At 32.8% G+C, this 72,089-nt stretch overlaps 4 protein-coding genes across 4 annotated transcripts; 3 read left to right on the top strand and 1 right to left on the bottom strand.

The window, feature by feature from the left end:
- The first annotated feature begins 17,437 nt into the window (after positions 1-17,437).
- LOC134690825 (uncharacterized) lies at positions 17,438-21,337 on the top strand. Its single transcript, XM_063550926.1, has 2 exons — positions 17,438-17,538; positions 20,655-21,337. Exon 2 carries the CDS (start codon positions 20,659-20,661, stop codon positions 21,223-21,225), a length of 567 nt encoding a protein of 188 aa, XP_063406996.1. The 5' UTR covers positions 17,438-17,538; positions 20,655-20,658; the 3' UTR covers positions 21,226-21,337.
- An 8,006-nt stretch (positions 21,338-29,343) lies between these two features.
- Positions 29,344-31,139, top strand: LOC134690824 (uncharacterized). Its single transcript, XM_063550925.1, has 2 exons — positions 29,344-29,481; positions 30,404-31,139. The coding sequence occupies exon 2, from the start codon at positions 30,408-30,410 to the stop codon at positions 31,020-31,022; it is 615 nt and encodes a 204-aa protein (XP_063406995.1). The 5' UTR covers positions 29,344-29,481; positions 30,404-30,407; the 3' UTR covers positions 31,023-31,139.
- Positions 31,140-46,914: 15,775 nt separating this feature from the next.
- On the bottom strand, positions 46,915-49,139 carry LOC134689587 (uncharacterized). Its single transcript, XM_063549554.1, has 2 exons — positions 49,043-49,139; positions 46,915-47,616 (listed from the first exon to the last, which is right to left on the bottom strand). The coding sequence occupies exon 2, from the start codon at positions 47,610-47,612 to the stop codon at positions 47,022-47,024; it is 591 nt and encodes a 196-aa protein (XP_063405624.1). The 5' UTR covers positions 47,613-47,616; positions 49,043-49,139; the 3' UTR covers positions 46,915-47,021.
- Positions 49,140-64,711: 15,572 nt separating this feature from the next.
- Positions 64,712-67,423, top strand: LOC134690823 (uncharacterized). The gene is made up of 2 exons (XM_063550924.1): positions 64,712-64,943; positions 66,568-67,423. Exon 2 carries the CDS (start codon positions 66,580-66,582, stop codon positions 67,270-67,272), a length of 693 nt encoding a protein of 230 aa, XP_063406994.1. The 5' UTR covers positions 64,712-64,943; positions 66,568-66,579; the 3' UTR covers positions 67,273-67,423.
- Positions 67,424-72,089: the final 4,666 nt, after the last annotated feature.

Here is a 72,089-nt window from a genome sequence, read left to right as displayed (position 1 = left end):
GATATACATGGCTACAGTTTCTTAGTCACAACTCTGTTCTAATATAAATAATGCTACTAAGTTAAGAGAATGCCTCTGCAGGTCTGGTCTACTTTAGTGCTTCCGGAGTACCTGAGATCACCCCTAGTTTTTGGTGGGGTTCGTGTTGTTTATTCTTAGGTTTTCTATGTTGTGTCAAGTGTACCATTGTTTGTCTTTTATTCTTTTTCATTCTTATCCATGGCGTTGTCAGTTTGTTTTAGATTTATGAGTTTGACTGTCCCTTTGGTATCTTTCGTCCCTCTTTTTTAGTTAAATCTGCAACGCATAAAAGATCGTTAAAATTTACCTCATCAAAGATGTTTGTCTGTCTACTTATAAAAACAAAAACGCGGGAAAATCATTAAATTCTAACGTCATTAGAGATATTTTTCTGTACAGTATAACATACAAATGGTAAAATCGCCATGAAAACCATGGGCATTGGTTTTTTTTAAAGGCGGCTGACGTTTTCATCAATGTTGACTAACTTAAAGGTCTGCTAGGAAGATAGTATCTCTTTCTAATATAATTTTAACATTTCTTCTCTATCGAATTTATAGTTCTCATTATAATAAATAGCCAACAACATAAAATATCATTGAAGGGAAATAACTCCTAACGATTTTAGCAATATTGCCTTAGTGCGAAATCATGTCCTGCTATTTAAAAAAAGATCCTCTCTGTTAAAAATGGACCTCAGCCAATATAAGGAGTAATCTTAAATTTTTTGTCTAACAGAAGAATCGAAACATTTTAGCCACAGCCATCTATTAACGGTTTTACGATATTTAACAAAACTACAATATTTGCTATTTTTATTTGTTCTTTTTTAAATCATGACAGTCATGATAGTTGACCGGCTTATTAAAACCAGATACCCTAAAGATGGTTTTGGCCAAACTTGTATTACCAGTATATAAAATATTGAATGTGGTATTATTGCCAATGAGACAACTTTCCTGAAGAGACAAAGCCTGGCAGTCACATGGTAAATATTGTTTGATACAATTAACAAACCAAAAACAAACCACACCAAGTGTTGATAATAGCTAACACTTTCACTTTCGTCGGCACATGCAACCTTTGTCTCCATCATTTGCTCATATCCCTCTTAAACAAGACATACAAACTTGACAGTAAATTAATTACTTTTATGATGCACTGCATGACCATTTATCTTTTGTCTGCAGACGATAGCCCACATCTGTCGGTCCAATTAACGTCCAGGATGTCCGGACATTTGTCCGGTAGGTAAAACAATTACAGAAGGTTTGTAAATTGAATTACTTGTTTACTTAAAATCTTTGAAGAGGGTTTAATATTTTTACCTCAAGAAATATGGAATCAAACAATTTCTTATAAAAAAAACCATGTCCCACAAAAAATTAATATTCGGTTCTTTATATTCAATGTTATAGTAAAACTTGAATAGCTTAGAAGTACAATATACTATCAAACCAAGGATAACTATACAATGAACTCTTGAAAACGTTATTATAGGTTAAAGATGCAATAACCCTAAAATATATCGAATATTGTTGAATTAAATCTAACCGACGACGATTATAACTATATACTAGCGCGCAAACCTGAGAGAAAGTATATGTGTGTTCGGAGTTGAGCTAACCAAGCAGGAGTAAAATTTCAGACTAGTTTAGAGAAAAATTACACTTATAACAAAATTACCGTTATCAAGCCCTGATGCAGAACAGAAATTTCGATCCGGTACCGTACAATTTGTGAAAAAGCAAGAAAAAAGAGACTGACCTATTGTCACTAAATGTAAACACATACTAAATCCTTGAATATCAGCAAAACATTCAGCACTGAACGAAAAGGTTTTAAGAAATTCCGACAGACGGAAGTTGTTATAAAGATCTAGCATAACTAATTATAAAAACAATCGGTTATTTTTTAATGTAGCCTATATGTAAACATACAGTTTGAATTAATTTTCTCTGTACACTGACAGTAATGACGTCAGTAAATAATACATCATGCAATGCACCTAAGGAAATGTCATGAAATAGTTTGAGTTACTTCCCTTCGAATGCAAAATCTTCTTTTTGCCAACTCATTAAAACCCGGTGTTCGGATACGCTACACTCTACTGACTCTACTAGCTTTATTTAACGTATCATAACCTTTATTAAAATCCGATCAGAACATCGGATTTGAAAGAGATTGTCTTTTTTCCGGACCTGTAATATTATTAATAAAGTCTTTCTCTAATTTTTGTGCTATTTTCACATTTCCTGACCGGTGTGAGAAAAATATTTCTCCTCACTAGTAATCTCACACCGGTCAGGAAATGTGAAAATAGCACAAAAATTAGAGAAAGACTTTATTAATAATATTACTAGTGAAAAATCTCACACCGGTCAGGAAATGTGAAAATAGCACAAAAATTAGAGAAAGACTTTATTAATAATATTACTAGTGAAAAATCTTTTCTCGGCAAATGATTAGTCGAAATTTGATTATGACGTCAAAATGTTTTGTTTTCTTCTCAATTTTCCTATTGTGACGTCATGAAAAAAGGCGACCTTGCATGATGACGTCGCATATAAAGAGCACAATTTTCTGAAAACTTTGAAAAAGAACGATAAAAAGCATTAGAGAAACAGAGTCTTTATACGCTTTATAAATAAATAAAAATGTGTGTTAGACGTCAATGAGTCAGGTTGACAATCATATATAGAGCCCTGTCAGGCTATTGTCCCGACAAGAGAGTTGTTCTATATACGCTCTCTAGATGTGAAAAGTTCTTTGTAGAAACATGAATTGTATGTTTTTGATTCACCATCATATTCATATTTGTATGCCTACCCCAACCCTCCGGTATTTTACAGAGTTTTATTTCAAGATACACAGCGTTTGAAGATACTGTTGAAACATTACAACCTGATTACACATGATAAATGTCCCTGTCACAATCCTAACGAAAATAAGTAAAATGCTTATATTCAAGACCAACATAGTCTGCAAATTCAGCTTGACCATAACATTTTAATGGGACCGCCGACAAAAGCGAGGACATGTTGGATACAATTGTCGGCTTGCAACAGACCATCCATAATCTGCTTAAAGTGTTTGCGCTAGGGATTTGAAACTTACACTCTACCTAATGCATATATTGGATTAACATGCAATGCAATCAACTTAATTGTCCTTCATCCTTATTAGTACTTATGTTGCATTGTACAAGTGTTTTTTTTTATATATTCTAGTTGCGCGTTTATGTGTTTAAACCAATCTGATTTGCAATAACAGATAGAAGAGATTTTATAGTTTGTTGTTTCACATATCTCGATTTTCGTTCTTCTAGTTGTTTTTATATCATTTAAGAAATACACATTCAATGGCAATGCTTATTAAGATTTTTCGTGATCTACAACAAATCTGAAAATAAGCTATTAAAGTGGAGAAATCGGCCTTCTACTAAAATTTCTCTAAATTTATGTCCGCCATATTGGGATGATCGTTATTACGTTGACACCAGTGACATGAAGAGAAGGGAGGGAGAATAATTAGTGCTCTCTAATACGTTTGATTTTGCTACTTTTTTATGAACCTGTCACCAGGAACATATCACTCAATGGTTTTTATGTAATACTGCTGTCGTAATATGTTTAATTGATTGCTTTTGTATTAACCAGTACGCTGGGTTTCTGTTATACATTGTGTGGACAATGTATTACTAGTAATTACACATGTTTTCCATACACGTTCAAAATTCATTTCTTTACATTTTATGCATGCGAAATAAGTAAGTTGCTAAAATCATTTTAGGGTATCCTAAAGTCAATTCAGTATATACTAAAATGATTTTAGGATACCCTAAAATCAATTTAGCATATACTGAAATATTCAGCACATACAGAAATAGTGGAAATATTGGCGCGGAATCAAGGTCATAAATAACGATTTTTATATACACTTAATTGATTTTAGTATATCCTTAATTCAATTTGCTAATTGTTTTGTTCACCAATGAAAAGATCGCTTTTTGGACGAGTTGGGAAGATTGCGGACCTTGCTGAGATGTGGCAAATGTCCACTCACCTGATTTCAAACCTTTAAATAGACTTATTCGGAAAGGATATAGTTACGATACTGTTGACAGGTCATTAAGGATTGCATATTTTGGTATCAATATTGATTCACTCATATTGTCTGCATCGGAAATAAACACATTTATTCTATAAACAGTTGTTGACATAATACGGGTTATGTTCTTCTCATTTATTTTATGATGGTATGATACTAAAACCCTTTGAGGTCTGCAGCTGGCATTTCAGTCCTTTGTTAAATTATGTATCACATATTGTCATTTTGCTTGGTTTCTTATGTTGCCTATTCTGATATCTATCTCGGACTTCTTTTAAACTGAGTATTACTGTGCGTATTGCCATGTGATTCTTTATTCTACATTTGCTAGAGGTATAAAAGGGGGGGGGTGAGATCTAAAAAAACATGTTTAACCCCGTTATTAGTCTTGCATGGTTTTTTTAGTTCATTTATATGTTTTGGAGTTTAGTGTGACATCCATTTTTACTGAACTAGAACACATTTTTATTTAGGAGCTAGATGAGGACGACTTCCGGGTGCGGGGTTTTCTCGCTGCGTTCAAGACCCATTGGTTGCCTTCGGCTGTTGTCTGCTCTTTTGTCGGGTTGTTATCTCTTTGACATATTCCCCATTTTCATTCTCAATCTTATCTCATATCTCGTGGGGCGGATGCAGGATTTTCAAAGGCATATGGGTTTATTAGTCAGTTGGAAATCAATCAGATATCGTTTAGATTGGACATGTCTTCAGAATGAATAAAGATGAACAATATGGGGAGGGGGGAGTTAAAGATTGAACAGTTTTTCGTATGTTTTGTTTAATAAATGCACAATAAATGTATGTACATCTCTTCTCGGTTAATCTTTCTCTTAGCAAATTCATTTAACAATTTAAAAGTACATCAAACGGAATTAAGACTGTAGAAGATGTGTATTGTACGTCAATAGCATAGCAATCAAACGACAAAAAACACCTAATAGATATAGGAAGATGTGGTATGAGTGCCCATGAGACAACTCTCCATCCAAGACATAATTAACAAAGTAAATTATTTTAGGTCAAAGTACGGTCTTCAACACGGAGCATTGGCCCAAACCGAACAGCAAGCTATAAAGGGACCCCACAAAAGTTATGGGAAATTTATAAAAATGACCACATTATTGATATTCATGTCAACACCGAAGTGTTGACTACTGGGCTGGTGATACCCTCGGGGACGAAACGTCCATCAGCAGTGGCATCGACCCAGTTGTGTAAATAGTTTAGTACGCCAGACGCGCGTTTCATCTACACAAGACTCATCAGTGACGCTCATATCAAAATTTTTATAAAGCCAAACAAGTACAAAGTTGAAGAGCATTGAGGATCCAAAATTCCAAAAAGTTGTGCCAAATACAACTAAGGTAATCTATGCCTGGGATAAGAAAATCCTTAGTTTTTCGAAATAATCAAAGTTATGTAAACGAGAAATTTATAAAAATGACCACATTATTGATATTCATTTCAACAACGAATTGTTGACTACTGGGCTGGTGATACCCTCGGTGACTAAACGTCCACCAGCAGTGACATCGACCCATTGGTGTAAATAGTTATCAAAGGTACCAGGATTATGATTTAGTACGCCAGACGCGCGTTTGGTCTACATAAGACTCATCAGTGACGCTCATATCAAAATATGTATAAAGGCAAACAAGTAACAAAGTTGAAGAGCATGGATGACCTAACATCCAAAAAGTTGTACCAAATACGGCTGAGTTAATCTATGTCTGGGATAAGACAATCCTTAGTATATCGAAACATTCATACTTTTGTAAACAGGAAATATTGAGCATATCATTAATTTAGCACAAGTAATTTATATAAAACTGATTTAACAATTGTTGCCGAATCGTCTGCATTGCCGCCAAAGCCTCTGGAAAAGCAACACCTATATCTCGCTTTCATCGGCTTTTGTCAAATTCGAAACGATACTTTATCAAAGATTCCTTTCACGACGTTCTCAATCCAAATAAATAAAATATTACATTTATTTGCAGTTTCTATGTTCCCGTTGATATTGCAACTATGTCCTTACCCTTCTACAGTGCGTAGAAAGTACATAATACACGATATTACGAAATAATAACACGTTTTAAAAAATGCAACAACGCGTCATAATTGCATTACTATAATGCACGCCACGTCATTGGTACATTGTCCCACCAGTGAACGTCCTTAGGAAAGAACGATTAGTACAAGTATAATTCTTCTTTAAGTTTAATCATGGAACACAATCTAACAATTAACAAATAATTACAAGTATCGTCCAACGTCTATTTAATCAATACAAAATAGAAAAAAATATTAAATACCGTCATTGAGGTTATTTCAATTTTTACAAATTTTCGAACACTAGACGTTTTTTCCTCGGTGACTATATATATCAACTCCTTTGTGAAAATCGTGATTTTGAAAACTACCTTGGTCTGCTTGAATATAATGCAGATTGTATTTCATACCGGTTCTTTATAAATCAACAAAAGAAATATAATAGTAAAAAAATATCAATTCTTTAAACTGTAAATAGAATCATATGACCCCATTAAAGTTCAATATTTGATAGCTAACCATATAACTTTCAGATCATATCATCGTATTGTGTCTCTTTTTGTTACATATTTTTAGTCAATCTAGTTCAACGGATCAGTGGCAAAACAAAATACATTTTGCAAACCCTGTGAATTAGAATTCAACAGTTTTAACGTTCTCCTCGATGGCTGAACTGATAATATTACAATTAGCTTGCCAGAAATGTTCTGATTAAAAGGAAACACAAAGTCGAAAAAAAAAAATCACAAAAAACTATCGTAGAAATTTTATAGTTTTTATAGCAGTCAATACAATTTTCAGATCATACGAACCTGTGTATTTTTTCGAATCTGTTATATTATAACGAGTTAGCGGCGAAGAATTACCACTGGCAAACTCGGCAACATTAAACTAATACGTTCTCGCTCCTAATTATCTTCACAGGAACATTTTTAAATGAAAAAGCCCCTACCATATATATAATAAAAATTTGATACCAGCCAGCAATCTATATAAATATCACTGCTGCATTTTGTCTCATTTAGTCAATCTTTAATTAAGAAACAGTGTCAAAAATTACCAGCCTTATAACCGCTGCGAAATTATGCTCTTATATTTATGAACTATTTGATAACAACTGTCATATACTTGACTTGATATCGGACATTTTAAGAAAAAAATGTGGATTGAACTTGGTTTGATGGCTATCCTAACCTCTCGCTTTATTACAATATTAAAACATAGAGCTAAAATGAAACCTCTACGTCACAGAAATACAGCTCAAACATACGCAAGAACATTCATCACAGTGATTATTTAAACAATACTCTTGACAGTGATGTTATGGAACGGCAATTCATTTCTATGTGTGCTATATTTTAACGTTGTTTTCTGTTGTGTCGTTTGTGTCCTCTTATATTTGAGTGTGAATTCGCATTGCTATAAGACGTGTCACGGTACTTTTCTATCCCAAATTCATATTATAGTTTTGATGTAATATTTGTTATTCTCATCGGATTTTGTAAAATGCTTAGTTCGTTTCTCTGTGTGTTTCATTTTAATGTTGTGGGATTGTTCTCCTCTTATATTTAATGCGTTTCCCTCAATTTTAGTTTGTTACCCGAATACGAAATTGAGAATGGAAATGGGGAATGTGTCAAAGAGACAACAACCCGACAATAGAAAAAACAACAGCAGAAGGTCGCCATCAGGTCTGCAATGTAATGAGAAATTCCGGCACCCGGAGGCGTGATGTTTTTTTTCTATCGATTTATGAGTTTCGAACAGCGGTATACTACTGTTGCCTTTATTCAAATATTTTTAGACTACAAAAGATAGGACAAAGCAAATCATCCATTCATCCATAATAGAAACATCAAGTATAAATACATGCATGTTGGATGTACAAATTACCGAGACACGTCGTACAGTAATGCAAATTCACACTTGGTATAATATTCATATTCGAGATAAGCCAATGGTGGAATTAAAAGGCAATCTTATAATTATTTGGGCAATACTAGAGAAATAAACTGATTATATATCAGGATTGAAATTGTGCACCAGACGAACGTTTTTGTCTACAAAAGACTCATCAGTGACGCTCGAATAAAAAAAAACTGAATTGGTCAAATAAAGTACAAAGTAAAAGAATATTGACGAAAAAAAAATCCCAAAAGATTTGCCAAATACAGGTACATCTATTAGGTAATATATTCATGAGGTAGAAAAGCCTTAGTATTTCAAAAATGTAAAATTTTGTAAACAGCTTATTCCTGACTATGACCATATCAATTGTAATTCATATCAACACCGTAATGCTTACTACTGGGCTGATGATACCCTTTGTGAAGAAAAACTCCACTACCAGTGGCATACACCAAGTGGTTGTAAAAAAAACAAACTCATCACAGATATCATGATTGATATTTTGTATTTACGCTAATCACATTATTCAACCGAAACCATAACAGAAACATCAAAAATAAATTCATGAATGTTTCATGCACAAAACAGCGAGACACGTCGTATAGAAATTGCAAACTCACAATCGGTATAAAAGTCATATTCTTGAATATGTCAAGTTCGATAGCAAACAAACGACTACAGACGATGTTTAACAACAATTTAAGACGTGGTAAAATGCCATTACTTAGTTAAGACACATAGACATCGTTTATTTATACCAATTCGTAATGGTGTCATTTTAAAACTTTTCTCTGTTGGAGCAGATTCAGTGTAAAGCGCGCACTCCTGTACATGCACGAGCATAACATATCAAATGAGATATGTAAACACTATGCGACGGAGCAGAGGGTATGCTATACATAAGAAAATATGTCTGTACAAAGTCAGGAATATGATAGCAGTAACCATTCGTTAGATGTGTTTGAGCTTATTATTTCGCCATTTGACTACGGACATTCCGTTTCGAATATTCCACGGAGTTCGATATTTTTGTTCATTTACTTTAAATGATGAAAAATATGATAATTGGGAAGTTAAAATCATCCCGTTCGTCATAGATTTTAGTGTGAAGTCGTCCATCTGTTTCAATATTGAGGTATGCAACAGTCTTTCTTGTATCAGTAATATCCTTAATATCCAAGTCCACTGGGGTATATGATATGCAAATACTAACTGAAATATGAGTTATTCAGTGATATGACATCATCAATGTATCTGAAAGTAAAATTAAACAATTTTTATGTTTTAAAAGGTTCTGAAAAACTCTGCTTCATACGAGTACAAAATCAAGTCTGCAAGAAGGGATACACGGTTTTTATTAATTTGAATACCTACTGTCTGTTGGAATATGAATCCTCCAAACTCACGATTAAAAAGACCAGCATTTTGATTATTTCACTAGTGAGATTGTTCACAAAATAAGAATTATTATAGCCAAATACAAGAATTTTTGATCTACGATTCCGATCTTTATTTAAAAATCTCTGTTTAATGTGATGGTGAAGTCGATCTTTCAATATTTCATGGGGAATAGCAGTGTAAAGCATGGGTAGGTCTCAAAGTTGCTGCAAAATTGTAGGTATTTGGATCTGAGAATTAGCTGTGGATCTTTAGAATTTTTGAGAATCTATATCTGATTGACGCCACTGATTGATTATACCTCATTCACAATATTTTGAAGGCCGTCTTTTACTGTAGAAATAATAGTAGTCAACACTTTAAAAAGATGTTACATATCCTCTACTCCCGGCCGTCGTATGTCGCTAACATATTTCAATTGATACGTTATGCTCGTGCATGTTCATACAATGCAGATTTCGTATAGGAGTATGCTTCTTATGCAGAAGCTGCTCCAACAGAATAATGAGGTAAAAAGATTAAAAATAACACTTCATAGATACCCCAGTAGTCAACACAGCGGTATATAATACTACTGTTGCCTATATTTGACATGAATATCAATAATATGGTCATTTTTTATAAATTTCCTGTTTACAAAACTTTGATTTTTTCGGAAAACTAAGGATTTTCTTATCCCAGGTATAGAATACCTTAGTCGTATTTGGCACAACTTTGTGGACCTTTGAATCCTCAATGCTCTTCAAATTTGTACTTGTTTGGATTGATAAATATTTTGATATGAGCGTCACTGATGAGTCTTATGTAGACCAGCGTTTGGCGTACTAAATTAGAATCCTGGTACCTTTGACAACTGTTATGAACACCATCCCGAATTGGTTGATATTTACGAGGTCTATGTCTTAACTAACTAACGACATTTTTACCACGTCTTTTATTGTTGTTTGCCATCTACGTCGTCTAGTCTGCATGGTACCGAACGTCACATTTCCCCAAAAATAAAGTTTGCAGAGTGTAGAATTCACATTTATCAGTATAGTCGAGTTTATTTCTATTTTCCATTTATAAAGTATTGTGTAAGTCCTAATAATTATGACGTCGTCATAGTATTAATTTAAAATAGACTTACAAGAATGTCATAGTCATGAAAATTAGTTTGACTAGCATTGTGAAAATATATTTATGAATTGCCAGATTACCTTTAATAATTTCGTCTCAGATATAAGTTAAGTTTTATGCTGTTTATCCATTCATGTGATGCACAGTTTGTGGTGTCATGTGCTGTCGTTTATTCACGGAAGATGTGCTTTGGTATTTTGCGGTTTACGTGTTGTACTGTACTATTATAGTATTTATTTTGTGCTGAATGTTCTTGCGTTTGTTTGTACTTTTTACTGTCACTTGGAGTTGCAACGATATTTTTTAAGATTGCTACATAAACGGGAGGTATAGCTAGCCATAAGCCAGGTTCAAGCCATAAGTGGTCTTTATAATGTCCTGTACCAGGTCAGGAATGTGGCAGTAGTTATCACATGGTCCGTTTCTATTTATAGTTTGTTGGTGTTGTTTTTGTTGCAGTTTAGTGTTTCTGTTGTCCCGTTTGTTTACTCTTATAGTTTATGTGTTTCCCTTGGTTTTAGATTGTAACCCGGATTTGATTTCTCTTAAACGATTTTATGATTTTTGAACAGCGGATTACTACTGTTGCCTTTATTTTAATAAATTGTCACAAGGAGACCAGATTTATGTTCCATGAAATAATTCTCATCAAAAGTTTTCCAATATTATTTAATCTATGTACAGTATGATATGTGTATTGACTGATATTTTAGTCCTGGCGAACACGATCTATGTCAGAACAGGATATTTCGAGGCAAATAAGTATATTGACCTCGGACTTCGTCCTCAGTCAATATACTTCTTTCATGTTAATATATATCCTTGTATCGACCTCATACAAAGGCTATATTTGTATAGTATTGTGTGCTCGTATGAATACTTTGTAAAATGCAACTACCACAAGATATGAATATCAGATATATTTGGCTAATCAAATCCCCTGGTATCATTGGCAATTAATAATACAGGGAGAAACTTTAGCGTAATTGTTGTAGCGCTAAGGGACATTGTTCACAACCAGTATTTAAATAAAAACATTTTTTTTAAAGTTTGGTCATGTGTTGTGCTGTTACACCATTGTCCAAGATGGATAATTAAACACTCATGTTTAATCATTCAAAATTTATCTTGTTACTTTTAGAGTCAGAAGCATGCACTAAACTAGTTGTCATGGGTCGCTGTGTGCCAAATTTGGTTTAAAATCATCAGGTTGATGTTTTTCTCCTTCGACTAGTTTCATATTTTTTTCTCATGCAGATTACATTTGTACCTTACTGTATATATGCTGCAATTGTTCATTGTTGAATACTGTCCGTTGACCCACTTACCTTGTAGACTTTGTTTGATAGCTGTCTTAATATATATGATAGCACTAGTTATAATTTGTATGTTATAATTTAAAGAATATATTATGTCATTGCCCTTCGATAAGTTAAGATTGGGGACTTACATGTAATTTCAAAACAATATTATATGAGTAGAATAATTACAATAATTCAAATTATATATACGAAGATGTGTTATGAGTGCCAATGAGACAAATTTCCATCTAAGTCAAAACTAGTAAAAGTAAACCGTTATATGGTGTCATCCAATGTTCAAAGAGTGTTCTCTTTTAAAATCATATGTACAGGTGATTAAAATATACATGCAGGTGCGGATAGAAACATTATTTGTGTGCTGATTTATCCTTGAGTTGGGTCTCGAATGAGATATATTCATCAATGTCTAGCAGGCTATATAGATATATGAAGATGTGGCATGAGTGCCAATGAGACAACTCTCCATCCAAATATCAATTTATAAAATAAAAAGAATTATAGGTCAATGTACGGCCTTCAACACGGAGTCTTGGGTCACACAGAACAACAAGCTATTACGGGCCCCCAAAATTACTAGTGTAAAACAATTCAAACGGGAAAACCAACGGTAGAATCTATATAAAAAAACGAGAAACAAGTATAAATCACATAAACAAACGACAACTAGTGTACATAAGATTCCTGACTTAGGACAGGAGCAAACATTTGCAGCCGGATTAAACGTTTTAATGGTACCAAACCTTCTCCCTTTTTCTGAAACAACAGTTAAATATCACAGAATAGAAAACACGATAAAATATCAATTGAAGGCTTAACCAAATCTAAAAACGTAAATTAACACACTAGGCGGTATTTCATTTCAGTCAGTGACGAAGAAGCTATATGATTTTATTGTTCAGTACTTGACAGTAATCTGACAAATCAGATTAGATTTCAAGATCTTTTATGATACTATTGTCATATTTGTTTTCAGACTATGATTTTAAAAAGGCTTACAACGTGTTTGTATTTCTTTCTGACAGTTAATTTATATTTTGTAATTTAAGCATTAAATATTTCTACGTAGGCTTATTTAAATTAAAAAGTTCAGATATTCTGTCTTTAAAAATGGAAAATTAGTAGAACGGAGACAATTTCTGACGTATTTTTTTTTCTTATTATTTTTTTGCACGTTTATCATTAACAAAACAGGATAATGTGGTGTCGATTCTTCGATCTTCACTGATGAGTCTTATGTAGACGAAACGCGCGTCTGGCGTACTAAATTATAATCCTGGTGTGTACCTGTGATAACTATTTACACCACTTGGTCGATGCCACTGCTGGTGGACGCTTCGTCCCCGAGGGTATCACCAGTCCAGTAGTCAACACTTCGGTGTTGACATGAATATCAATAATGTGGTCATTTTTATAAATTCCTGTTTAAATTTAAATTTAAAAAACTAAGGATTTTCTTATCCCATGCATAGATTTCCTTAGCCGTATTTGGCACAACTTTTTGGGGTTTTGGATCATCAATGCTCTAAAACTTAGTACTTGTTTGGCTTTATAAATATTTTGATATGAGCGTCACTGATGAGTCTTACTATGTAGACGAAACGCGCGTCTGGCGTACTAAATTATATACCTGGTACCTTTGAAAACTACTATGATCCATCTCAACTTGTTTTGACAGAATTTAACCGATGTAATATTTGAGATTTTGGTTTTGATATACTTTTGCATTTAGAGTGTATCTGATATCACAATTTGCATTATATGTTGCTGAGTCTTTAAATTTCTATTTTGACAATTAATTACAGGTGAATCAATTTTCCTTCTCATATTATTAACCTTCCATTCTTTGATTGTGATGTTATCGTTACATGTTTCCTGTGTTTTACTGCATTTAAAATCTTCGTATTTTTTCAATAACTAATGTAATGCTCCTTACTCATGATGTTGAAAAAAAGGGTCGAAAGATACCAGAGGGACAGTCAAACTCATTAATCGAAAATAAAACTGACAACGCCATGGCCAAAAATAAAAACGACAAACAGACAGACAATAGTACACATGACACAACATAGTAAAAATAAATAATAAACAACACGAACACCACAAAAAAAACAAACTAGGGGTGATCTCAGGTGGTCCGGAATGGTAATCAGATATTGCTCCACATGTGGCCAATATGCGATTCAAAATCGTCATAGATACATGGTATTGTACGCCAGATGTCTACAAAAGACTCATCAATGACACTTGAATACAATAATTAAAAAAAAACCAATCCAAATGAAACACGAAGTTGACGAGCAATGAGGATTCACAACATCAAAAGGTTTTGACAAGTTTAGTTCAGAAAATTAACACCTTGAATAGATATGCGATCTTTTATGAAGTGAAGCAACAACTCTGAGAGTAAATCACGGCATGATTTTACATTTACTGGTTGTTATAAGTACTCTGAACTCTCATTAAGAAACTGCTCAAATTATGCCGTGCGCTATGTTGATATAGGAAGATGTGGTATGAGTGCCAACGAGACAAATCTTCATCAAAATAAAAAATTATAAAAGTAAACCATTATACATGTCGGTCAATGTACGGCCTTTAACACAGAGCCTTGCCTCACACAAAACAACAAACTATAAAGTGCCCCAAAATTACTAGACATGTAAAACCATTCAAACGGGAAAACCAGTGGACGAATCTATGTATATTTTTTTTCTCAAAAATATGATAAGATTTATTATTAACATACATATTCTTTATATTTTGTTGTTTAATATAGTATAATTATTTATAGATTTCATCACTGTAACAAGTGTGCTACGATATTTCTCGAGACAGTTAAAAATTTGAGGGATGTATAGTATTAGTTTTACATTAAATAGCATTTCCCAAGTCCTGAATCTCATTCGGTTATGTGGCATACCCTTTGCTTCTTAGCTAATGGTGTACTTGCGTTGCTTTTAATACCGACCGTGCAAGGGCTGTATAACCAGTCAAGGTCGATAAAACGTCCATTTGTTGTTGCTGTTGAGATCGTGTTAACTGTTGATGTAACTAACTTTTGGTTTTGTGAGTCTTTGTTGACTCCTTGGTTTTGATTGTTATTGTCTTGCTATATCATGTGTTCTGATGAAAAACCAATAGCTACTTTCATTCATTGTAAATAAGTTTTATTTGCACTCGTCGCACTGTCAATGTCTATTGAGCATTATACTAGTATTTAACGTATACGGTACGAAAGGTTAACAAGTGGAATGTTACATTGACCTTCATAACTGATGATCAATTCTCCTTGTCCTGAATCAATCTCTGGCGCAGAGTTCACATCCGTCCGTACTTACTTCGTATCAATACTTAGGTAGCACACTACAGTTAGAAAAAAAAATAAAAAATGAGCCACAAAATGTTTAATCATCTCCTATTCCTGGATTTCTAATACATTAACCTAACTGTTTGTGTTGTACATGTGCATATGTATGTAATCATGCAGTATCATCCATAGATTTGATTTGCAAAAGTTAAAAGGGTGAAAAATAATTCCTTTTTTGTGTATCCATGTCAACACTCTGCATTTATCTACCATAAAATATTGCAAAAAGGGGTGTGAACATATCACATATCCCCCAAAATTTGGATAAAACTAGAATTGCAATGCCGTTGAGTGATACCTTTTTAAAAGAAACTGTTGACATTAATCTTTCTAATGATCAAATAAAAAATGGGTGTCTTTCGACTAATTTTTTCGTAAAATCTAATCACAAAGTTCGTGTGACAAAACGTTTGAAAAAACATTACAATAATTGCCCGACCAATGTGTGGTATGGACATGCAGATAAAGACTGTCATACAGAAAACAGCCTCTATTACTTACATAACATAATTTTGATGTTCATATAAACCCAATACGAAGGCTATTTTAGTACTCAGCTATCCAAAAATGAGTTTTATTGCACGCTACCTCTCATATTTGAAAAATCCACAGGGGTCAAAATTCGATACTACTAACCTAACTATGGAGTGCTACCTCAATATGACATTGTATTGCAATGTACTGAGTATACAGAAAGGAAACAAGCACTGTACGGAGCATGGTCCTGAACATGACAGTTGTTGTCCATTCGTTTGCTGTTTGAGCTTTTGATTTTGCCATTTGATTAGAGACTTTCTTTTTTAAATTTTTTTTGAGTTTAGTATTGTTTGTGATTTTCAGCTTTGACAATTCTTTTGTTCATTTTTGTTTTTTATCAGCTCTTTTACTTAAATATAAAAATTATATAAATTTATTTGTTTTGTCAAAATGATAATATGATGCAATAAAATAGACACCATTATATACAACTGTGTGTATATGTCTGCTGGTGGCTTGTCAGAAATCATTTAGTATCCGTTAGAGATTTTTCTCCTTGGCAACTACTTTACAAATTCTATTCATTATATATTTGTGTACGAGCGCATAAGCTTTTTATCAAATGAAATAATATTTTTTTTTATTGTAAAACTAACAATGGAAATGGGGAATGAGTCAAAGAGACCACAACCCGACTAAAGAGCAGAAAACAGTCAAAAGCCACAAACGGGTTCTTCAACACAGTGAGAAAATCCCGCACCCGGAGGTATACTTCAATTGGCTCCTTAACAAAAATATGTACTAGTTCAGTGATAATGAACATCAAACTACAATCCGAAATATATAAATTCACTTAAATTAAAATTCATACAAGACTAACAAAGGCCTGGGGCTCCCGACTTTGGACAGGCGCAAAATTGTGGTGGGGTTAAACATGTTTCTTTAAATCTCAACTCTCCCTTATCCCTCAAGCCAATGTAGAAAAAAACAAACACACAGCGGTACGCACAGTCAAATTCTGAAAGTTAAAAAGAAGTCCGAGTCCGATGTCAGAATAGGTAACAAAAGTAACTACTCAAAATTACAATAATACATAAATTAACAAAGAACTACTAGCAGTTACTGACATTCCAGCTTCGGATGTCAATTAAGCTGATAGAAAGATTATGTCTTCATCATGTGAATATCAGGCACAATCCCTGTGTAGGAACAAATTACGATGATTCGTATTAACATAGATGAGAATTTGTATATGAGATGGTGCTTACACTCTCGATACAAAATGTGTTGTATTTTTAATTAAATTGATTATTTTCTCTCAGCTAATGTGTACAGGAAATGAATAAATCAGTCGAAGAAAATTATCGTTAGAACTCGAATAAAACTTAGTTATAAGTCTTTACCACTCTTGCATTGAACACATCTAATTAAAATGTGGAACCACTAATATTATCTTCAAAACACCTGCCTTTTACCTAATAATTGTTTTCGATTATAATTACTTAAAACATTATTCATTGTAGCCAATTGGAGAGTATTCATACTGCATGTCCAAATACTTCTTTATGTAATTATTACCTGCATATGCCAATCATTTAAAAGTCCTATCGCGTGACATGAAATATTTGAGATTCCATTATATAGATTATGCAAATCAGTGCATTATTTCTTCTTACTTGGTATAAAAGCTTGCACATAGTCCATTTACAGTGTTATCAAAGTTTCTATCACAGACGTCTTTAAACTGAACAAAAAAATCACAAGGTAAGATCTAGTAATTGTTTCTTAATATAAATTTTTGAAACGTTTATTTCATTATAGTCGGGAATAAGTTAAATAAGCGATGCAGTTATCAATGAAAAGAAATTTGTTAACACACAAAACCTTATTCTATAAAAACAATCATGTTGGAACGTAGAATCACAAAAATGCAAACGTCATCAAATGGCAAAATCAAAAGCTGAAACACATCAAACGAATGGAAAACAACTGTCATATTCCTAAACTGGTTCAGACATTTTTGAATGTAGAAAATGGTGCATTAAACCGGATTTTATAGCTAGCTAAACCTCTCACTTGTATGACAGTCGTATACATTCGATTATATTGACAAAGATGTGTGATAATAGAGTTGTGTGTTTACTAAATTATCTTAGGTGGACGATAAAAATACCTAATAAAAAGTATTGTATACAAAACACAAATAAATTTCTATAATTCTTGGCCGATTAACACATCCATACTGAGTAAGCAATGTAGAAAATAATTGATCGCAGTACATATTTGGACAAATTTCGATAAGGACGTCAAATGCTCTTATTGGTTTGCTATATCGTGACATCAAGAAAAGTGACCATGACCAACGATGTAACATAGAAAGATCACACTCATTAAGCAAACAATGATTGTTTTTTAAAAGTTAGTCTACGATTTTTTTTTAAATATAGAAACCTATGAAGTGATGAAATGTAGATATGTTAGAAACCGAACATTAGGGGGAGGGGACACATGACACAATTTTGAGTACTTTTGTGATTTAATTTGCATAGTGACCATATTGCCTTACCATCAAGACAGCCATTGTAATAAGATAACACCCCTATCACAAATATGCAACCGTTAGTTTTCTCGTTTGAATTGTTTTACATTGTCTTATCAGGGCCTTTTATGGCTTACTATGCGGTATGGGCTTTGCTAATTTTTGAAGGCCGTACGGTGACCTATAGTTGTTAATGTCTGTGTCATTTTGGTCTTTTGTGGATAGTTGACTCATTGGCAATCATACCACATCTTCTTTTTTTATAAATTCTTAAGTTTCTCACTAGATTTGTTTTCGTATATAGAAGTGAATTGAACATGTTTTATAGTCGTCCATACATATACATATGAGCATTGTCAACTTCTTTCGGCCTTTTTAGTTTGAAAATTGAAAGCGTTACCGTTGTATAATTGCTCTGAGAAATCAATAAATTCATATATTACAGCAAGATTCAAAATTCTAAGGTGTTTTTCATGTTTTTTTCGCATAAAAAAAAAGCCTGGAAGGTGTCATTTTTACGGTTATTTTTTTTATTATCACTCATATGGCTTGAATATCGGCCAAAATCTTCCGAAAATATGATGCCAATTGCGTACTATACATTCCAGTTTTTAAGCATTTTCCTCAGATTTAAACAAACATTTTTGATATTAAAGGAAACATCAAACCGAAGTTTTATAACCTAGAACTATATTTCTTGTACGGTCTAACAAATTTGCTTTAAAACCAACCGAAAACCACCCACCTCCGAACTCCGCTTAACTACTAGTATTGTTAAATTCAACATATGGTAGCAAGTTAGTATCAAATGGCAAAATCAAAATCTTACAGTCATAAGAAACGAGTGACCGGTGAAAAATTATGTTCTTCCAATTCTTGAACCAATGCATACAAATATCATAAACTTAGTCTTATGTGCACGAATTTATCATTTTTTTCGTGTAAATTTCGTATAATCGTCAATTTTTTTTTCAATCGGTCAGTGTTGTTGTGAAAATATGGTAGGTAATTAAAGTTCGTGTTTTGAAGCCGAAGTTAACGATGGTCACCTATTTGTCAACAATCGACAAAAAATAAACAAAAAAGCATGGAAAGAGAGCACGTGTTTAACATGTGAATTCAGATAATAGTTTATTTTAAGGACATCCATGCGTATTGTGATCACTGGATTTTTACGAGATGGGTCACACTGAGGTCACTTTGCATACGGAAAATATGTCGGGGGAATTGGTTGCTGGGAGCAAGCATTTAAAATAAAGTAAACTTCTTCTAAATATGAATGAATTAAAGAATTTTCTTCAGAAAAAAGTATATGTACATAAGTTTTATAATGAAAACTATCCATTGAGTTATAAAAAACATATGCATTATTTTTTTTTGATTTGAGGTTTCTTATGACTTTAAACACTTCAAACGAACGGATAAAACTCTCATGTTCCTGACCATAATTTTTTTTAACATCATCTAATTTGTAAGACAAAGAGGAATAACATATTCATTTCTAAAACAATCTATGGAGTGGTTCACGTGATTTATTCAATAAACCGAAAATTGTTGAAGAAAAATATTGATTTTCTCTATATATTCAATGTAATTTAGTACCTATCGGACTATTTGTTAAATGGCCTTTTCTCGAAAACCAAGTTGGTGACATATACTTTTTTTTACATTTTCATGATGTTTATTTTCAATATCTAATTGATTTGTAAATTTTAAAAAAATCTATGGACTGGTCATTTACTGATCCTTGACCCTAAATCACAAAAAAAACTCCGAGGAAAATTACAATTGTCCATTATCAATTGGCAAAATTAAAAGCTTAAACACATCAAACGAATGGATAAAAACTGTCATGTTCCTGACTTAGTGCAGGATTTTTCTTATTTAGATGGTAGATTGAACCTGGTTTTATAGCTAGCTAAACCTCTTAATTGTATGACAGCCACATCAAATATCATTATATTGACAACGATGCATAACAAAAACAACCAAACATAATAGGTAAAAATGTCAAAAATAAGGGTACAGAAGTCAAATTCCCTGTTTGACAGTCTGTGGTTACGTAATTGTCAGAAAACGGTCATGTAGACCATAACTTAATAGACCGTTGAATTCATAACCTGGTGGACTTTTGTTCGTGAATGCAAGATTTTTAATTAGATTAAAGAGATCCTGGCTTTTTGAACTGATTTGACGACAGGCGATTCGGCAATGTCAAAAGAGGTATTTGTTGTACATAAACCTTACATATATGTATTAACAATCATATTTGATTGAAAATGGTTCAGAAATCCCTTCAAAAATAAAGTTTCATCTTGAGTTAATAATTATTTTTCTTCAGAAAGATGAAGTATATACTGTTATCACTGGCTGTGATCTGCATTCTAAGTGTGAATGGATTCAGCTTCAAAAAACGTTCTGATGATGATCTTAACGAGAACGAAAGGATGCTCCTGCAAAAACTTGGAGTTGGAATGGCAAGATGGGAATTTGGCGAAGAGGGGGCAGAAAAAGCTGGCCATGCACTTGAAAATTGTCTGAAAAACCCTAAATTAGAGGAAGTAGAAGATTGCATGAGTGAAAATGCAAAAGAAAGTATTGAAGAATGCATAGCTGATAATAATGATAAAGAGACATGCAAACAAATTGAAGGTTTGGTGGAAGAAATGATTGTCATAGGTGGATTTGTATATGACTCAGGATGTCTGAATGCAGAAAATCCACCTAAATGTGCCCACGACGAGTGCGTACCGATCTGTGAAGATATGTGTGATGAGGAGAATTGCGATTGCGATGAAGGATGTAGTGCAATAGGAGGTCTTTTGAAAGAGGATGACAGAAGTGCCAGACTTAACCGTATCCGTTCCATGTTTAAAAGTAGAAAATTCAGAAATCTTTCCAAGAGAAAATAAGAGCCGTTTTTATTGATAATCGACAGACAAAACAACCAAATAGACAGAACCTAACAATATGATTTTTTTAAATGTTTAAATAACTTTTGAATTGATAAATATTTGCATTCATTCTGTCTTTTTTTTAAATTTTGAATTGTACAATCCTCAATCTTCGTGCACAAACTGTGACAAACTATATCCATTGAATTGAACAAACAAATATCAACTTAAAGAACAAATCGAAAGCAATTGTTATATTTCTGACTTGGAACAGACATTTTTCAATTAAAATGATGGGTTAAACCTGGTTGTAAAGCTATCTTGAATGACAGTTGTTTATAGTACCGCAATAATAACAAAACTGTGTAAGCAACAAAAACAGACATATTTACAAAAAAAATACAGGTACTGATTTCTTGAGTTTTGTCATGTATATCTCCATGACCTCCCCTCCTAAACACAATTAACCCATGATAAAGAAGAGCATCCGGTTGGCTGTACGGAAAGTGTTAATATGACGCCTATATAGACACAAAGTTGTGGTATGACTGCTAATGAGACAACTCTCCATCTACGTCACAATGTTAACAAAGTTAACAATTTAGGTCAAAGAACAGCCTTCAACACTGAACCTTTACTCACACCTAATAGCAAGCTATAAAGGGTCCACACATGACATGTGTAAACAATTCAAACAGAAAGAGCAACGGTCTAATCTGTATAAAAGAGTGACGACAGATAATAAAGGGACAGTCAAACTCATAAATCTTAAACAAATTGACAACGCCATGGCTAAAAATGAAAAAGACAAACAGAAAAATAATAGTGCACATGACACAACATAGAAAACTAAAGAATAAACAACACGAACCCCACCAAAAACAAAGGGTGATCTCAGGTGTTCCGGAAGGGTAAGCAGATCCTGCTCCACATGTGGCACCCGTCGAGAAACGATAAACACATATGAACCACAGCAAAACAGACTCCTAGTTTATGTGGATAAAGGTAGATTCATGGTATACCGCCATCTTGGATTGTACAATCACAGTACAAAATCGGTCTAGTTATTTGCCTAAATCTGCAAATTTGGAGACAGATTTGCAATTCAATGGTTAGACTGTTTTTTCTATTTAAAGAAAACTTGTTAATTATTCGTATTATACAAAATATTTTAACAAATATATTTTTTTTTTGGTTTTAAAATCATTTTTTTTTCAAATGAGCCATTTAAGGGGAGATAACTCTTTTAGTACAAAATTTATACTGGGCTAATAGGGATTTTTTTTTCTTGTAGCAAGTAAACAACTTCGGTGACACCATGTTTTCCTTTATATTTTCTTAAAGCATGTTATGAAACCTTTCTTCTCACAATTTATTTCAAAATTATATCTCATAGAACACTTATGTGTGTTTTCATGTACAAACTAACCAAATTGGCAATTTTCAACGTCTCATAGCTTCAAAAATAGCACGGTGACCCATACTTTTTCTTAAATTTTTGAAAAGAGCATAGTAAAATCTTCATTTTGGCAAATTATATAAAAATTCTGTCCCAAAAAATATATACTTGTGATCTACCTTAAGAAACATCAAATCAAATGTCTCTTAGAAAGAGAGTCCAAAATGAAGAGAGAGTGCAAAACTCTCTAGATAAGCATGGTTAAAACTATACAACTCTCTGGATCTATCGTTGGTGACAGGTTGCAAGGCTAAATGTCGGCCCCATTCTTATATAAAAGAAGATATGGTATGATTGCAAATGAGACAACAGTCCACAAGAGACCAAAATGACACAGACATTAACAACTATAGGTCACCGTACGGCGATCAACAATGAGCAAAGTCCATACCGCATAGTCAGCTATAAAAGTCCCCAATATGGCAGTTATGTACTGTATTTAAATAATCAGCTTTATGTCCATGTCAGTGAGCTAAGTTTACATAATTCACCTCAAATTAAAATTTTTTTTTTTTTTCTTAATATAAAAAAATTATTTCCACAGGATGTTCAGGATATCCCAAACAATTGATCGTGTAGCAGGAAAATCGTTTTTTTTTTCATATTCAACAGAAGACGCATGACAATAAATAATTTTTGTTTTCCCGTAAAATCACAAAAATACTGAACTCAGAGAAATTTCAAATCGGTAAGTCCCAAATCAAATGGCAAAACACATAAAAAAAACCATACTCAAACGTTAACAAAATCTCAAAATCTTACTAAAATGGAATAACACCTCATGTGACACCGACATTATCACGTTTGATCGTGATGCTCAAAAGGTGACGATCCGTTTTATATACCAATGACGCTAGCAGCCACTTTATTTCGGAGGACACTGTTTGATAGAACACACCCTCGACAACGCGTTTCAGTGACTGAATTAAAGTATCTAATTATGTATAAGCCTTATTTTTAATATTGGAATTGTCATCTGATAATTTAAGGCTGATTGTGAGATGCACGGGTTTCTCTGCTTTCAATCACTCTGTTTGAACCCGTCAACCTTGAACTTTTAAATTACTGGTAATATTAATTATTTGGAAAATAAAAGGGCCTGAAATGGTGTAATTTGTAATCAATGTCATTGCCCTATATAAATTGAATTTTTTGATTCGCCGTTTTTTCGTCATTCTACGGGGTGCCGAATGGGACTCGAAATTCAATTTTGTACGGTCAAAAATGAGCTCAGTTTAACAAAACTTGTAGCATACTTCAAATTTAAAATTTTGTCAACTTATCTTTTAGTGGACAAAAGTCACTGCTGTCTTGACAACATTCATTTGTGTTACACCGTCTTGACTTTTGTTACCTAATTTGAAAATTGGGCGACAAAAGTCAATTTTGTATGCAAATTAGTTTAGTTTGGATTCTGTGAACTAATTTGTATACAAAAATTACTTTTGTGAAACAAAATTGACTTTTGTGAGACAAAATTGACTTTTGTGAGACATAATTCACTTTTGTGAGACAAAATTGATTTACATTGACTTTTGTGAGACAAAATTGACTGTTGTGAGACACAATTGACAAAATTGAATTGTGTCGTCACAAGAACGAATTTTGTCGTCCAAAAATTGAATTTTGTAGACAAAGTTGACTTTTGCGAGACAAAGTTGACTTTTGTGAGACAAAATTGACAAAAATGGATTTTGTCTACAAAAATGGATTTTGTCTACAAAAATGAATTTTGTCTACAAAAATGAATTTTGTCTATAAAAATGAATTTTGTCTACAAAAATGAATTTTGTCTACAAAAATGAATTACGCATCACAAAATTGAACTTCTCATAAAACAAGCCTGCATCACATGGTTTTGTAAGACAAAAATGATTTTGTTATGACAGAATTAAATTTTGTACAAAACAACAAGAGTCCCATTTGGCGCCCCGTACATTCCGGCTAACAAATTGGAAACTGAACCTACGCCTTCTTCTGAGTCTGTTTTTTTAGTATCCTTATTGTCATCTTATAAAGTCATGCTTTATATTAAAATACTACAACCAGAAACGATGTGACTTATGATTGAATATTAAGTATCAATCCTGTATATTGACGAAGTTCAGATGTGATAATAGAAAAAAAAAAATTAAAGCTGCATATTTTTTTCGATTTTCAGTTACAATTCAAGGTAGATAGGGTGTCTTCCTCCATCTTGGATTTGGATATACCAGAAAACAAGGTCTAGATCTTTATTAGAATGTGCAAATTTTTGGAGAAGTAGGTAATTCATGTGTAAGAAATTCCACTTCTACATAGAAAATGACATGTTTTGTCATATTTATGATTGTATTTTACAAAAAACAGAAAAAAATAGTTTGAACATTTTTTTTCCAACTTTGCCTGTGTTAGGAATTTCTCTATTTTATTATGTAACAATTGGGCTTTCCATGCATAATCTATACAAAATTTGACAATTTTGACCACCGTGTAGCATGAAAAATAGCCCGGTGACCCATTCTTTATATTACTTTTTTTTTAAAAAGCATAATATAAACTTCATTTTGGCAAATTATTAAAAAAATCTATGGATTATAATTTAGACACCCCATCTAACTTAACAGGTCAAAGGTGTATGCACAATTTATTGTAACTTGACCTTAGACTATAACGGAGTTTATACTTGGTTTTAGAATTCAATATGAATAATATATAATTTGAACTAACAAATTTTTTTTAAAAATTAATAATTGATAGTCATATCCGTTATGAAAATACCAAAAATATAGTCATTTATTTTTTAATTTAATTTAATTTTTATTTATATTTTAACCTGAGATTACCTGTAAAATGAATGCGCGCAAATGTTATCAAAAGCTGCACACAAACGTAGTGCGCACATGACCCTTGTATATTCCGTGTACATGTTATTATTTTGTACAGGTTATTACTTGTACAAAAATTTTCATACAAGTAATTACTTGTATGATGCCATCATACAGGTTATCACTTGTATAAATATAATTGTACAAGCAATAACCTGTACAAATTTTTGTGGAGGAAAAGAATAATAACTTGTACAAATCATTATTTTACCTTGGCTTCTTGTGGTTTACAACAAATTGTTTCCCTTTTAACATATAATTTATTACTTTTCCTAAAGGTATAAACTCTCAATATGTGATTACATTTACTATATATAATATATGAACAAAACTGTTCATTTAAGAAGTCAAAACTAAAGTGTTAAGATGGAAAATAGTATAGAAAAGAAATTTCATGATGGAATATAATTAAACTGTGTGATGACAATAAATCTTCTAATAATTCAATATTTACACGTGAATAGAGAAACTATTGGGATTATAAAGGAAGCAAAATTAATTTCCAAAAAGACTGCTTTTCAAAGATATTTCTTAAGGCAATATGATGTTCTGAGTGTAGCAGGCATTGAAAAACTCATTTGCAAAGGTGACGATTTTTTTTTACTATTGTACAGTAGACGAACTTTATCCGTTTAGAACTGCACATTCTGGAGTTGACCATGGGGCATCCACAAGACATATAAGGAGTAAAGAAAAACAGTTTGCCAATATCAGCAGAGAAATTAACAGAATTTTCATTCAGATGTGTGAACATTGAATTTGAAGAAAAGTCGTACTGAAACCACAATATTAGTTGTTCGTCCTATCACTTCTACAGACTTTAATTCCAGTTGTCAAGTAGACCTTGTTGACTATCAATCATGTCCAGATGGAGAATACAAGTGGATCATGCACTACCAGGACCACTTAACCAAATTGAGTGTACTGCGCCCTTTAAAGACAAAAAGAGCAGCTGAAGTGGCTTACTGATATTTTTCTGATTTTTGGATCTCAACATACTACAAAGTGCTAATGGAAGAGAATTTACGGCTAATGTAAATAATAATAAAAAGATGGACAGCATCTTTGCTTATTAATACATGTACAATGTTGCTAGACAATAATTTCGTTGACAGTGGCTTGAAATTATCTGAGATGTTCTGAATGTATTGCAACTCCATACACAATATCACTGGTCGGTAATTACAAGTAGTACATATCAAAATAACTTAAGGGGGTTCGCGGGTCTAAATCATTTATATAGGATTTCTCTATATTTTTCTATAAATGAACTTTATCTTAAATAAATAATAAATTCAAAGTCACTGACTCAAACAGGGTCTAAAAAATAGTCGTCAAATAGATATGTAATGATGTGAGGGCAACTTCATACCAAACTGACTTAAGCAGAAAATATGTTTAAACTAACTAACATTAATGATTCAAGTTGATGTTGTAGTGGTTGTTGTTTATGTTTGATATTGAACTATTGGCATTCCCTGATTATTTTCAAAATAATTCCATGTTTTAAAAAAAAAATCCGCAGGTCACACCATAGAACAATTGATCAGTCGCTGTATAAAGCTTTATTCGGAAGTGACCCTACAGTTGGCTTGTCATCATCAGCCTTTCCAAAAGAATTACTTAACACTATTGAAATTGAAGAAGATGTAATTGCATTGACAACAGCTACTAGTCACGACAATGTCAGAACAACATTGAGACAGAAACTGATCTTGACACAAAAATTGAAATAAAAACTGATCTGGAGATAAAAACTATAATGGAAACCGATAGACACAAAGACTGAAACTGAAACAAATCTGAACACAACACTGAAACCGAAATTAATCTGGACAAAAACACTGAAATGAATGTTTTAACTAGTACGAGCACTGAAACTGATGTTGACACAGACACAAATTTCAAAATAATAAGTGCGAGAAAACGAGCCCTGTACGGCCAACAGATACAGGCCCGTGAGATGTTGTCTTCTTTCAAAAAAAGATTACAAGACTAAGAAATTGGAGACAATGTCATAATACCAGTACAAAGAGTAAACCGTCGGCCGATGGACTACAAAAACATCAAAGGTGTTGTGCTTGATATTGCAGAAAATGGATATAAAATTGGTACAAAAGTTGGAATCATGATTGGTTTCATGAGTCGTAATCAAATTGAAAAGATTCAGAGAAAGGAAATGACCATATTGGACAAACCAGAGAACACAGAGGTTAACGTCAGAAAAGCAGTACAATTGCTTTCTTTAAGTGGTGACCAAGGTCATGTGTATTGCAGCTGTCGGGGTGGCTGTAAAACAGGCAAATGTAAATGCAAAAAAAATAACTTATTGTGTAATTCAAGATGCCATGCTTCCTTGTCTTGTGCAAACAAATAGGTTTTTCAATTCATTAGGCTTGACTTATATTTCCAATGTATGATATTATGTATGCAATTTTTTGTCATGATGTATGTTTGAAGATAAATGAATGAAGGGTACCAATTTATTTTTGTTTTTAACGACCATTTCACTTTGTACTAGACGTGGCATCTAGCTGTTTAGCTAAATTTGCAACAAGGTGTCACGTTAGCTTATCATTATTTTGCGTCCTTCGTTCATCTGTAAACTTCTAACATTTCAAAAATAATACTGATAAACACTTGAAAATAAGAACAGAAAAACAAACACAAACTAAATTTCAGAAAATACGAAAGATAGTGAGTTGTACAAGCTATTATCTTTTTCTCCACAAAATTTGTACAGGTTATTACTTGTACAATTATATTTATACGTCAAGTAATAACCTGTATGATGGCATCATACGAGTAATTACACTGCATGTGTTCAAAGTTGCACCTTAACGGGTTTTTTTTTCATACCAACTACACATTTGGTACTCCTCGTCAGGTCCCTACGGCAAAGTTTCGAACCAGATCTGACTAAATTCAAAGATATTGGGAATGAACGAACTATTCTCAACTTAAATATTTTTCTGGGATCCGGGCCCATTTGGACACCACAGTTTGATGTCAATTAGTTTCTTGTCAACAGTTGTCTAATTGGCAATCATACACATCTTCTTTTAAAAATCATTTGAAAAGGGATTGACTCGTCAGATCGATACAAAGTAAAAAACCATCGTGGACGTGGCAGGGTACTTAAACATCCCCATAACAAAACTGTGGATGATTTAAGCTGAAACTCTTCCTCCTGAAAGGAAAAAAAGGTAATTGATTTTTTTTATGTATCCTAGTGATTCGTTTTTTTCAGCCTTTTGGTAAATGATATGAATGAACATCTTGTGAACAATAATTACAATTCTAATAGAACTCATGTATTATTTAGTATCACTCTAAAATCTCATACTTTCTTTATAACTTCACAACACACCTCTTTCTTAACCCTAATAAAATCGATCATTTTTTGCAATCATTCTTTATTTAGAAATGCAAATTTTAGAGTACTGCATATACAATTACATTTCTATTTAATCATTTGTACTAGTGTTTAAAAATACCAATGTTATTTTAATTGATCGGGTGGAGCTTATTTTTTAATTTACATAAGGACAATTTATTTGAAGATGTGTGTGATAAGGATGATTGCCGTTATAATTAATATTGAATTCTTTTCACCTATCAGTGTCGCTAAACTTTTATACAAAGGAACTGATTGTATGATTTGGGGCGAATAACTGGACACTTCATCGATGAGTTTATCACAAAACTCCTGTCTATAAATGGACTGGTCTTAAACTCCGCCCAGTCAAGTGAAATAAATCTAGTAATAGATTCTTGTTTATGTCAATCGTTTTAACGTCCTATTTCATGCCACAAAATCGGGTAGATACAGACAAATTATGCAAATTAGTAAGTGCCTGCATGATATATAAGCCTGCACACAGCCCATCGACAGTATTACCAAAAGCTTACACAGAATAATTTAATCAAGGAAAAGACATTGCAAAGGTAAATTCGTGTACATTTTTTTTTAATTCATATTAGATGTTTTATTTTTATTCATGTTGGTTATTTCAATTTCAATTTGACTTTATTTTGATACCGCATTTATTATAAAAAACAACACTTTAATTGTAAAGAAATCACTGTGATATATATTAGATAGAATAGTGTCTACTAAAATTAGTTGGGTTAAATTAAAGTACGTAGTAGAAAGTATTGTATATATCATGTTTATCGGTCTTTTGTGCATTTTTCCTTTGATCATTTTTTGTGATAATTTGTCATTTCATACTACTCGCTTGAGATGGGAAATTATCGATAGAAACTAAGGAGACACGTTGCGTTGCTAATGAAATTGACATAAAATTGACAACGTGTTCTCAACTCGATTGTTTTTCTCGCTTTCGGCGTACCGGCTCAAGCGAGAAAATCAATCTCGTTGAGATGACCAACAATAATTTATAAATAAATATACATGAAATAGACTGTGGATCTTCTAAATTTTAATGTTAGTTTGCAAAACCGATTTCCGAATTGATTTGAAAATAAAATTTGTCACGCAATTACTTTGAAAGATAACACAAAATTGGACAGTTAAGTTAGTTGATTTAACGAGGTTTATACATGTTATAATTTTTTTTAAAATTTTTTTTTTTATCTTAACATGCTTAAAGCAAACTTAAAAAACTGAAGATTCTTTTGAGTGTATGAAATTATTTATTTCTCGTTGAGTTTTGACTTTCATCTTTCAACTGTAACCCACATACAAGGCTCCGTGTTAAAGATTGTACTTTGACCTATAATGGTTCACTTTTACAAAATGTGACTTGGGTGGAGAGTTGTCAGATTGACACTCATACCACATATTCTTATATCTATTTGATTTTAAAATGTTGCAAAAAATTCATAAGATTATTTTTTTCTTTAGCGAAATGAAGTATACAGTTTTAGCATTGGTCTGTATTGTGGTTGTGAATGGATACAGTTTCAAGCGTACTGAGAAATCCAAATATCTTGGAGACAGGGAAAAGTTCATTTTAAAACACGCTGGTATCGAAATGGCAAAAGAGGAATTCGGCGAAAAAGGTGCTGAAGAAGCTGACAAAATACTTGGAAATTGTCTAGAAAAACCAGATGAAGAGATCGGAGAGTGCATGCTAGATGCGGGTAAACGCCTTTGTGAAGAAGGAGAAGATGATCAATGCAAAAGAATCGAAGACCACATAATGTTCACGATCGCTGTAGGTAAAAATCTACTGGAAAGTGGGTGCCTTGCTAAGGAGGTTGAAGATGCTGATATCGGGCCGTGTCTCCAAGGTAAATGTATGGCGATATGCGATAATGTTTGTGATGATTTAGAGGAAACCGAAGAAGAATGTGATTGCCAAGAATGTTGCAAGGTTGAAGAAAAAGATCTAGAAAGTGCAGTAGAAGAACTCGAGAGTAAAGAAGAGAGGTCAACACGTTTAAATAAGCTCAGAAAACTTAACATTTTCCGTTCTGTGTTGAACAAAAGATACTTCGGAAATCTGATCAAGAGAAAGTAGAAGCCACCATTAATCAAAAAACCCACATAGACAATAACTCAGAAAGGACAACAACCTTGCAATGAATAGTTTGTAATGTTTAGAAAAGCTTTTTAATTCATAAATATTTGCATTCATTATGTCTTTTTTTATTCCAGTTTGTAGTATTTTAGTATTTTTATGTTCGTGCTTGCTTGTTATTCTGTTGTTTTCCTCTATAATCAATGTTTCCCTCGGTTTTAGTTTGTTACACTGATTTGTTTTAGCGTAATCGAATTCTGACTATCGAACAGCGGTATACTAATGTTGCCTTCATTTAGATCATACTTTATTATTGTCAATTGCATTTAAGTATTCATACGATGTCACATATTAACATCACCATTAACAACATTGGTGCGATACTGTCGCCGTCTATGTGAAAATCGCAATTGTCGCCCTTGAATTCAGGTCCGTTACGTCATATGGAAGGTGGATTTCCCACTGCATTAGTGTACATATGATGTCACATATTGCCGTCATAATTAACAACCAGTTAATTTCAAATAGTTTTCCAAGCTGGCTATTATTGACATATACGTTGGGTAAAGGGTGGGGGTGTTCCAGGGGTTGGAAACTTTCCCCTTTCGTTTTTTTTTAATTATGTGAACATTTCTTAGTGTTTCAGGAGTTGGAACCCCGCGGCGCCACATTTCAAAATGACGGGATCCGCGTCTGGACAGGTTTTAGCATGGATGTTATTCATTGAAGAATATATTCCTCACTTTCGATGGGTTTTAAAACCCTTATTTTGAAATACATAGTAAATTCTAAAAAAAATAACATTATATTTTGCTGTGTGTTTGTTTATTACACACTGAGTAGAGGTATACGAGGGACGGTTGACATCTCACAAAAAATGTTTGAACCCACGACATGTTTGTACCTGTCCCTAGTTAAAACATCTACCCTTTGTAAATATGTTGTGTTTTTTAAGTTTTGGTATATTTGAATGTTTCTGAGTTTAATATAGCGTCCATTTTTCTGAACAAGTATACATAATTGTTAAGGTCCTACTGCGCCTGCTGTACGGGATTGTTTCACTACGCTGAATGCCCATGCCATTGTTGCAATTGAGTTGTTTTCGGCTCTTTGGTTGGGTAGTTGTGTCTTTGCCACATTTCCTGATTTCATTCTCTATTTTATTTGACTAATTCATCTTAAATGTTTACAAATATGCGATATCTTGCAAAAGCATAGTTTTTATCGCGATATTTTTAGAATGAATTTACGCGGTATTTACATTTACCTTAAGCAAAGAACTTCAGAAAACGTCTTCAAACTACAGCTTACAACGTTACATATAACATTATGACGCTTTAAAGTTATACGTTTACATTTGAGTTATCAACAAAATCAATTAGTACTCGAGTTAGTTAGTATTCTGTAGTTTATTTTGAAAACAAGAATGTGTCCATACTCCATAGTACAAGGATGCCCCACCCGCTCTATCATTTTCTATTTTCCTTGGACCGTGAAAATGTGGCAAAATCTGTAAATTGCCATTAAAATAGGAAAGATCATATCATAAGCAACATGTGTACTAAGTTTCAAGTTGATTGGACTTCAACTTCATCAAAAACTACCTCGACCAAAACTCTTAACCCGAAGCAGAACAGACGAACTAACGGACGAACGGACGCACAGACCAGAAATCATAATCCCATAAATGGGGCATAAATATATTTTGTCATTGTCTTACGAGGTACACGAATGTCCCTAGTATGGTCAGAGAGTTAATCATCTTTCGACCACGCTATGTGTTATATTGGTTTGTCTGTTTGTCTTCTTTCATTTTTAGCTAGGCGTTGTCGGTTTATTTTTGAATTATGAGTTTGACTGTCCCTCTGGTATCTTTCGTCCCTCTTCTATGGAAATATATGACTGCAAAAGGGACAATTATATCCCTCGTGAGACAATAACTAGGAAACCTTTATCAACAAACAGAAGATGAATTACAAACTTGTATTTTTTTATTCATGTTATAAAAACATTTTTAGGGGGATTTTCAAAATTCAAATAGATAACGGAATGGCATCAAAATGACGGATATGATGTCAGAAAATGCAGTTTGACGACGTTTTCAGACGTTCTTTGTACAACCCAAACAACATATACAAATTAAAACAAGAAGTTATTGGTTGTATGCGTCCTAAGCGCTTACCTTCATCAGAAATGCCCACAGCCGAATATTTAAAAGCGAAAGACGCAAAAATACCGAAGGAGCATTATACCTAAAGAGAGAGTAAAACAAATAGCTAAATTTATTTTACATGTTTGATGTCAACTTTGTCTGAGGGAGTTGAAACCTTAATTTCTTAATAATTTCATTTTTGTTAATAAATTGACAACAATTTCTAAATTTGTAAATCATGCCAAAATTAAGAACTGACTACTTATCTAATGATATACGCGGAGCGTGATAGTCCACATGCAAGCAGAGGTATCAACCCTGTGCAGAAGCGCTTTTCTGGATATACAATCATATTAAAAAAAACACGCGGTCAAATGGTTAAAATATTGACAAATTTAACTTAATAACTAGCACGACAATGAGATAAACAAGCTGATAATTAAGTTCCATGGCAAAACAAAACACAAAAAAGTATCAAATGACACACAACAATATAAAAAATACAACATATGACATTAATGACATTAATGACAGAGTATCACAAACCTTACGAAAAACCAATGGGTGATCATACATGTTTGGATGAGGTCAGTAGATACTGCTCAGCATTTGGCGTCGTGTGACTCATGTAAATACATACCTAAATGTTCAGCATGTGGAACTCGTCGTGTTTCTCATGAAAGTATATAACTGAAGGTTCCGCATGTGACACTCGTCGTGTTTCTCATGTAAGAACATGACTTAAGGTTTAGCATGTGGCTCTCGTTGTGTTACTCATTCGAGAACATACTTGAAGGTTCATCATGTGGCACTAGTCGTTTTACTAATGTAAGAACATAACAGAAGGTTCATCATGTGGCACTCGTCGTTTTACTAATGTAAGAACATAACAGAAGGTTCATCATGTGGCACTCGTCGTTTTACTAATGTAAGAACATACTTGAAGGTTCATCATGTGGCACTAGTCGTTTTACTAATGTAAGAACATACTTGAAGGTTCATCATGTGGCACTCGTCGTTTTACTAATGTAAGAACATAACTGAAGGTTCATCATGTGGCACTAGTCGTTTTACTAATGTAAGAACATAACAGAAGGTTCATCATGTGGCACTCGTCGTTTTACTAATGTAAGAACATAACAGAAGGTTCATCATGTGGCACTCGTCGTTTTACTAATGTAAGAACATAACAGAAGGTTCATCATGTGGCACTCGTCGTTTTACTAATGTAAGAACATAACAGAAGGTTCATCATGTGGCACTCGTCGTTTTCTCAAGTAAGTACATAACTGAAGATTCATCATGTGGCACTCGTCATGTGACCTTTGTAAGTACACAGCAGAAGGTTCAGCATGTGGCACTCGGCGTTTTACTAATGTAAGTATATACCCGAAGGTCTTCCAATTATCAGCCTACTTTTCGAAAAACATTAGCACTCAAATTTAGGAGGAGACGGTTCTTGGAAAATAATCCCCAAAATACGGGTAAAAAACAAAGCTCAATATCATCAAACGAATTGGTGGTATATGGTCGAAATTAAAATAGATATAAACAATGAAGTTTTCATTTTGGAGTTCGAACCATGAAATTATCTAAAATCCTTTAGTTTATGAAACGACAATTTTTGTCGTTACAATTACGTTTTATATAGTAGAACTTACAAATAGATATAAAAGATGTGATATGAATGCCAATGAGAAAACTATCCATACAAGTCACAATTGATAAAAGTGAACCATTATAGGTCAAAGTACGGCCTCCAACACGGAGCACTCGCTTACACCAAACAGCAAGCTATAAAGGAACCAAAAAATACTAGCGATAAACCAATCAAACAGGAAAACCAATGGTATCAATTATACACATGGAAAAAAATATTGAAACACCAAATTGAAATTCAAATTAAAAAAACACTGTTTATCTTTTTTGTGATATGATTTGTTGAAATAAAACTAGTTAAAAAGATTTTTCAAATATCACCCGAGTTTAATCAAGAAATATCGACTCGATACATTATTATCTGCACATGCAGTTACTGTACTCGTAAACAATAAAACAGATGTTTTATCCTCATTGTTTTCAACACTTTAAATAACCAAGTTTATAAAGTTATGTGATTGACACCGTATAATTGGTCATCCACAACTCATAACTGCAGCAAGAAGGCAGATTATCAGCATGAAAGAAGCAGGTATGACGCTGTGGCAATTGCACGTATTGTTGGTCAACACAATTCCACTATAAGTCGTCTTGAGAATAACAATCAGGCAACAATCGATGTTAAAGACTTTCCGAGATCAAGAAGACCCCCTACATCTGCGAGGGGAAATCAAACTTAATAAAGGATGGTCAGTAGGAAATCCATTGCAAAAACACAATCCTAAAAAGAGATTACCATACAGGAGCCTTTCAACAAGAACTGTTCCAGATCGGCTCATCGCTACTGGTTATCGTGCGATAAGACAATTTCGGGGACCTTTGCCTACGAACAGACACAAACTTGTCCGTATCCAATATAATGTAGAGCTCGCCAAAGTTGGAAATTAGCATCGTGGAGGAAGATCCATTGTTCCAATGTAATTCAGTTTATCTTCCTTGGCATGATCGAAGCCCCAATTTGAACCATATTGAGCATATATGGGAAACTTTTGGGCGTAAAGTGCACGAAAGGACACCTCAGTTCAAACTTAGGATAGGATATGTAATATATATATATATAAGATATTCTAGTATAGAAGAATGAATAAAACCCTATGCATCTTTTGAACTCTTAAGTCAACACTTAAAATACCTGCCTTGCAATTGAATTAAGGTAGAGAATAAAATTGAGAATAGCAATGGGGAATGTGCCAACAAGACAATAACCCAATCAAAGAGCAGACAACATCCGAATGCCATGGGTTTTCAATGCGGCGAGAAACTCAGGCACCAGGAGGTGTGCTTCAGCTGGCCTCTTACCGAAAATGTACACACGTTCATAGATAATGGATGACATTCTAAACTCCGAAATATACACAAGAAAGTAAAATTAAAAATCATAAAACTTGTACAATACTAACAAAGGCCAGAGACTTGCTATAGGCGCAAACATGCGTCGGCGTTAAACAGGCTTTGTTAGATATCAACTCTACCTCTATACTTCTAGCCAATGTAGAAAAACAAAAACACAACAATACGCACAGTAAAACTCAGTTCAAAAGATGTCCGAGTTCGATGTCAGAAAATGTATCAAATGAAACTAAACAAAATGACAATGATACATAAATTAACAAACGACTATTAGCAGTTACTGACATGCCAGCTCGTGACCTTAATTAAACTGATTGAAAGATTAGGTCTTCATCATATGAATATCAAGTACAATCCCTCCCGTTAGTAGTTTAGTATTATACCATTATACAATATATGAGAGGAACATAACCCGTATCATACCAACAACTGGTTTTAGAATAAACGTGTTTATTTTCGATGCAAAGACCTTATAATTAAATCAATATTAATGCCAAAATATGCAATCATTTATGTCATGACAACAGTATCGTAACTATATCCCTTGTTAATGAGTTTTTTTAAAGGTTTTGAATAGCGGTATACTACTGTTGCCTTTTTTGTTAGCTTTTGAGGTAAATGCAGACATTTTTGTGCTTTGTAAAATATTGGATGTGAAATACCTGAACGTATAAGGTGTCTACATGTTAAATTATATAGATTAATGACGTCCTTGCACCGATGATACGATTTAGGAAATGTTTTAGGAAAATAGTTAGTGATATCGAAAACCCTGGTGTAATAATTTTTTAGTTAAATACAAATTTCTCTCGTAAAATCTAGTACGTTGTTACATGTACTTACACTATTTAAAGGAATCTTAGAAGTAGAGATATATAAACACCATCAGATTGTGACAATGGAACGTCAACATCTAAAAATGGATAATTAACGATAGGAAAGTGAACATCATCTCATTTATCCTTACTTTTGGTATTGAGATTGCTGTTTATGATATATATATCAAGATCGAGGAAAGGGCAGTGTTCATTGTGCGTATTAATTTTTTTATTGAAAGTTAGTTCAACTGGATAAATATCTTTAGTATTTACATAATGAAGTCGTCATTATTGATTGGTAGCCAATACATCATTCAAATATCTAAAAGTATTGTTACATTTTTCTATCCGATGATAATTCAATTTTGGATGTAACGCGTTTTTCTGATTGGCTGACGTTATTTTGTCAGGAGTCCATAGACATAATTTAGTCATGTGACCGTGACGTCATCAACGTTTTTTCATGGTTATCTACGGTTTTAAAAGGAATTGAAATGACTGTAATATTTTTTCTGTATTCGAAATAACATAAAAAAAATTGTGGTGCACACTGTTAAATAAACCGCTACGCGCGTTATTCAATGTGCACCACATTTTTTATGTTATTTCTTCATAGACAGAAAAAATATTACAGTCATTTCTTAATTGTTTCGATGGGTCTTTGCTGATTATAGTCAAAAATTGTTTCTCATAACAATACAGAAACAGACTAAAACAAAAATCCTTGGCGAGTTCTTTTAGTTTGTGTTTGATAATATACGAAACAGTGTTTTTATGGTTGTTCTTAAGGGTAAAATGTTCATTAAAATGTTGTATACGTATATCAACTTATAAAATTGAGAATGGAAATGGGGAATGTGTCTAAAAGACAACAACCCGATCATTTAAAAAAAACAATAATAACAGCAGAATGTCACCAACAGGTCTACAATGTATCGAGGAATTCTCGCACCCGGAGGCGTCCTTCAGCTGGCCCCTAAACAAATATATACCAGTTCAATTCTGATTTAATTACTGATTTAATAAAAGAGTCCAAAGATTTCTTGTCAGCTTTTCTTGTTTTATCCATTTCGAACAATATGAACAGCGTGAGTCGTAGATGATATTACGACACTCATTCCAATTACTAATTGACAGGGGACGATATTTAATTCCGTTATTGAGGAATGATTTCAACTCTCGGTCACAAACGACGTTAAGATCTCCTGTTATAATAAGGGAACTAGGGCCATAAATGTTTTCGGAATTACTGCAATTACATGACGTAGGTGTATTGTCATTATTATTATTATTGATGTTTTGGGAGGCGACTTTCCTGCTATGGAACTTGCGCCCTAATTTCAGTTATCGTTACTGTTTTTGAAGAATAAAAAAAAAACTTCGTGTTTTGTTCACTACACGTGAGTTCTTAAGTTGTGAGTTTTTTTTGTTCTTTTTTTCTAAGTCTTTAATGTATTGTGGTTTTACTTTTGTAGAATTCTGTAGATTTTTTTTTTAAATATTTATTTTGTCGTTCAAACTTTTGTTTCGTTGCATGACTAATTACATAGATTGCTTTGATTTGTATGGTAGTAGTAGCTAATTAATATAAATGAGTGTATAAAATGAATCTGAATGTCCATCGCTGAAGATAGAGATTAGATAATGCTTCCCGATAGCCCGGTGTCAATTATTTAATGAAAAATTGCCAAATATATGTATGCGCCAGGTAAAAAAAGACTGTCGCATACTTATGTCACCTACATTGGGATAAATAAAAGAATAAAAAAAAATTAATTATATGTTAAATCCCCTAGATACCAATTAAAGAGACCAGTTTGAGTCATGGTCCCCTTATTCAGTGAGGATTGTCGTGGTCTGTGTATTGACCCCGACTGCCCTCACTGACCATGAGACCACCGAATAATCAATCTGATTTTGAACTGTAACCCACTATTGACACCGTGACTACGGGAACTACTACTACCCTACGGTTTGGACCCAGAGATTGGCGTCCTGTGGCCAATGAGGCATAGTGTGTGCAACTTTGCAGTATAATGTATAATGAAAGATACATGTGCGACCAGCAGTATTATTTTCATTTGTTATGCACCATTTTAATTTTAAAATCTAAAATAAGTTTAACAAACATTTTATCCATTAACAAATTTTCTTTGTTGTTTTTTTTTTTTTTTTTTTTTTGTGGGGACAGATCTCAAAGAGTTCTTCCTAATATAGGTAGACCCAAATTATTTTATGTAAAAGATAAAATCCATTTCCTGTACAAGTATTATAAAAGTAACACTTTTAGAGTATCTTTCTATTCGTGCTCTTTACGTATGTATCAATTGGTAAAAAATTATATCCTGTTAGGATATTTTTTAATTGAAAGTTCTGTATTTGTAACTTTCAAATAAAATAGATCGTTCTGAGTTATATATTTTGCAGTGTAATAAGAAATGTTCTACTGTTTCTTCAACACGACACTCCTCACACAATTTAGTGTCAGATATGCCTATTTTATAAAGATGTTTGTTCAATGGTATATAACCAGTTCTTAATTTAAAAATCAGTCTTTCTTTGTATCTGGACATTTTTGGTATTTTTATGTCAAAATTAATTTTTGGACTTATTTGATACAATGCTCTATCTTTCTCTTTATCCCATTCTTCTTGCCACATTTTTTTCATTAAATTTTTACACAATGTTGTAAAATCATCTTTGAACAACGGTACAAAGATATAAATATTTTGAAAACTTAATGCCTGTTTAGCATGATAATCAGCCAACTCATTGCCTTGTATTCCTACATGACTTGGTATCCATTCAAAAATTATATTTGTACCTGAATGATACAATGATCTTAGTAAAAAATGAATGTCAAGTAAGAATTGATTTCTTATCTTGTTTAAAGGTATTTTCAGTGCTTGAAGCGCTGATAGAGAGTCTACAAAAATCACAACGTTAAAAGGTAGAAAGTCTTGTAACCATGATATACATAAATAAATTGCTGTCAATTCACACATATAAATAGAAAGGTGATTGTTCAACTTAAATCTCTTATTGATTTTTAACTCTGGAATGACAAAGGCACAACCAGCATTGCTATTTGGATCTTTTGACCCGTCAGTGAATACTTTTAAATGGTGTTTATATTGACTATCTATCATAATATTGGCTTCACTTTAAATTAAATGTGGTAAATCCTTTTTAGAAATGTAATCTTTTAAATACATGTTTACTATAGGTACTGTAAAATGCCATGGGGGGATTGGACTTTCTCTATATATAACTACATTATTTTCTGAAAAATTATTTCCTTTTAGAGTATCTTTTGCAATTAATGTAAATGGTTTACGTTTAACAGTTTTACTATAAAATTCAAAAGTAGCAGTATCTTGAATTGATTTTTTGGCTGGATGGTTGTTTTCGAAAGTAGAAATATTTAAATATGATTTTGTTATTAACGCTTTTCTTCTGATTTCGTAAGGAGGGTCTCCCATTTCCACCTGAAGTGCTTTTAATGATGCTGACTTCATGGAACCTGTACATAGACGTAAAGATTGTGTTTGTACCTTATCTAAAATTTTCTTAATAGATGCAGAGGCTGTATTGTAAACCTCACAACCATAGTCAATTTTTGATCTTATTAAAGCAATATAAATTTTTCTTAGAGTATAACTTGTTGCTCCCCATTTCGTTCCCGTTAAAAGTTTCATACAGTTTAAAATTTTTGTACATCTTGTATTAATATACTGAACATGACTATTCCAAGTAAGATATCTATCAAAAATAATTCCAAGAAATTTAACTTCTTTAACAACTTCTAAAATGTGATTTCCTATTTTTAATATAATATTATTACAATTTGATTTCCTAGAAAAAATAACTGTGACTGTTTTTGAAGGTGAAAGTAAAAAAAAACAATTTGAGCACCATTTGCTTATACTATTCAAGTCTTCTTGAATTTTTTTCTGTAAAAATTTTAATGATGGTCCAGATTTCCAAATTGCCCCATCATCTGCAAATTGTGACATTTCACAATTTTTTAAACAGTCTGACATGTCATTAACCATAATATTAAAAAGTGTTGGACTTATACAACTTCCCTGGGGGGTACCATTTTCTAAAACAAAAATATCTGAAAAAGTGTTGTTTATCTTAACCTGCAATACTCTATCTGAAAGAAAATTATTAACATAAGCAAGCATGTTGCCTTTAAGACCCATTTTTTTCATTTTTTTTTAATAAACCATGTTTCCATAGCATATCGAAAGCTTTTTGGAAATCAATAAATATTCCAACTAATATGTGTTTTTTAGCAAAAGATTTCTGTATTGCATTTTCTAGGCGTATACATTGCTGTATCGTACTTTTATTTTTTCTATAACCGTTTTGATTCGGGTTAAATATATTATTTTTTTCCAGAAACCATGTTAATCTATTGTTAACCATTTTTTCCATAATCTTATTAAAATTAGAAGTTAATGCAATAGGTCTATATGATAATGGATCACTGGGATCTTTACCATGTTTAAAACTAGGAATAATTGTTGAATGTTTCCATTCCTTTGGAAGTTCTTGTAACATCCAAATTTTATTAATAAATAGTAAAAATATGCTTAAGGTTTTATTAGATAAATGTCGAAACATACTATAAGTTGTTCTATCTTTTCCCGGCGAGCTATCATTAGTATCAGCTATTGCATCTTTAAATTCTTGCAATGTAAATTTTTCATTAAAACAATCTGTATTAATTTTGTAATATTCAATAAAATCATTTATCTCTTCTTTTTCTGTTTTAGTCTTAAATTCTTTGAAGTCGTTATTGTGTTTGATGTACTACTGACTTTGCAGTAATTTTCTGCAAATACGTTTGCTTTTTCTTTCGTATCTGTAATAAATCTATTAAAATATTTCAGAATAGGAATGTTTGTCCTAGTACTTATCTTCCCTAACATCTTTTTTACATTATGCCATAGATCTGAAATATTATTATTACAATTGAGACTAGTACAGTAATTTGACCAATGGTTGTCCTGTGTATCTTTTAATACTTTTTTTACAAAATCTTTCTTTATCTTTATAAATTTTAAAATCATTGCCATTTCCAGTATGTCTTGCTCTATTTCTAGCTTTGTTTCTACCTTTTATAGCTGAAGTACATTCCTTTGTCCACCAAGGAACACAAGGTTTGTTTGTTTTATGAAATTTCTTAATAGGAATATGGGTACATGCTATATTAATCAATTCAGTGGTTAAAGTATTGTTAGTTTGCTGTATATCATCTGTAATTAAATTCTCTGTAAATGTAATGTCACATTCTTTCGTGAAGCTTTTCCAATTTGCCCTCTTAAAATTCCATTTAGGGGAGAAATCAATGTTGTAATCACCAATATATATATTAGAATCAATGTACACACAAAAATGATCACTTCCAAATGTGGAATGTTGATCTACCAACCAATTAATTTTTTGTCCAATATTAGGACTACAAAAAGTCAGGTCTAAACATGATGTTTCTAAATTAATCGGATTCAGTCTTGTTCCTGATCCTTCGTTTAAAAGACATATATTATTATCTTGAATACACTTAAAAAGTTCTCTACCTTTAGTATCGATTCTTTTCCCCCATAATGTATGGTGAGCATTAAAGTCACCACATAATATGTATTCTGTTGTAATTTGACTAAGAAGAGTATCATAGTCTTCATATTTAGTGTCTAATTTAGGGTCATATAAATTAAGTATCAGTAATTTCTTACTATTATGTATAATATAAATTGCAGAAGTTTCAAATGTACTCTGAAAATCAACTGTACTATAGTTAATATATTGTTTAACATAAATGGCTGTTCCACCTCTGTTAACACCTCGACTTGAGAATGTTGCGAGTGTGTAACCTGGTATTTCAGGGTAATCGTTTTGGAGTTTACAAAAAGTTTCTTGAAAACATAAAATATTTGGCGTATCTTTAATATTGTTTAAGTGCCATATAAACTCCGGTATGTGTGACCGAATTCCCTGACAGTTCCAATGTGCCAAACTAAGTTGTAAAGCCATGAATATGATTAAAGTATACATTATAATTGACATGAATGTAAATAGTTTATATTTCATTATTAAATACAAGTATAAATAAAAACTTAGTTTATTAATGTAAGTTTATCTAGTATATATTCTTGGTTAACGTGTACACCAAGGAATTCTAATACCATGTCAGCTACAACACTGACTTTTTGTTCATTATCAGATAATGTTGGAACCTGTATTGCTGTCATAATTATTAAGAGAATAAAATTGTCAAACTCTGTGAGCTGTTGAAATAAGCCCTTTGTTAGAGAAATCTTTTCATGCTCTTTAGGAAGTTTTTCCTTTTTACCCTGTAAAGGATTTTGTTTTGACTCTTTAAGAACATGTGTTCTTGCTTCTTTAACTGAGCATTTTTCTTTATACACTCTTTTTATTATTTTTTCATTTTGTATTTTCTTTGGGCAGTCTTTACTCGTAGCTGGGTGGTCACCGTTGCAAATTGCACATTTAGCCTTAACTTTACACTCCCTATCTTTATGGTCTTCCCCACACCTTACACATTTTACACTAGTTCTACATTCTTTTTGCACATGTCCAAAACCCTGACATTTAAAACATTGAGTTGGTTTTGGAATAAAGAGTTTTGTTTTGTGACTCTTAAAACCTATCAACACTCTGGGTGGTAACTCTGTTGTGTTAAAAAAACAGTTTTAGAGTTTTTGACGGAACCCTAGATTTAGTATTAATGTCATAATATGTTAGTCTCTGAAATCGACTGACCTGTTGTTTCTCTAGAATGTCCTGTAAATCTGATTCTTCTATATCAAGTGAAACATTGTAAATACAACCTATAGTAGTGTTCAGCGATTTAGGCTGAAACACATTTACTGACCATTGTCCTAGATGTGTAAGTTTGGACAATTGATTGAACTGGTGTTTATCAAAACAAACAACCATTAAATGACCAGTTCTTGTTGCCCCGAGCTCTTTTACAATACCTACAGAAGAACTCATTAGTTTTTGTATTTGTATTTGATTTTTTAATCCAAGTTTTTCGTCTCTATTAGAAACTATTAACACATATTTTTTAAGCTGTTTTGGACTTTTTTAAATTAGTCTTTTAACGGGGGCCCTTTTTACAGTATCCTGTAACACACTACTATAAGAGTCGTGCTGTTGACTGTTAACACGTTTCCTTTTACTTTTTTGATATTGCCATGGGTCTTGGCCAATATCTGATCCACTCTCTAATTCTGACGTTTCCGAACCTGTATCCATATTAATTAAATTTTGGGACATATAAGTTCTGTCCATAACTTTTTCATGGAGACCATCAATAAATCGTTCTATCACAGTAATGTCTTCTGAATCAGACATACTTAAATTACCAAACTACTACTCCCTATTGGAGAAGAAGCGTGACTAAATATATATATATATAAAAAAAAAAAAAATAGTAGAAAATTTTCTGAACCTAAGTTTACACAACCTGTATATAAATATCTTAATGTAATATCTAAATAAATAGCTGAAATATCAATGCCTGTACATAAAGTAAGAAACTAAGTTTACATATAAATAACGATCAGTGCTCAGTAACTAAATGCATGTGTGTGACACCATTGGACTCACTACCAATGATATGTGTATTGTCACTGATCTTTACATCTTTATATACTTGGCTATAATTAAACACATATTTCTGAGGAGATTTTTTGTAAACATAACAAATGAGAACGAGTTCAGTATTTTCAAAATATCCAGGTATTTGTTCTTTAAAGAATTTTCATTAAAAATATCGGCAATATTTACAAAATCAAAACCTTTATTGACATCCTTGATTTTAGTAAAAATGTTTTTTTGTGATCTTCTTAGCGATTAATTTTGGGAAAGAGTTTAGAATAATAATATGCCATTTTAATTTGAACGATTTCATACTTAGGACTGCAATATGGAACTGTGTTGCAATCCTCTAAAAAATTTATGTAACTTTTGAACAGGTAAAGAACAGAGCTTGATTAACAGATAATGTCGGCAGTTGTTTTTATTTAAATAGAAATTAGGTCCGAAATATTTGTATGGTTGAATTTTGGCAGAGAGTGAGGATAGAGAGTCTGTAATTTTTTAATCCAATTTAATTCAATTATTTTCCGTGAGCATTCTTTACGAGAATCAGTTTGGTTCCGATCGGATTTATAATAAACTTTGAATTTAACTTGATGCATTTGTGATGTATGGTAAAAATTAAAACCCTATATATCTTTTTAACATCTAGGTCAACACTTAAAGAAAGCCAACCTTGCAATTGAATTTTGTCATTAAAAAGATTCTACTTGGTTTTGATCGGATTAATAACTAAAATTTAATATAATCGTCCAAAAAACAAATCACTCATTCATAACGCTCAAATCGACAACAAATGTTCCCCTCTGAAATTAGACGCATGATTATCAAAAACTTGCAAGATCAATGAAAACACAACAATCTGAAGCTAAGTTTTGACATTTCTATTTAGGAGGTAAATCGGCAGCCTAAGCTAGTCCGACTCCTAACAGGTGATAAACACTTGATAAACGTCCAACGTCAATTACGTAATGCCAAAAATTTAAAAGAAAAGCAGTAAATTCTAATTTTAAAGGCTTGGTTTCACCGGGTTGGGTTTGAACATACGACGTCGACCTCCAGCACTAGAGGCAAACACGCTACATCCAGACCGTGTCTTACAGCATTATAGTCTGTATTCATATTGTATGTAATCAGCTATTTTGAAAACATTTGAGGCGTTTCAATAGATTGAATCCCATGGCAATTAATAAATATTACCATCAGTTAGTACAAAAGAGTAAAATAGCAAAAGTACCGAATTCTGAGGAGAATTCAAAACGGAATGTCTGTTATCGAATGGCAAAACGCATCAAAAACGAATAGACAAGAACTGTCATATTCCTGACTTGGTACAGGCATTTTCAAATGTATGTACAAAAGAGTAAAATAACAAAAGTACCGAATTCTGAGGAGAATTCAAAACGGAATGTCTGTTATCGAATGGCAAAATCAAAAACTAAAACACATCAATCGAAATAACAACTGTCATATTTCTGAATTGGTATTGGCATTTTCTTATGTAGATGTAATGATGATAAACATCTTTAGTACCCATAATCTATAGATCTAGACCATTTGAGGGTATAATGTGTAAAGTTCATACGGAATATTTATCAACCAGGTCTTTGTACCTTCCTATGAATATCTTTTAGAAAAAAGGAGGAGACGTTCTTTGACATACCCTGGTATATTAACTTTCTACTCAGACACTAGTTTCGTGTTTCAAGGACTGAGTAACAGCTACAAGCTCTTTAATACTGACAAATTTGGGAAATATATATCTCATATGCCAGTGAAGTTGGTATATAATTGCTACTTAGGTAGGAGAAATTAATTTTTTTTTGCTAATTGTTCTTTTTGAGAACTACTTTTTTTGTGATGTTATGCTATTGTTTCAGAAAAAGGAGAAGATTTGGTACCATTTAAACGTTTAATCCCGCTGCAAATGTTTGCACCTGTCCTAAGTCAGGAATATGATGTACAGTAGTTGTCGTTTGTTTATGTAATTTATACGTGTTTCTCGTTTCTCGTTTTATTTATAGAGATTAGACCGTTGGTTTTCCCGTTTGAATGGTTTTACATTATTAATGTTTGGAGCCCTTTATAGCTTAGTGTTCGGTGTGAGCCAAGGCTCCGTGTTGAAGGCCGTACATTGACCTATACTGGTTTACTTTTTTTTTAAATTGTTATTTGGATGGAGAGTTGTCTCATTGGCACTCACGCCACATCTTCCTATATATTTATATATTCGCTAAAATGAAGAATCGTTGAATTAAAAATAAAATAAAGACAGAAAGAATGCAAATATTGGTTTTATTTATAAGCTAATTTTAACATATTATCTTTTTTTTGTTAGGTAGCTGTCGGTTGTGCTGATTGTGGATTGTGGATTAATGGTGGTATTTACTTCCTCTTTACGATGTTTTTGAAATTTCTAATTTTCAACAGGGAACGAAGACGATTAAGATGAAAGTTTTTTTTGGATTTCTTTTCTTCTTCTTCTTTTTCTTCTTCTTCTTCCAGTAATTTTCCGAAATTGCCACACTCTTCGTTACAATCGCAAGACTCATCTTCACATTCTTCTTCACAATATGGCAGACATAATTCTTTGGCGCATTCCGATGGTGTAACTCCTTCCATGTCAAGACATCCTACCGCATATAGACCTTCACCTGCTTCTAGTGTTTCATCAATCAGCCTTTCGATTTTATTGCAGGTTTCATCATCTACTTTTTCAAGTTCGCATATCTTTTGACCTTCACCTTTCACGCAGCACTCGATGTTTCTTAAAGGTTTGTCCAGGCACCTGTCCAATATTTCGCCGCCCTCTTTTGCACCCTCTTCGCCAAAATATGCCTTTGCCATTCCAACACCCATTCTTCTCAGGAGCCCCCTTTCTTTTTCATTAAGAGTTTCAGCACCACGTTTGAAACTGTACCCATTCACACTCAAAATACAGACGACCATTGCGAGTGATAAAACTATTAACTTCATCTTTCTGAAAATAAAATAAAAACAAAAATTAAAAATAAAAACAATGTGTTTGAATCATTTCTCATATCGACCAAACCTACACCGAATTGATAAAGGTTCAGATAATTAAATCTAACAAATATACCGTACTCGAACGGGAATTCAAATAGGAGAAATTAAAAAAATGACACCAAAACGTTTCCACGCAAAAGAGCTAGAGAAAACCAACTGTCACATTCTTTTTTGTATACCATGACAAGACATGTATACACCGTTTACTATAGAAATATGATAATGCATACGTATATTATGAATAAAGTGTATTTGCTATATACTACTAATTCCAAGTGTACTATCCCCAGAGTCACTGATATACATATAGATTCTTACATTGATACCAGTGGATTATCGGATTTATCCAATCGAGATAGTTAAATTATCAATTTTAAAGTCCGAGCCGCCTCGGCGAGGACTTTAAAATTTATAATTTAACTATCGAGATTGGATAAATCCGATAATCCACGAGTAACTATGTAAGAATCTGTTTCTCTAATGATTATAAAGACATTTTCTTTTTTTGTTAACCAAAAATCCCCTTCGAGTGCCTTTCACATTGCACGAAGTTGTCAATTTCATTAACACCTGTTATCAAATCTTGATTCATCCAGTTAGCTAAAAAGGTCATGACCCTTAAAATCATCCAATGATCTTTTGAGATCACCAGCAACCACACGTTGATTAAATTTTTTTATACAATGGGTTCGGAAAGGGATAAATTTCCATAGAATTAGAGAAATTGTATTATATTAACTATGAACTTCATATTAAACGAGTTTATTACATGTATTAATTCTTCTATATAGAGTCTCTTTATAATAATATATCCGTGACCAGCATGAATAGTAAACTTGGAATTGATCGTTCCTATCTTCATTGATAATATATGTAAGTGTACAGAAAAAACGCGAAAATAATTGAAATAAACCTCAAACAAAAATAAAACGGACTTTGGAAAAGGGGGAGGGCTAAACAAATTATCCTGTCCGAAAGTACCTATACAGAAAAACGCGAAAATAATTGAAATTACAGAATTCAAATAACGGAATTTGGTTAAAGTGGAAAAAGTAAAACACAAAAATACCGAACTCCGAGGAAAATTCAAAAAGGAAAGTCCAAAAAGGAGGGCTTAAAAATTGTCTTGTATCTTTAACTTTTAAAAACTTTCATGAAATTTTCCAGTTATAAAATCTTTTATAAAATTTCATCCTACAACAATTTACATATTTTTAACCACTCATTAAATGCCCGCGATTTTGCGGACAAATATTAGCAATTGCACTTTTCTGTATTATAGTTGTATTTCTAGTAGTTTAAAGACCTCCTTTAATTGAACAAAAGAAATAAAATTACAAAAAATGTATGTACAATTAATATTAAAATGTTGAACTTACCTTTATTTTATCTTTGGTCTAGATGATGCAACGATGTATGACAGCTAATTGTCGAAAACTGTCGGTGAACAATGAATTTCGTTATTTTATAATAAAAAGGGAGGTAATAATTTGCATAATTTGGTTCTGCATCTTAGATTACATAGTAACATTTTGATGATTGACATTAGTCACACAAGAGGGTATGTATGGTGTCATTTTGTTTTCTTTACCCTGTTTTTTTACCTTTAAAAATTAATTACTTGCTACGTTTTTTTCTTATACCTATTCTAATATCGGACTGGGACTTTTTTGAACTGACTTCTGTTGTGTGTTTTGTTGAGTAAATACTAATTCCAAATTGGGCATATGTATATGTTTGCATTTTGACACCTGTCACAACTCAGAAACATGTAGCCATTGTAAGTCTAATGTTGTAGTTTTTTTGTTTATTTGGCCGTTTTTCCATTTGTATGTTTCGGATTTTACTGTGGCGGCCATTTTGCTGATCTAGATTTGTATACATTATTGTTTAGTGGCTAGCTGAAGACCGACTCCTAGTGTGGATTTTTTTCTCCCTGTATAAAACTGACTCATATTTTATTTTTACCTGTTTTCTGCAATTTGGTCGGGTTGTTATCTCTTTGACAGATTTCCAATGTCCCTTCTCTATTTTATTAGAAAACCCCTAGTTTTTGGTGGGGTTCGTGTTGTTTATTCTTTAGTTTTATATGTTGTGTCATGTGTACTATTGTTTTTCTGTTTGTCTTTTTCCTTTTTAGCCATGGCATTGTCAGTTTGTTTTAGATTTACGAGTTTGACTGTCCCTTTGGTATCTTTCGTCCCTCTTTTATTAATAATTCTGTAAAATATGTATTGGCAGATTTTACTTATTATGATAAGTTTTCCTGTATTTAGATAATTTCTTTGTTCTGTATATGTCGTTCGTTTCTGTAATTGATATTGTATCATTTATTCTTAAATTTTCCACAATTATTTTTCCTATTTTCGCACTCAACTATTCGAAATTCGTAATTAGTTATTTCTCAATGTTCTCTATTATATTTTGGGACATTATTATATATTACAATGTAAGTCACTACAGACCCTCGATCGTGTAGGAATTTCACTGATACTGTAACTTGACTTCTTTTAACCTATTCAAATGCCACAGTTGAATTGCTAATAAGTTTTGTTAAAAAAAGTAAATAGGTTTAAAAAAAAGAGGGCGGTGCCTCGTTGAAATAAACCAAGATCTACATCTTACACCCGTCAAAACAACGTATAATTTATGATTCACATAAACACATTCTATAATTTTACTTTTATAGAATATTTGATAATTCATTTATCAAGTTATTTTGTTTTTCTACATAACAGATGATCGGACAGAATCACGTGATAACAGAAATCAAGAAAAAGTTTTGCTGCGAGGAGATAATCCCTAATAATTCTGAAACGCCGCCATCAATGTAGATGCAAAATAAAGGCCCAACCTTGTAATAACAATTGATACATAAATTGTTTTTTGCTTTATATTCTGGTAAATTGACTGTATTATACAAAGACAATGGTAAGACATTTTTATCATTTAACCTCATAAAGTGAAAATGGCTTACTTCTAGCGCATGTACAAACTTTCCGTGTTACACATTGTTTTAATCAGCTGAATGGAGCGACTACGATTTGGTGGACAATTTTGAAAATATATAGCTCTATATACATTTCATGACCAATAAGCCGCTATATATTTTTCAAGACCTATTGTGTTCTATATATATTTTTTTTTAGACCTATTGCGTGCTGAATATCTTTTAATAACTAGTCGGCGCTATATTTTTGTTAAGACCTATTGTGCGCCATATATTTATTGGTTGGGACTATTGTGCGCTGTCTATATTTCAAAAACTATTGAGTGTTGTATATTTTTCAGGACCTACTGTACGGTTTATCTTTTTGAGACCTTTTTTGTGCTATACATTTTTTAAGACCGATTGTGCATTTTATAATTTTAGGACCGATAGTGCGCTGGATATTTGTTGAGACATATTTACACGCTGTATATTTTTCAAGACTTATTATGCGCTGCATATTTTTCAAGACTGAGTATGCGTTACATATCTATTGAGAACTATGATGTGCTGAACATTTTTAAGAACTATTGTGCGCTGTACATTTTTCAAAACCTTTCGAGCGCAGTATTTCTTTTTAGACACATTTGTGAGCTGTATAAATTTTTCAAGGCCGATTGTGGGTTGTATATTTTGTGATGGTCTACATATACCAATGGCGGATCCAGGGGGGTCCAGGGGTTGGAACCTCCCATTTTTTGGACGATCAATGCATTTGAATGGGGACATATAGTAGGAACCCCATCCATTTATCCTTGGTAAGGAACCACCTCTTTTCAAAATGGCTGGATCCGCCGATGTGTACACAGAATTATGGTCAACATTCATACAGAGTAATGATCTACATTTACTCAGGGTGAAGGTCTTTATTTGCACAGAGTTATGGTCTACAATTATACAGATTAATGTTCTACATTTGTACAGAGTTATATAGTCTACATTAAATTTACACAGTAATGGTCGTATTCATTTACACTGAGTAATGGTCTACATTTATCCAGAGTTATATGGTCCTCATTAAATTTTACACAGGAGTAATGATCTACATTGAAACCGAGCAATGACCTACATTAACACAGAATAATCGGGGTACATTTACACAGAGTAATTAATGGTCTATATTAACACAGAGTAATGGTCTGCATTAACATAGAGTAAGTGTCTGCGTTTACACAAAGTAATGGTCTACATTTACACAGAGTAATTGTCTGCGTTTATCAAGAATAATGGTCTACATTTACACAGAGTAATTGTCTGCATTTAAACAGAACAATGGTCTACACTTACACAGAGAAATATGGTCTACATTAAATCTTACACAGAGTAATGGTCTACATTTACATATAGAAATGGTCGTTTACATTTACACAGAGTAATTGTCTGCGTTTATAAAGAATAATGGTCTAAATTTAAACAGAACAATGGTCTACATTCACACAGAGAAATATAGTCTACATTAAATTTACACAGAGTAATGGTCGTCTACATTAAAACCGCGAATAATTGTCTTTATTAACACACAGTAATTGTCTACATTAAATCTTACACAGAGTAGTGGTCGTCTACATTTCAACAGAGTAATGGACTACATTAAAACCGAGCAATATAGTCTACTTTCAATTTTACACAAGAGTAAACTAAATGGTCGTCTACATTTTCACAGAGAAATGGTCTACATTAAAACCGCGAATAATGGTCTTCATTAACACAGAGTAATGGTCTATATTAAGACAGTATATAGTGTACATTAAATTTTACACAGAGTTATACATTTGTTTTGCAGAATTTATGCACAGAGTGATGTGGTATACATTCTCTCTTTTTTTTTTTAGAGTGAATGTCTATATTAACACAGAGTAATGGTCTACATTTATACAAAGTAATGGTACAAATTTACATAGAGGAATGGTTTACATTTACAAAGAGTGATGGTCAACATTTACATAGAGAAATGGTCTACATTTACATAGAGTAATGGTCTACATTTACATAGAGAAATGTTCTACATTTACATAGAGTAATGGTCTACATTTACATAGAGAAATGTTCTACATTTGCACAGAGTCTAATGGTCTACATTAAATTTACACAGTAATGGTCGTAAACATTTACACAGAGTTATGGTCTACATTTATACAGAGTAGTGGTCTACATTTACACAGAGTAATATGGTCCATATTAAATTGTACACAGAGTAATGGTCGTCTACATTTACACAGAAAAAAGGTCTGCACTTATATAGAGAAATGATCTACATTTATATAGAGAAATGGTCTACATTTATACAGAGTAATGGTCTGCATTTTCACAGAATAATGGTCTACATTCAAGAGAGTAATGGTCTAAATTTACACAGAATAATGGTCTACATTTACACAGAGAAATATAGTCTATATATCATTTTACACAGAGTTATACATTTGTTTTTCAAAATCTATGCACGGAGTAATGTGGTAAACATTCAATTCTTCACATAGTAATGGTCTGTATTTACATAGACTAATGGTCTATATTTATACAAAGTTATGGTCTACATTCACATAGAAAAAATGGTCGCCTACATTAAAACAGAGTGATTGTCTACATTAATACCGAGAAATGGTCTTCATTAACACAGAATAATAGTCTACATTTACACAGAATAATGGTCTACATTTACACAGAATAATGGTCCACATTTACACAGAGAAATATAGTCTATATAACATTTTACACAGAGTTATACATTTTTCAAAATCTATGCACAGAGTAATGTAGTAAACATTCAATTCTGCACAGAGTAATGTGGTATACATTCAATTCTGCACAGAGTAAAGGTCCGTATTTACATTGACTAATGGTCTACATTTATACAAAGTTGTGGTCTTATGGTCTTCATTTATACAAAGTTATGGTCTACATTTACATAGAAAAATGATCGTCTACATTAAATCAGAGTACTGGTCTACAATAAACCGAGCAATGGTCTTCATTAACACAGAGTAATAGTCAACATTTACACAGAACAATGGTCTATATTTACAGAGTAATATAGCCGGTCTACATTAAATTTTACACAAGGTAATATAGTCTACATTAAATTTTACACAGAGTAATGGTCGTCTACATTTACACAGAAAAAAGGTCTACATTAAAACCGAGCAATGGTCTTCATTAACACAGATTAATGGTCTACTAAATTTTGCTCTTTTATTATTTTTCTATGGAATACCACGTGTGACTGAATTTCTTTCCTTCAAAGTAGATTCTAAGTCAGCCGTAAGCGGTTGTTCACAGGAAGTACTTCTTTTGCTCAGTCGGTCAACTCGCTGCTTTGTAACAAATTAGAGATCCCGGGTTCGAGTCCTGGAGGAGATAATCGATTTTGTATGTAGAATCATGCTTTCCGGTTATACACGCATAAATCATAATCAATCTTGGGGCTTTATGTACGTTGATATCGAAAAAGCTATCGCATCTCACATTTTATGAATATGCCGCTACGTATAATGATACCAATGATATCATCATGGTTTCTGCTGTCAAATGATTTCCGGTTTCAAACGCAAAAGCATAAAGATACATGTGATAGTTACGCTTAATGATACCCGGAGGTAACACTACCGGAAGTTGTTGAATATGTCATTAAAAAGAACATTATTTAAACTGATAAGGATTTGCAAATTTTTTCAAAACACCCATATCTTATAAAGTTGATTGAGTAAGTATATATAAGTATTAAGTACTGGACGTTATCTGCATATATACGTCTATATTCATTATGCTGAGTAATTCGGAATTTCAGTACCAGACATTTGGCAGCTGAGGGTGAAACAAAAAAAAAATTTTCCCGGGGTCAAAAACAAATTATTTTTTTTCTCCAAAATCTGGAAACAAACTTTTTTTTCTCAAAAAAACCCCCAACATAGCTATTGGCTTTGAACTCGCTGTCAGTAACTGCAAGTACTCTCAGATATGTACTTAGTGTCTTTTTGTTGTTAAGATGTACAAGTACCCTGCCACGTCCACCATGCGTTTTGGATAGATGCATTTCAATTTGTATTCATCTTGTGAGTTAAGCATTTTTCGACTAATTTTTTAAGTTGGTTCTTTTATTGAACTGTAAAACCATTGTCCCAGGTCAGGGGGAGGATTGGTATCCAGTCACATTATGTTTGTATTTGCCTGTCCCAGGTCTGTACCCGGTAATTCAGTGGTTGTCGTTTGTTGCTGTGTTACAGATTTGTTTTTCGTTCTTTGTTTTGCATATTGATTAGGCCGTTATTTTTCTCGTTTGAATTGTTTTACATTTGTCATCTATGAGCCTTTTATAACTGACAATGCGGTATGGGTTTTGGTAATTTTTTAAGGCCGTTCGGTGACCTATAGTTGTTAATTTCTGTGTCATTTTGTCTCTTGTGAAGAGTTGTCTCATTAGCAATCACATCATATCTTCTCCTTTTTTATAACTAATTGGTATGTGCACGTTAAAAGTACGTTTCTTCTACAAACGACATATCAAAATATTCAGTGACGCTCGAATAAAAAATAAATTAAACCCCATTATGTACAAGGAAATCTGTAGTAAACACACATTTTTAATGTAAAAAAAAAATAAAAAAAAATACTGAACTCAAACGAAAATTCAAATAGGAAAATCTCTTACTAAATGGCAAAACCAAAAGCCCAAATACATCAAACGAATTGACAACAACTGTCATGTTCCGGACTTGGTACAGGAATTTCCGTAGAAAAAAATTTGGATTAAACCTGGTTTAAAGCTTATAGGCCCTTTTTGACCAAAATACAAGTTCAAGATGAAAAGAGTTGGTATATGTCAAGTTATAAATCATCCAGCGTCTATGAAGTTCAAATTTAACAGAAATAAAAAAAAAATATGATAATTTAAATTCTTTAAGATATGCAAAAATACATCTTCTGACAAGGTTTCCAACTTGAGACAAGAACAGCCATTGGTGAAGAGGGGGGGGGGGCGGGTTACTGTTTGTTGGTTTTTAATTTCATCCAAGTAATTGTGTGATTCAATGAAATTCTTCCTAAATAATTATTTCAACGCGTATAATATTCTTAAAACGGTACATTTGGGACAAATGTATTTCCTTCCTGCCAACTTACAAGCAAAAATCGTAGAGCCGACTACCTTGCTTCATAAGTTTTCACCGTAATAAAATACCTTTTTAGTTTCACAATTTATATCCGTTCTTTAATAGTTATCCCACTCGGACTTGGTGTGTCAGTGTAAGATCACCCCGATCATCAGAGGGTGATCTTACACTGACACACCAAGTCCGAATGGGATAACTATTAATTACATCCCAGCTCCTTTGTTCTAACAGGGGTGATCCGGCTCAGATCACCCCTGTTAGAAAAAAGGAGCTGGAATGTAATTAATAGTGATCTGAGCCGGATCACCCCTACCAGATCACCCCAGTTTGAGTGTCTTTGTTGTGCATGCTTTCCTTTGTTCTGTACATTTTGGCGGGAATGTCAAACCCACTATAAAACTTATAATTAATTACAGGGAAAAGACTATCTATCACGTAGAAAAAATCCAGTGTATATGCTGGGATTCGAACTCAGGACCTTTAGAATATCAAGCCACGACACATACTACTAGACCAGGACGACTGGATACGAACTAATAGTAATTTAACATACTTAAAGGAAGCAATATCTTTTTATAAGTGGGGCGAGTTGCCAGACCTTTATTCAGTAGGGTTTAAACCTTTTTCGTTAATAAGCACGGTGGGTAAGGTTGTCCTGCGAGAAAACGTTCTGTGCTGGTGATTCGGTCCTGAAGGGTGCTGGTGATCAATGAAAAAATGTAAACAAAGACAAAAATAATGATTTTTGACGTTTTCTCTCATAAAAATTGAAGGAAACAGTTGAAATTTTTCAATTTTGTTTCTCATGGGTTCATAGGCAAACCATTAAAAAGATGACCCTCTAAACTGTTTCAGTAAGCGTAACACAAATGTGCTCATTTTCGGAAAATCTAGAACTGAAAAACTAAAACAAAATGCTCATGGAGTCCGCTTTCTATACCCAAATCCAAACGACAAAATTATTTTGTGAAAAACCAGTGCAATTTAGTAAAATTTCGCATTTTCTCAGTTTATTCATGTCCTGATACTGTGCTGGTGGGTCCTGTCATTGTGCTAGTGGGTCCTGATACGGTGCTGGTGATTTTGGGTAAAACGTTTGTCATATTTGAAACAAATGTTACAAAATCAATAAAAATTTAGCTGATAATTGTATTCAATCGGATCTGTGACTCCTATTTTTACTTTTGTGCATCCATTTGGCTGTTTTATATGATAAATCGTAACTTATATTACATAAATGGTCAACATCTTCCGTCCAATATCAGATGCAAATATATCTATTTAGAATAGTTTTATTTAGTAAGATATTCAATGCCCTTGAATTGATGATTCTCTACAAAATACATTAACTTAAACAGTTTTAAAAGGTGCTTAAAATAAAGCGACATTTATAAGAGGGGGTCTTATATTGACATTAAGGTTTGACTGGTTTATTTCAGTTAAATACTAGTATGCGTTTCACACGGCCCCTCGCAACTCCATCCAACCAACCCCTCCTTCTTTCCTCCTTCATTGGTACAGTGGTGTAACAACACAGCAATTTATCACATGAATTAATAACATTAAGACACAAATCATTGAACAACGCATACTCGCAGCTACTGAAAGCTAGTTCGAAGACGCATCTTCAACTAATACCGGTCGATAAACCAAATTCTCTTAGATAAAATTCTCAATCGTACCGATCATAAAGTTCATATTTTAATGTTTGATAATTTAGAACTTTAAAAGTGTGCAATGAATCTTGTGCTCACAACAGTTATTTCATAACTATGTATAAATAAGACATTATAAAGGCATTTGAAAGATACCAAGAAGTCTTTTACAGTTAATGATCATGAGTGGATGGACATTGCATGGAATTTTACATAGGATAAGAACAAATTGATAGTTTGTTTTGGCGAAAGACTTTAAAACTTCTTTGCATTAAATTCTAAACAATTTTCTTCTTGTCGTAAATGGTTAAATTTTCAACAAAATCTCAATAACTTTGTTGGAACGAACAGAACAAAGGTGACCTATAGTTCTTAGTTTCTGTGTCATTTTAGTCTCTTGCGGAAAGTTGTATCATAGCTCATCATAGGCAATCATAAGCACCTTCTTTTTTTATATTTTAATCAATTTTTCATGGAGTTTGATATACTTTTTAGCTTCAACCCTGGTGAGCCATGTTAATCGTCGGTATGTTGTTGCACCAATCGTATGTAAATTGTCATATTACCATCTTTTTTTCTGATTTATTTTACCCAATTCATACGTGGCAGGATTATTATCATAGTAACCGGTGTTCCCAATGTATATATTGAACATAAATTATAAAAATTCAACAATACTAAATTAATTGTGTCAGTTTGTTCAGGCAAAACAAAACTACAAAAACCTCGAAAACAAGAGAGATTTTTTTTTAAATGTCATGATTTAGTTATCTGTCTATTTCTAGAGCTATGCTTAGTATTAACTTCAGATGATAGGGACTTCACACCCTGGTGACCCTGCTGTCTTTCATAATTATATTCATGTTCTTTAGGTGTAATACCACCAAATCATGGTACGTCACATCCGGTTGCATAAAAAAGTAGGCCTAAAAAAATATTCCCTTGAATTTGTCAGTTGTAGAAAATTAACCCTGCATTTTAATGCACTTAAATTTTTCTGAGTCGTAAATATGTATGTTGGATGTCTGAAAGCATCATTCTTTTTTTATTTGATGGTCTTATAAAATATTTTGGAACGTTAAGGTTGCATAGCTACCAAAACAGGTAACCAGTAAAATAACAGTGTAAAAATTGGGTTGTTTACTTCCGGTGATGATTATTTTCTTATATGCAATGCAATGTTGTGTGAAATTTTCACTGTATCACTGGAAAGGATTAAACTTTACACATGCAAAGTATTTCTTTGATTGAAATAAAGGTAAATACTGTACAATTATTTTAAAAGTACCAATTTAACAAAGACTAATAGGGAAAAATCAATGGTGGTATTACACCTATAGAGATAGCAGCAAAGTGTTGAATGTTTTTAAAGAGCTGATTTCTAAAATTTATGTAGAGTGAACATTCTTAGAAAAAATGAATCGAATCTTCTAATGGGCACCCACATTCACAACTTGGGACACTTACAAAATTAACTCTGTATAAATTATGGGTCACTTAATAAATTAACTCTGTATAAATCAGCTTTTAAAGGACGACATCTGTGTTTTTGAATTTAGGAGATGATTGTATGGATCTAATATCTAATGGTAATAAATTCCATGCACGAATTGAAGAAGGGAAAACAAATTTAGAAAATATGCCCAATCTACATCTCGGTACTCTATAGTGAAAACGGTTTCTAGTATTATATTAATTATCATCTGTATAATTCGAGATAAAATCCATAAGATTCCAAATCCAATGTAGAAAAGTGAATGTTTCAGTTCAGAATATATTTTTTCTCAGAATAAAAATCTGTTTAGTGGCACTACAACATATGTTATCTATATATACTGACAATTATTAGAAAAAGTAACACCCAAATGTTTGTGGTCATCAACCTTTTTAATAAATTGTCCATTATTTCAGTAGAGTATCCAATATGCACTTGCACTGCACTAATATTTATATAGTAGAAAAGAATGATATACAAATACATAAACATTATATATACATGATACTGTAATATACAATTATTTATACTATAAATAACAATAAACCAGAGTATACTGAGTTGTATTACTACAATATACAAGTTATTACGGTGAGGTTGAACTCCGTGTCATTAATTTATCATCCACGCCCAGAAAAAGAAATTATATCTGTAAGCAAACCTGACTTTCAGGTATAGAGATGTTATTTTTTTTCTCAGACAAGTGGTTGTCAAACCATCCACAAGAACATGCGCTCATCCGATGTTCAGTACATCAGTACTTTGATTTTTAATCGGTTTTAAAAGTTAGATGTAGGTGTATAATTTAGTGGTTTTTTTTGCATCTTATATACTTGTATAGTTATACTCAATTGGTAGTATGAAGCTACGAGATATTTTAATTTTTGAAATCAAAAGCACATTTATATTTAAACCGATTTCTGTTGGTGCAAACATGTATAATTACAAGTGAAAAAAAAAAACGTACACGAAAAGATAAAATATTGATTTTAACTTGCATATCTGACCCCTCCCTCTCTCTATCTGGCAGTTCCTGTTTCGGGGAGGGGAGGGGGGGGGTAAAAACGGGCAATCATTTTATCGCATTTTACTTCCAAGGCGTTTTAGAGTTGATTGTTTTGTCCTGAAAACACATATTAAATGGGAAAAAAAATTGTTTGATATATCTGGCTTTAGATACGATTTTTTACAAATATATATGTACAAAGGATACATGTTAATGTAATAATACAACGAATTCACTGTATCAAAAAATGAAATAAATGCGTGAGTGAAATACCTCAGTAACGAGTCACTACTACAGCGAAGGTGTGTTTGGCACACAAAAAGCCTCGTGATATTACCAATATTAAAAGTGTATTTCTTAGTCTGGTATTTTTTCCGTTCATTCATTTTTCACTCATTTTCAATTAAAATTATGGCATATTTTTATTTTTATTCAAGAAATATATTTAAATATATAAATATCATTCACTCCCCCTTAATTCTTAATCAAAGATCTTTGACAAGAGACTTTCTTTTGGAATTATAAAATGCAAAATTTAAAAAATGTTATTTCTGTAAGTGTAATCTAAGTTATCTCATCTACATTCTCTGACAAATTCTAGTCTGGCCTTCCATAGAATAGTCCTATATTTTTAAGTGTTCTATCGAACTTTCGAAAATAACTAACAACTGTTTAGACAAAATTTTTATTTTGAAAAAATCAACATCAATTTTTAGAATTTCAAAACTACTCCAAGCCACTGTTCCCTCCCTCTTCCTACCCTACCCCCCCCCCCCCCCCCAATAAAAAATATTAAAAATAAACGCAAAATTATAGTCATCCTTTCAGTCAGTACTAAATTGCTTACAAAGAAATCTGATTTTAGCTGCTGAAGACACATGATTCAAAAGCACAGAAACAAGGCTGAGCTTCATTTGGTTGAATGAAAAGAAAAGTATCTACAGTATCGCACACAATTGTCAGAGAAACAATATTCAGGATTCTTAGATTACACTGAATTCGTTATCTTAACTCATCTAAGAGGTGTTCATGCTCACCTGAATCCGATTGTTTGCCTTGATCAACTTTCTTTGTTTCTGATTCGTACGAAACATGTTAAATCCCAAAGCATTTTAGCGCCCGGCCCAAGTCAGGAATCTCTTGGCTTTGTGAGTCTTGTTTATGTTTTTATTTAAATTCCAGTTCATTGAAATATTGATAACCGATAAAAGCTTTTTAAATCATTTTAAATGAGAAAACAGAAAACAATAAATTAAAAAATTATGGGTTATTTTTTTCATAATAACAGTAAACATAGTCACAATAATGTCTATTTTAAGAAAACAGATAACAGCTAGATATGGTCAACAACAGTAAAGCATCAATGATCTGGAATATTTGCCACTTTTGACTTAAATATAAAGGCACAGAACCAGGACATAGGAGCAAAGAACCAGGACCGTTTTTTTTAATCACCAGCACAGTGTCAGGACAATTTCGTTTAGCGAACTTGCACGACTTTTGCAATAAATTATTGTTGTAATATGCTTTTTATGGTACTTATGACGTATCAGAGAAAAATTAAGCAACAAAACGGTTGTTTTATTGTTTTATTGCCATTCTGATACAATGTAAACAAACCCACCAGCACAGAATCAGGACCCACCAGCACCCGTCATGACCGAATCACCAGCACAGAACGTTCTCTCGCAGGACAACCTTACCCACCGTGATAAGTGAGTTGTCAGACTGATTGTTCAATTTGATATAACACTTTTTCAAAAGTGGGGCGAGTCGGTAAACAAGAGTGGGCCGATTATTTGATATCTACTCATCGTGTTCGGGGTTCATAATGCCCGCGTCACACTGTCTCGATTTTTACGCCGATGGCAACACGATAATGGAAATTTTCAAAATCGGGACTGATCGTATCCAGATCGGGCTATTCGTAGTGCCATCTTTAACCATCGTAAAACCATCGGCCACTTTTTCTAGCCTTCGGGGACAACTTCGGGAAGGGTTCTAAATTTTTTAACATGTTAAAAAATCCCCGAAGGTGCGTTCGATGTTGAGGGTTCGTATTGAGTTCGTATCACCATCCTCACCATCGTAATGTCACCGGGAATGCATCTATGAACATCGTATTGCATTCGTGTTTCCATCGTTTCCATCGGGCAGTTTTGACATTACGATGTCTACACGATTGAATCACGAAGCTACCCGAAGGTCTTACAATGGCAACACGACTTCGTGAAGACCTCGTAATCCCGTCGTGTTGCCATCGAATAAAAGAACGAAGGCGACAAGATGGAACTACGACGGCAATACATCCAGCTAATTGTAAGTTAATTTTCGCGCTAAAATACATTTAAAGTGCAATGCGCGATATGCACTGTACAGTCTAATACGACAGTTAAAAAGACGTTCACAAAACATGGAGCTCATATCATATGATTTTATGAGAACAACACGGCGACAGCGTTGGTTCTATTAATTCAAATGGAACAAGAAGAGCAGCTATTACAGGCTCTGGATTTACTTTTACAAGTAAAATATTATTTTTTGTCAATTTTTCATATCAAGTAACATAATGAAAATCATAAACGCGCATCGTACAACAACACTGCAGGTACACGTATACAGGGAAACCAAATTTTTCTTCATTATTCTGATTTTTATGTATCGTATGAGTTGTTGTCACGCGAATGTTTACTCCATAACCATTTTGTTTTCTATATGCCATATTTTGCCGCATTTGTTGCTTTCCCCACATCCTTCCTTTTGTCTATATTATTATGATATTCTCCTGGAAAGAGCTCTTTTTGAATAAAAGGGATCAACGAACCCATAACCTTACCTTAAAGATAGATCAGTAAACATGGGCATAATTATGGGTGATTATTTAGACTAGTGCACACATTTTACAGTTAAAAAAAAAAATGCCGAGCGTGGCATCCCCTCGTATGTAACATATTGGGGACACTATATTTGTATTTGACACATGCAGAAAATGGTAAATTGAATATGCATACATGATACATAAACTTTTTTTTTAGAAATCAACCAAAACATTCAGTAACTGGAAATACCTTTAATATTGTCTTTAAAACCAGTAGGTAAAAAAATGAGCAACCAATTTCCTGTGTATTATGTTATTTCAAGGAGAAAAAAAACAAGTCCATCTGCATGACCTTGACCTTTGGCCCTGAACGTAAAAAATGTCAGAGTATTACAAGTAGGAACAATATACCAAACGTGGTTAAAATCTTTTGAAGCATATTGGTTTTAGAGTGTCCACAAGGTTGATATTGCCTTGTATAACAACTGCCGCTGTGGCCTTATCCTTTGAACTTTAAAGTCAATAGCGCTTAAATATTCTTAACGAGTAATACCATACCAAGTTTTGAGCATTTTTGTTCTAGAGTGTCCATAACAATTTTATCTACACGCAACGTACATGTAGTAGGCGAGGGGCTAATAAACTAAGTTTTATAAGAATTAGAGAAAAAGATCGATTTTCCGCCATGCATGGTAGAATTTAAATGCATCGTAAGCTGTACACGACGTCTTTTAGGCATCGTATGGCCATAGAGCAATCATCGTAATCCATCGTGTAGCCTTCGTAATCCATCGTGTAGCTTCGTGATCCATCGTGTAAGCTTCGGTTGAGATATGAGGCTTAAATACCCGTCTTCGGTTAACCTTCATATGTCCATCTTTTGCCATCGTAAATAATTTCGGCACCATCGTGTAGACTTCGTTATTAATCGTACTTGCTTCGGTCACTTTTTGGTATTTTAACGATATCGGGACCAACTTCGTACGAACTTACAATTTTCGCATTCGGGTGTCCATCGTATATAAAAATCGGGACAGTGTGACACGGGCATAAAGGGTATACATCATATAGTAATATATAAAGTATATTATAATGGTTGTGTGGCGTTCTAAACTAGATTTTATGAATTGTAAATGGTTTTTCGTCTAATCTAAAACAGCTGGGATGTAAAATAGTAATAACTTATCTTGTGTTTAAAGATCACAATCCGGGACACAGGAAACCAATTTCTATAGTAGGACAATATCGTTGAACCTTTTTACAATCTCTCATTAAGCGAAGTGGCCGCTATACGGGTTTTTATGAAGAGAGATGTTTATACGTCCAATCTGTTTATTTTTTTGTATCTTGAAGTCTAAAATAATGTCCGATATTAAGTTATGCTCCTCGTGAGCCACTCATTTGAATATGAACTTCTCCTTTTTGTCTTTCTATTTAGTTTCTGTTTTGTTATTTTCAAAATACATACTTTTAAGATAACAGTGATACATTAATCATATAAAATTTTCATCGTTTTAGAATCTGCCCATTTGATTTGAATCGGTTAAAAAATAAATGCACCTTTAATCTTTAAAAACCAAGAAACTACTTTTTTTCATTAACATACGGACCTAGACTAAGAATAATTCATTGTATAGAAGATAGTTATAATTTATATTAATATATTTGCATTATGGAATGCTTCTATATAATTCAGAATAGGACCTTAAAATATTTTAGAAATACTTCCCTAATAAAAGGTTCCTAATAAAAGGTTCTTAATAAAAAGGTTCCTAATAAAAGGTTTCTAACAAAAGGTCATTTAAACGGGTTCGCAATGTAGAAGATATTTATTATAAGTATTATAATGTATTTTCATTACATAATCCTCCAATCATTAATGTATCAATCAGACCGGTTACTTAAATGTCTCTTGTACGTCTCTTATAAAAGGTACTAATAAAGTTTACTTTCTTGACCATATATAAAGAAGAGATTGACCAGGACTTTAATTCCAGCCAATCTTAACACAACATAAAAATAACAATGGTAACTTAATTGCTTAAGATATCATCGCGAGCGATCGTTTATTTGCTAACAAAGCCTGTGGTCTTTTTTAATATGTAAATGAGATGGTTGTCATGCGAGTCTGGTATATAAAAGGAAATTACCAGTCCGTAAGACCAGAGACCGACAATTAGACAGCCACTGATCACCGTACATATTCTAACCGGTAAGTAACTCAGATTATCATGTTCACTCTGTTATCACCTGCATGAGTGTTTTACTTATCAGGATTATATTTTTCTACAAGAATCTTTATAAATGGCAAAACACTTTTAAAAAGGATGATCTGTGTAGGGGTTTTTGCCACTTTTTTTTTTTTTTTTTTAAGGTTTAAATCATTATTTTGAGAGATATTTTGATGTTAAAAAAATCATATTCAAAAATCAATGTAAACTTTAAATCAAATCAAATATCTAAAATATCATTAAGAAGACAATATGGTAATTTTACTTTACAATGATGAAAAATTATCAAATATATAAAGAAAGAAATCTAATTTTCCGTCGAAATTTTTAAAAGATTTCTGCTTGATTTTTTTTTAACTCAATACTGAAAAAGTTACGGATGCCTATTATTAAATACACACACACACACACACACACAAATTTAATTAAATGAAAAACATATTCATATATTAATTCATATATTGCAAATTAAACATGTTTAAAGTACCGTTTAATTTTGCAATAAAACAAAAACATATAAGTTACAATCTAGAACATTATTATGGGGAATGTATCGCAGAGACAACAACCCGACCAAAGAGCAGAAAATAACTCAAGGCCACCAATGGGTGTTCAACAAAGCAAGAAAATCACACACCCACTGGAGGGCGTTAGCTGGACCCTTAAAGTGTCATTTGTTTCCCACTAATTTAAACAAAAGTTAACTATTTTCCAACCTTCCGTGAGAAACAAATAACTTTTTATAAAGTCGTAAAAGTTTTTTTTTTAATCATCATACTATTTGATATATTTTGTATTTTTTTTTTTCATTATAAAAAAAATCAATTAAGATAAGCTTATAGTATCATTATTATAGTATATCATCGTATAGCGCAAACTCAGTTGGACACAACACATCTCTATTCCATTTGAATTTTTTCTGATTGATCGATTATTGGTTGATTAATTTCTAGTGGCAAATAGTTAATGTATGTTCAGGACGACTCTGAAAGTCTAAAACGCGAGACTAGGCGAGAGTTTTCAAAATATGACTGTTCTTTTTTTATGCGGGGAGTAGCGAAGTGTTCTACAGAAAACGTATCAAATTACAGTTGGCAATGCGTAATATTTAGTAAAATTGAATTGCTTAATACAAAATCCATAAAATTCTGATAACATCCAACACTTTTTTGTTTTTATAAAAAACAAAACCAGCGGGTACATTTATGCTTGAATTGTCTTGATTTAGAGATATCTATCAACACGTATTTTGTGTAGTAAATTGTTTTATCTCATATCATATGGTACTGCAATGAATACTTTCCGTATGCCATGATACTTGCATAAGATATTATCTCATATAAACTATGATACTGCATGATGACAGATGCTCTCGTGTTCCTGGTTTATGTTTTACAACAACCAAAATTAAAACTCAAAACAGATACTAGTAGTTTGAGATTAATAATACACGTACATTGACCTATAATGGTTTACTTTTATAAATTGTTATTTGGATGGAGAGTTGTCTCATTGGCACTCACACCACATCTTCCTATATCTATTTTGTTTTTGTTTAAGCTTACTTCAAGGAATAAATTGCAATTCTTTTATGTTTATTTTCAGAGAATAACAAACATGAAAATTATCCTTTTCGTCGTGATCGCCATGATCGGCGCATATGAAGCTAAAATGTTTCATTTGAAAAGGGGAGGATCCGACAGGGAAAAGGATATCCAAGATGCTATAAAGAGTGTTCAAGATGGGTTCGGTCAGGACAAGGAAGCGGAAATCCGTGAGTGTATGGCCAAGGAAGACAACTGTGAATCTGTCGGATGTTTCTATTACATTGTCTCGGGTCTTACCGATGATGAAGAGTACCACCAAATGGTTGTTGAATGGGCTCTTGGACTACGTAAGATGTGCTGGACCGATATCTGCGAAACATGTGGATGGTGTGAAGGTGAAGATCGTCGAAGGTCAAACAAAGAAGATGCCGTCAGCGACGCTGTTCAAGATATTCAGAAGAACTTTGGAGTTGATAAAGAAGAAGATGTCCGCGCATGTCTAGACAAACCGAGTTGCGAATCAGTTGCTTGCTTTTACATGCTGGCCAAAGAACTTACCGACAAAGAAGATTATCACTTCAAGGTCGGAAGCTGGGCACTGAAGGTCAACAAAATGTGCATGGAGGACGTATGTGAGGAATGCGGATGGTGCAATGAAAAGCGTAAAAGATCTTTTCCATCAGTCAAAAAATCTCCTGCTAAACAAATCTCAAGCCTTAGTCTCTCCGCCAAGAAACGCTTCTTGTCACATTTGGACTTTTAAATATTTCGAGCAGACCAATTAAAGGACATTTCATGAACTGAACAGTTACGTTATTAAATATTTAAATAATTACCTTTTACAGAATTTATAAGAAAATTGTTCGTAAATTGTAAAAATAAAAATGTTTTAATAAAAGAGAAATATGCATGTATATAGTGTAATGTTTTTAATATATAAGATGATTCATTGCACTCAATTTTTTAAAACAAGAAAAAAAGACATTTGGCGACTTAATATTATCAGAATCCCATCAGCGCAAAGGTCATCTTTCTCCCCTTCACAATTCATAGCTTTGTTGAATCATTTCGCATATTTTTGTCTGAAACAGTTTTCTGAGAACAACATTTGAAAGCCAAGGACCTTTTAAAGCTGACTTTGCGGTATGCATGGGCTTTGCTCATTGTTGAAGGCCGTGTGGTGACCTTTATAGTTGTTAATTTCTGTGTCATTTGGTCTCTTGTGGAGAGTTGTCTCATTGGCAATCATACCACATCTTCTTTTTTATATATATACGGTTAGCTTAGTCTGATGGAGTTGGTTCGGTCATATAAGATTTCAAAATATCTTATATAAGTCTAAATCGACATCTATTAAATGCAAAATATGAGAAATATAGAGCTCTTTACTTTTGTTTAATTACTTTAAGAAAACTTTGTTGTGGTCTAGTAGTCCCTCAACTCCGTATATCCGTCTAAAAGCCCATGGGTAGAAATAGTTTGTCTAATTTATCTTGGATTCTATCAAAAGGAAATTGCTTAATTTTTAGTCTGTAGTGTCATAATCTTGAGTGTTGCGAGTAAGCAATTTCTTTATCTCCCATGTATAGACTTTCTGTTTCCCAACAGTTTGAAATTCTACAACACATATTACACTAGGAAACTAATTGTCAAAGTTTTCATGGCTCCTATTGAAGTGAATGATTTGATATTTGGTCTGCAGCTAGAAACAGTCATTCGAGATGCAGGTACGTCGGGGAAGTTTGGACTACCAAAAGGAAAATTAGGATATATTTGATAGGGACAAACATTTTGCCTAGCCACCTACTAACTATGGAACTCAAAGATATAACGTCCCCATTGTTACCGGACATGGTTGCGTACTTGTACATCCCGCACTATCAAACCGATGCTTCACTTGTACTCTTGCAAGGGTTTCAACGCCGATCGGAACGAGACCAAGAGTGACATTTTTTCTATTCCCCTGTCACCAATGGGGTAAACATACTTGATACTTTAATAAATGACACGCAGTGACACAGGTCAAGAATCAGTATATTGGTGTTTTTTACTATATATGAAAAGGGGGAAATAATGTATACGTTTTGTGACAACAACTTTAAGGCCCTCTAAACAGGTAACCATTATAAATTTTTAGCCATGGCGTTGTCAATTTGTTTTCGAACTATGAATTTGAATTTCCCTCTGGTACCGTATAGCGGGTTATTTTCGCGAGTGTAAAATTTCGCGGTTTTTCATTGAATATGTATACGAAATATTTTGGCGATTATTATTTTTGCAGATTCAAAACTTTTATCAATAACTTTGCATGTGCACTTTTAAATTGACGGAATTTATTTTGGCGATTTTGTTCTATCCGGGAAAATAAGCGAAAATTAACACCCCGCGAAAATAACCCGCTTTACAGTATCTTTCGCCATTCTTTTATACATAAATGAGGGTCTGGTTGGGGTTTCTTCAATTCTATATACTTTAATTTCATAGGTCATTTTCTCTCTTTTTTTTTAAATGATATGCGTAGTATCTCTGTGGGTAGTCCTATTCCATTATATTTGCTTTGAATAGAAAACATACATTATAAAATTCATATATAATAGTGTTGAATAACTTATATGAACTCGCTTGTTATAAAGAAGACAATACTTCAGAAAACTTAACAGGTTAGAAAGTAGAATGTATTGCTAAAAGTACAAGAATATTTAAATTAACTAAAACAGAAAAAAATATGTTCCCATACGCCTTTATTTAAAAAAAAAACCCACATATCACAATAGGATATTTATAAGGACACTTATTCATGACTTTTCCTAACATGTCATGGGATCCAATTAGTTTCATTAAGTCTTCTCCTTTTTACCTTTTAGTCTCGATCAGAAAATCTATCAGTGGTAAATAGAACATTTCATTGTGACACTAACATATCAATACGTTCTTATATTTTTGCTTATCTAAAAGACTAACATTATTTTAACATCTCGGTGCATTCAATAAACAATTTACACATTCTAAACCCCATCCCTGAACTTGTTTGCCCTATTGGAGTCTTCATTAAGCAGTATTAAGAACTGAGGGAGTCAGACCCATGTCAGACAAGCTTATGATGGTGTGTTGACATAAATTTATAATTAAACTCTATATGTTCTATTATTCTATATTTTGTATTGTATAACATTGTATTGCATTGTATTGTAAAAAATTGTTTGATTGTATTGCTTGACCGTTATGGGTGTAATTTTGCAAGAAAGATCATAATTATCGGTCTGGACCTGCGTCGCTGCATGCAATTCATCGAAGCAGTATGTACACTAAAGAATAACGTAACATTCTCTTTTATGAAAGACAAAACAAATAAATTTGGACATTTTCACTGGACACAGTTCACGTGTTACTTATAAAGGGCCGTTCGGTTCATAATTCATTTTGTAACTGTTAGTTCACGTACCCTGGAGTTACTCATACTTTTTATTTGTTTATTTGTTTTTCGTTTATTGTTTTTTGTCGGGTCGTTTGATTATTTTTATGTAATTTAGTTTTCTGAATCGTTTCACATATTCCCATTTCGAGGCTTTTTGTAACTAACTATACGGCATCGGAATGCTCATTGTCGAAGGTCTTACGATGACGTAAAACAACATATTTAGACTCGGTTGGATAGTTGTCTTATAGGCAATCATATCACATCTCTTTAATTTATTCTGTTTTGGTCGTTTGTATTTTATCTGCAATGTAATGTCACATTTAAAAAAAAAATATATGCATAGTATCTCTATGGGTAGTCCTATTCCATTATATATGCTTTAAATAGAAAAAAACACACATAATAAAGTTAATATTTAATAGTGTTAAATAACTTAATATATGAATTCGCTTTATTTACAAAGAACATAATACTTCAGAAAACTTAACAGGTTAGAAAGTAGAATTTACTAAAAGTACACAAGTAGTGTAGTGCAAAATCAAAGAGAAAATCTTCCAAAATGGCTCATTTTTTATGTAAAGCACATAACACATCATGATATTGCTAAGGACACTAATTGATGAATTTCCTACTAGGAAAGAGCAAAACTTTTAGAAAATAAATCCTATGAAATGAAAATAACACTAAATATAATTAGTGCGTCTGAATCGCTTTTCTGGATTTATTTTCATCAGGATTGCTCAAACCTATATATATTTAAAAACCTTAGATAAAATATGAATGGAAATGGGAAAAACAACCCGATCATAGAGTAGAAAACAACCAAATGCCACCAGCGGTTCTTCAACACAGTGATAAAATACCGCAACCGGAGGATAACATAAATCATAGCAAGATATATATGTACAGTCATGATTGATTTGTCCATGATTTTAGAATAGGTAAAAAAACAAAATTATTATGATATCCAGGTGGGGTCCGGGGGATTGGACCCCACCTTTTTGGACGATCAATGCTTTTGACAGGGGACATATGGGTAGAACCCCCTTAATCCTTTTAAAAATTGCCGGAGCCATCTCTGCGTATGCGATTTCACCCCAGTTGTTTAATATTTGCCCCGAATCTTTGGTATTCTATGCATAGATTGATCGCTATCACGTGACATTCAACAACATATTTCTCTCCCACCAGTGTTAAAGCATCTTTATCTTGCAGAAAGGTTCTTAAAACTTTTAAATTATTGAAAAGTCTTACTTAAACATTGCCGCTAATTTTTTTTTTTTTTTTTATTTCATATTAAAAAAATGATGTTTTGGGTAAATAAGTTCATAGTAGGTCACACGTAAGTTAAAGCTTTGAACCTATAAAATGTATATAGATATAAGAAGATGCGTTGTGAGTGCCAAGGAGAGAACTCTCCATCCAAGTAACAATTTTTAAAAGTAAACCAATTTAGTTCAAAGTACGGTCTTCAATACGGAGCCTTGGTTCACACTAAACAGCTAGCTAGCTATTACGAGTCCAAAAATGACAAGTGTAAAACCATTCAAACAGGAAAACCAACTGTCTAATCTATTATATAAAAAAACGAGGTAAAGAGAAACACCCATGAAGAACATCAACAAACGACAACCACTGAACATGAGGCACCTACGAATAAATTTAGAAGTTTTTGAATTTTTAAATTTCAGTGACCATCATAATCAGTTCAATTGACCAAACAATGATGCCAGAACCTAAACAAGGCAATTTTGCACCAAGAGGCACACTCATTATATTTAACACGTGGTCTCACGGTCATGTGTGGGTGTACTATTATTACGGGCGTGTTTTATTTGGATCGAACGATTTTTGATTCAACAATTGTTATGATTATTCAGCAGTAGTTGTCAAAGGGTTTTACTTTTTTGTATAATCAAAACTGTATTTAAATCACGGTATGACATATTTATTCATAATAATTGGACCTTGGTGTCAAAAACCTATAACACTTTTCTAAATGAATAGACGAATAGAATATCTCATTCATCTAAAAGTTGAGATATTATATTATTTTAACTTTTGTTTGTGCTTATGAAACGTGATTATCGGTACATAAATCAGAAAAAAGACGAAAATAACATATTATCAAATTTAAAGGTTGAAAAGGACAGACAAAACCA

Source organism: Mytilus trossulus, chromosome 11, assembly GCF_036588685.1.
Source record: "Mytilus trossulus isolate FHL-02 chromosome 11, PNRI_Mtr1.1.1.hap1, whole genome shotgun sequence".
Taxonomy (NCBI): Eukaryota; Metazoa; Mollusca; class Bivalvia; order Mytilida; family Mytilidae; genus Mytilus; species Mytilus trossulus.
This window is presented reverse-complemented; position numbering and strand designations above follow the sequence as displayed.

Bases quoted from the DNA above. Each gene is read 5' to 3' on its own strand.
- LOC134690825 (XM_063550926.1), top strand. From the start codon at position 20,659: ATGAAGTATATACTGTTATCACTGGCTGTGATCTGCATTCTAAGTGTG.
- LOC134690824 (XM_063550925.1), top strand. From the start codon at position 30,408: ATGAAGTATACAGTTTTAGCATTGGTCTGTATTGTGGTTGTGAATGGA.
- LOC134689587 (XM_063549554.1), bottom strand. From the start codon at position 47,612: ATGAAGTTAATAGTTTTATCACTCGCAATGGTCGTCTGTATTTTGAGT.
- LOC134690823 (XM_063550924.1), top strand. From the start codon at position 66,580: ATGAAAATTATCCTTTTCGTCGTGATCGCCATGATCGGCGCATATGAA.